Source organism: Benincasa hispida, chromosome 1 (assembly GCF_009727055.1).
Source record: "Benincasa hispida cultivar B227 chromosome 1, ASM972705v1, whole genome shotgun sequence".
NCBI classification, from domain to species: Eukaryota; Viridiplantae; Streptophyta; class Magnoliopsida; order Cucurbitales; family Cucurbitaceae; genus Benincasa; species Benincasa hispida.
The window spans coordinates 70,495,356-70,567,444 of NC_052349.1; the positions used below are offsets into that span (position 1 = coordinate 70,495,356).

Consider the following 72,089-nt stretch of genomic DNA (forward strand, 5'->3'; position numbering starts at 1 on the left):
AAAAAAATGGATGGAAATTTTGAAATGTTTGATGAAAAATTAATACTATGCATGTAACAATGTTTTTTTTTTTTTCTTCCAAATATGGTAGCTAATTTGAAATGGGTTGGTGTGGAAAAAATGAACTATTGAGAATAGAAAGCAAAAAAAAAAATTGTTAAAAAAAAAAAAAAAAGACAAAAGAAAACATGGTAATAATGGAAACAGTCATCTGTGTTCCGCCATGTTAAGACTTGACAGAAGTTTTGGAGCAGTTGTGAAAGAAAAAGCGCAATCTTCCAAGAATTTGGAAAACAACAAAAAGAAGAAAAGGAAAATTGCAAGTTGAAGTTCCAAATTGGAGAACAAACGTAATAATTACAAGTGGAGGAGCTTCTGTAATTCATGGTGTACACTGAGGGTATGCCCGTATTTCCCTTCAACTCCACTCCACTCTATTGCATTTTTGTTTCTTCTTCTTGAACATATCACTCACAATCCCAAAAATCTTGTTCCAACTTTCACTCTACTTGCCAAACCCATCTGAAGAATCCTTTCCAGTTCTCTGTCACATTCATTTTCCGGTTTTCTTTTTGTGTTGAATCTGAGGAAGAACGATGTGTGGAGGTGCCATCATTTCTGATTTTATTCCACCGTCACGCTCTAACCGGGTCACCGCCGATCACCTTTGGCCGAATTTGAAGAAACCTAAATCAGGGAAACATTCGCCCGCTAGGTCTCTCAGGTCGCGGATCTTCGATGTTGATGATTTTGAGGCTGATTTCCAGGACTTCAAGGATGAGTCTGATGTTGATCAAGATGAAGATCACTTCTCGGATATTAAACCCTTCCTTTTCTCTGCTCCTAACTCCGCCTGCTCTTCCACTCGCGGTAATGGCCTATTTATTTATTCATTTTTTTTTTTTTAAACAATTCTTTCGTGACTGTTCTTGTCTTTGAAGTTTGAGGACAATCATGTTGAATGTTGAGTAAATTTCATCGATATATCGGTTGGTTTTCTCGCTTGCTTATTCTTTAATGATTGTTCACTTCATAAGAAGAAATCAGGGACCGACCACGAATTTTTGTAATAGTCTTTAAATGATTATTGTGTTTTCTTTTTCGATTCTTTTTGGCAATAAATTGAACTTGTTTTCTTCTTTTGTATAAACGCTCTAAATGTTTTTGATCATTTCCTTCACGAGATCGGGAGTCTTGAGTGATCCGATTATCAAAAAGTGGGAAGTTCTTCAATTTACGTTTCTTATCTTTATCAATCCTCTTTTAATCAATTCTTTCTGATTTACTTTGTATTAATTTTTTTGAAGTAACTTTCTTCTTTTATTTTGTGTTTGTTTGTTGGTTGTTAGATATATTCCCAGCTTGTATAGCATGGTGGTGTTCTAATCATGCATAATTTACTATAAGTAGTCTTTGGATCTTTTATCTGATAAAAATATTTAGGGTTCTGCTTGGTATTGATTTCATTGTCATTTATGATTTAACTATTAAAGGATCAAATGCTATAAAATCTGTGGAGTTCAATGGGCAAGCTGAGAAGTCCGCTAATACTAAGAGGAAGAATCAATATAGGGGAATAAGGCAGCGTCCATGGGGTAAGTGGGCTGCTGAAATCCGAGACCCCAGTAAAGGGGCCCGTGTATGGCTTGGTACTTTCAACACTGCAGAAGAAGCTGCAAGAGCATATGATGCGGAGGCACGGAGAATTCGAGGCAATAAAGCCAAGGTGAATTTCCCTGATGAACCTTTGCCTAATACCCAGAAGAGGAAAAACTCACAGAAAGTGAAACAACACATCAAGGCGAACGTGAAAGCAAACCAACACCCAGATCAGAACTACTACGAAACCACTGGCTTTCTGGAAGTAAAGCCTTCTACTGACCAACTTGGATACATGGACTCATTCCCTGCTAGTATGGATTGTACTCCATCTGACGATATGCTACTGTATTTTAACTCAGATGAGGGAAGTAACTCGATTAGTTGTTCGGACTTTGGATGGGCAGATCAAGGAGTCAAGACACCTGAAATCTCTTCTGTCTTCTCAGCTACTGACTCTCAGTTTACAGAGGAGATGCATCCAATGAAAAAACTAAGGTGTAGTAGTCCTTCAGGGGATGCCATAACTGCTGAAGAAGTAGGTGCTAAGACGCTGTCAGAGGAGCTTTCTGTCTTTGAGTCCCAGATGAAGGTTTTTCAGATGCCGTACCTCGACGGGAACTGGGATAATTCAATGGAAGCCTTTCTTGGTGGGGGTGCGACTCAAGATGGTGGAAACTCAGTGGATCTTTGGAGTTTTGATGACCTCCCTGCTGTGGTTGGAGGAGAGTTTTAAGCAAAGGTTTCCTTTGCTGGCTGGTCCATGTAAATAAAGCTACATGTTAGTCGTATCGATCCTTCAATCCCCCCCTTCCCAGTTCGTTTATTTTGTCTGAAATTTTGTTGATCTGATGTTGCTGCTATGGGTAGGAAGTGGATGTCACCGATGATTGCGACGACGTTCAAACAGTCAATTGTGCCTGAGGCAATTAAGGACATGTTTATGCTGTAGCTAATGGGCCAGGATTATCAAGTTTATTCAGGTAGCATTACCTGGAAAACCTTAAATCGGCGATAGCCTTTCGTGTTAAGTCTGTATCAACAATATGTTGTCTGTGTTGATGTACCATAAAACTAGGTTGCTGTCTTTGCTATTGATGTTTTTTACATCATGAAATGACTATCTGTATGAATTAATGCACCGCAACTTTTTCTTTTCCATGCTCATAGTTTGACCATTTTGGTTACACTAATTATCCAAATGTGTTGGGTCCATTCATAAATTTATTTGAATTGGCCGGATCAGAGTTTTGGTCAATACTCCATAATATATAAATGAAACAGCCTAAGCATAGGCCGTTTATGGTGTTCCTATAGGTGCCAGCCCACATGCAATGGATTTAGAGCTAAAAGCATTGAACTGAAACTACTATAGTCATTTTTTAATCTCTAATCTTGTAGACTTTATCCCAAGACTGTATTTTATATTATTTTGAAGCTTAGTTTATTGTGACCTTGCAAGGGATCCAACCACATTCAATTATGTCATATAAACTCAAAGTTGGGTTTAGCTTTGTGGATAAATATTAAAGACAGGAATGGTTGATAATCTTAATTTAAGTGTGATTGTTTGTAGATAAAGATGAGTATGTCATATTCAACTTTTTAAAGTACCCAGTTATTATTTTTTTATTTTTTATTATTTATTTTTTTGACATATACAGTTGTTTCAATATAGAACAATTTTGATTGTTTCACGTTGCGACTCAAAAGGAACTTAAAGTGACAACAATCAGAACCAAAGGTCCTAATTATCAGACCTTGGTTCTCTCAAGCTCTTTTCTTGATATGGAAAAATAGGGAAGTCTTCACTGAAATTATTAGAGTGAGCTTAACATGAATTCATAACCAAATCCATTGTGAATCATGAAAATAGGAATCCCCCCAACCACACAGATGCTAGGGAGAATCATGATTAAAATTGACCTTAGCCTTTTGGACTCGCTGACGAAGCAAAAAGATGTTCCCCACACAGAGAGAGAGAGAATTGGAAATCGACATAGTGGAGTAGGGGTTAGATACAATTTTTCTATAGTATATAGATGTATACAATTTGTGAGTTTATAATTTCTAAATTTAGGGTTTAGATTCTTAGAATTGTTGGATTAGCAAATATCTTCACATAGTTCAGAAAAATTTCATCAACATATCAAAAGTAGGTTGAATTTTTCCTAATCTAGAGTATACAAACTGAACCTGTGAGTCAAACTCTTCCTAAACTGCTAAGCAAGAAGGTGGTATTGACAGAACAGGACCAAGGAAAGAAAAACATATGTGGTGGAGAATGACAAGACAATGAATACAAATATGAAAATTGACAAATGCTTACTGCACACTACCATGAATCATATGATAGTAGCTAAAAAACAGATAGAAGGGGCAGAGCTGGGCACTGGTCGATGCCCACTACCCCCATCCCAACCATAGTTGACTCTGGCCAAACCCACCCAAACCTAAATGCCCAAAAACACATTTTAGCTTCTTGTGAGCAATGTAGGACTCTTTGTTCATGGGTTCAATCCATGGTAGCCATGTATCTAAGATTTAATATTTTACGAGTTTTCTTAACACTTAAATTTTATAGATTAGACGGGTTTTCCTATTAGATTAATCGAGGTGTGCATAAGTTGGTCCGGTCACTCACGAATATCAAAGAAAAAAAATGTGGGGTCTTTATCGCTCTAATCTTTATAGAGTAGCTATTTGTCAAATTTCATCATCTCTTCTCAGGAAAAATTAAACATGTAAAAGGTGAATTTTTGTGCAGGGAAAAGTGGTTTCCCTGAAACAGGGAATACAAGTTAAGAGCTTTTAGACGTTAAAGTAGTAGAATAACTCAAACGTGTTTCTTTTGCAGTATTCTTTTTTACATTATGCCTTTTGTTCAACTTTGACACTTTTTAATTTGTTCACACCTTACTGAACAATATGATTATTGTCAAGTGTTGTTTAGGACTCGGGTCTATAAGTTGGTCTCTTTAGCTGGTTTAAAATTTAAAGTTGTTTTCATTGACTTTTCTCAAATAAGAGAAAATTCAAATGTTCTTGAAAACAACTTAAATATAGACAATGAAAAATGTGTATTGTGTAACTAATGGAAAAGATTTCCAACATTAAACAAATGATTTTCAGTTTCCTTTTTCCAGCAAGAATTAATTTATATCAATTATAGAATCACAAATCAAGTTATTAAAAGAAATACAAATTTCTACACGTCTTCAGCTTGACTAGGAGCATTATTTAATGATCAAGATAATTTAATCCAACTCGAATCTCTTGAATCGATTAAATCAAAATAGTTTAATTATGTTTCTTAAAAATTATGTTTTTCTTGTTCATAATAGTTTAATCCTCATGATCGTTAAATATTTTAATAGTTTAATCCTAATGATCGTTAAATATTCATGTTTCTTAAAAATTATGTTTTTCTTGTTCATAAATTCTTTTTAGATGTCCTCCTCTTTGCATTGGGGTTTATGGTAAGACTTTTCATAATAAGAGTTTGTTAACTTTTCAAGTTGAAGACTTGATTTTGGGAGCTTGAAGGATAATAAGGGTAATTCTAAACATCCCAACCTCTTATCTGAATGGTAATAAGTTACCAAGTTAGCTGGATCCACGGTTGGGCAAATTTTTTATCTGAATTTTGGGATTGTACCAACTGATTGGAGATTTGTTATATCATAAACTCTTTGACAAACGTGAATAACTCAACCAGATACATCAAAATTATTGAGGCTTTACCTTCCAAGTTCCAATCATTTCTTTATTCAAACTCAGCCGCAGCTTTTTCTTGGATTCATTCAGTTTGACGTACACCCCATGTTCCCTCCCTTTGTTTCTGATCAAAACATCACATCAGAACTCTCCAATGGAACTCACTAGTCCCACTATCACATTTTCATGGGTTCAATAGGAAATCCATCGTTTTCTTAGTTAATAAAACACTACTTTTAATGACAAAAAGAGGAACTTGAACAGTAACACAACTTTCTGCTGCTAACCATAATTCATATATTATTGTGTAATTGACAGTTTAAGCTTAGTTGTGATCCTCAGGGAGAGAGTCCATTAATGGCGACTCAAAGCACTTGCCATGGCCATGCCCAACTAGTTGTGTTGTTTGTGATCTTCTTCACCTACAGTTCCATATGTTGCTTCATTGAAGTCGAATCACATCATTTACCTGAAAATCATGCTGCTTTCTTCATATTTGGGGACTCTTTCTTGGATGCTGGCAACAATAATTACATCAACACAACAACTCTTGACCAAGCTAACTTCTGGCCTTACGGCGAAACTCACTTCCTATTCCCCACTGGAAGATTTTCCGACGGTCGTTTGGTGTCTGACTTTCTAGGTAAGATTTCCTATATATTTGGTGTATGTCGTTTTTCTTCTTGTTCAAACCCATCTCTGTTTTCTTGTCTTCTGTTTGCATAGAGCCAATCCAAACAAACCCAGTATTTCTCTGCTAAACTACTTGGTTTTGATGAATATTTATGTTTCTCTCTCTGTACATTTGGGAAAGTCTCAACTTTTCATGACTTTTGTTTCTCTATCTTCTAGCTGAATTCGCCAAGCTGCCATTGATCCCACCTTTTCTTCAACCGGGTTTTTGTCAATATCATAATGGAGTGAACTTTGCTTCTGCTGGAGCAGGTGCTTTATCTGAGACTTTTCATGGGTCGGTAAGAATAACGTACCCACCCTTTCACTCCTCACCGTACCTTTTCCATATTAAAAAGCAAAGCAAATCATCATCAACTCTGCTTTCTACTCTGTCGACCAAATCATTATTTTGATCCAAAAACTTTCAAATCTGACTTATGATTAAACGAATGTAAACACATAGTTTAACAAATAAGCTTAAGATATATAATGGGTTATTCAGTTGAAATCTATGGCCATTGAGATCGAATATGTTACACCCATTTTCTCAGAACTCATAATAGTAGAACATAATCTAAAGACACAAGTCGAACACTTTTCATGGGTTTTCTAACGAGGTGAATTTGGAGTGAATAAGGTTGTTTAACGTTTCTCAGGTGATCGAGCTCAAAACACAAATAAAGTACTTTAAGGAGGTTGTGGAGACATGGTTTACACGAAAGTTGGGCAAAGCTGAAGGTGGGTTGGTACTGTCAAAAGCCGTGTATTTGTTCGGTATTGGCACCAACGATTACATGAGTCTCTTCTTAACAAATTCCCCATTTCTCAAATCCCACTCAAAATCTCAATATGTTGAGTTGGTGATTGGTAACTTGACAACTTCCATCGAAGTAAGCTTTGCAATCTTAAAATTTCCTTCAAAAAATATTAGTAAAGTTTAGTGCTTATATTGACAGTTTTGACATTAGAAATGATGGTGTTTTCTTTGTTGGTTTCAACAGCATGTATACGACAGCGGCGGCAGGAAATTCGGGTTCATGAACTTGCCGCCGATGGGCTGCAGTCCAGGACTGAGAGTAGTGAGAGGAGATGAAGATGGCAGGTGTTTGGAAGAGTTGGCTGAGTATGCAAATATACACAACCAGAGATTGGTGAAGCTTCTTGAAGACTTGGAGAAGCAGCTAAAGGGATTCAAATATTCACTCTATGACTTCAGCAGCAGCTTGAGACAGAGAATGGAGAATCCATTGAAATATGGTAAGAATGATAGATTGTTGCTGGGTGTTATGGTGTGTTTATGTATAATATGAAATGCTTGAAGTGTGAAATATGATTTAATGTAGGGTTGAGGGAAGGGAAGGAGGCATGCTGTGGGACAGGGAGATATCGAGGAGTGTTCAGCTGCGGAGGAAGAAGAGGAGTAAAGGAGTTTCAAGTGTGTTGGAATCCAAATGAGCATGTTTTTTGGGATTCTTACCATCTCACTGAAAACCTCCACAAACAGCTTGCTGATGAAATGTGGAGTGGTTCATCCAATTCCCATTCTTCCCTCAAGAAACTCTTTCAAACCATTTGAGATTGAGATCGAGCCATACTTGAGTACATCACAAAAGCAATATTTGGGTGTAGTACATCACTCCAATCATCCATTTCAAAATATACATCTATGCATGTCCATTTTTTGACATTACATATTTCGCTCTCTTTTTGTGGAGAAAATGGAAATTACGTAGAGATACGTTATATCATCATATACAAACGATTAGGTGGATGGAAAAAAAACTGACTTCTTACTACAATGACAAATAAAAACAACATAACTCTTCTGTTGTATTGTATGGGTGGATGAAATCTATCTATAAATACTATTTTTCAACACAACTCTTCATTTGATAATCTATCTAAATACCAATTTTCAGTTTTTACAATGTAAACATGATGCCATAAAATGTTTTTTTTTTATATCAAAGAAATCTTTCTAAAAATAACAAGGATTAAAAATTTTGTTCTTTAGAAGGAACATATTGAATCCAATCAAAATGAGATCTTCAAAATTCAGAAACTTGTTATAGTTTATGGAGAGGTATTGTTATCTATCTTTTTGACGAAATTAGTAGTGCGCTTTGATTTATTATTATTTTTTTAAATGGAGGTTTGCCTTGAAGATGTTCTATCGTTAGAAAAGAAAAAGAAATTAAAAAATTAGGATTAGATTTGAGTTTGAATGCAGGTAGAGAAATAGACTGGACGTAATGTTTCAACTCTAGCAACATAAATAAATAAGAATAATAACGAGAAGTTTTCGTTTCTCTTATACGGGAGAATTGAACCTCTCACCTCGTTAAATCAATCTCATTTTGAATTAAACCAAAGCCTATATAAGCCCAAATATTTAATTGATTGAGATTGAGTCTTTAAAGTCGATGCAAAATGTATGAAACATGAAACGTGCTAACCACGAGGACAACTCAAATTGGATCATGAAATATTTTATTAAAGGTACACGAAAATTCTTGGCTTCTAGAAGTTTATAGTTTGAAGGTCGTATTGACACATAAATCATTTTCTCTATTTAAATACTTCTTTAATTTATTCTAAACAGTAAACATTAGACAATGTCTTACTCTTGTAATTTCAATCCAAATTAGAATTTGAAGTGTCAAAAGTGAGCTTAACGACATGACCTCTCATTCTAGAGGTAGAATGTTCAATCTCCTATTCTTATAATTGTTGCACTAAAAAAAATAAAATTTCAACTGAAATATTCTACTCTACTAAAAAATGTCAAAATATTCATAAATATAGTAAATATTATAGGGAAATTGGGTCTTGCAGCATAAATTACATTTCCATTTGAAAATATAATAAAACTCGAAAATCTTCATAAATATTGCAAGCTCTCCTTTCCCACGTGATTAGACTTTCTCGAAATCCTAGAATCCTTTCCCACGTGATTAGACTTTCTCGAAATCCTAGAATACTCTTCATAATCTATTAATACAGTGTAATTAAATATGTTTGCTTATAGATTTGACAAAGTTAAAAATCACTTTTAATTCTTAGAGTTTCAAAAAAGTAACAATTTAATCTCAAAATTTTGATTTTTAGCGATTTAGTCACTGTACTTCTAATTTTGCAACAATTTAGTCCATGGACTTTATTATGTAACAATTTAGCCCTTATATTTTAAAATTTGTAACAATTTAGTCCCTATTGTAGAAATTAGTGATCAATTGCATAAATAAATTGATAAACTAATTAGAAACTCAATACTTTTACACAATACAAAGTCTACATCATAAAACAATAAAAAGTGACATTTACTTTTGATGATTTTTTTAAACTTTAGGGACTAAATTGTTACAAGTTTGAAAGTATAAGAACTAAATTGTTATATACTAAAGTTCAAGGACGAAATTGTTACAAATTGAAAATATAAGGATCAAATTGTTACAAACAAAAGTTTAGAGACTATCAGTGTCTATCATTAATAGTTCTAAAATTTTACTATATCTTGCAAATATTTTCAATAGTTTTACCATTTGAAATTATTTCCCTAGAAATAAAGCTATTAAGTTTTTTCTTTTGAAAACTAAAACCTTTTGGAAGGATTTGTTACAATAGTTTTCCTCGGTTCTTCTCGACCATGATCGATCATGAGATTTAGTTATTCTGCAATGAATATACTGATTTACCTTTGATTCAAAACCAAGAAATTTTTTTTCTTCTTCTTTAATGAACCTAAGCAACTCAAACTCTCAAAATCTCAAAATCTCAAAACCTAAGCAATTCTAAATAAACTCTTTGAAATCCTTTGTTTTCTTACTTTTCAACTTGATTTGTTACATTTTCGACTCCTACAAAGTGAAGGTAATCCATTAACTTGAAACATTCTCTCCATTTTGTATTTCTCTGAATTTTGGATTTTTTTTAGAATTGAAAAAGCTATAAGATGACTCGTCACTCAGAACACGAATGTTAAATGGAAAGCACAGACAAACATTATACAAAAATACTAACAACAAGAAAAATAAGTAAAGACACATAGAAGTTGATAATCTAGATCGGTGAAATCTACCTACATCTAGAGGACAGTTTTCCCAAGAAAGATAATTCACTAATATTAAAGAGTCAAACAATTACAACATAGTTTTTATCTATAACTCAACGACTACTACAATTACTCATGTAGAGTCTAACTTACATATCACCTAAGCACCCCTAGATGTGAGACTCCCTCTCAAATGAACTTAGGATCCCCCAAGTAAGTTAACATTAGTGTTAAACACTTTGACTTCTGATAGTGTATGAGATTCCTCTCATCTTGATTATCTTCTATTAGCTCAGTGAACTCCATTTACTGCCAAATCTTAGGTCCTCTCTAAGATAGGAAAATCCTTCTCACGAATAAAGTCTTAGTCTCCCCCCAAGATCGATTCATTCTCAACAATAATGCCTTAGGCTTCCCTTAAGGCAGAAATTATCTTCAAGGTATTGTAATTTTTAATCAATGCAATCGCACAACGAAATACGAAGAGTATAGATAAAAAACACAATGTTGCATAATTTGGCGACCAAGAATAAAAAAAACTCTTCAATGATAATCAAATGGGGAAACCTTAAAAGAAAACCATTATTCTCCTTTTGAAAACTCTGGTAGAAAAGGAAACAATCCTCAATTTGGAAATCATAAGCAGCACCTCAAATAAGAAAATATCGAACGAAATAAATCTATTGAAAAATTTCAGATAAAAAAAGAAAATTATACTGTAGGAAATAATATTGTATGTGGCAGATGTTAAGACAACATATGTGACAATGACAAAAACCACCACATGTTGTCTTAGAAAAAATATGGAGCCAATCATCAAATCTCTAACAAGCTCCCTTTTTGGCTAATATATTTTAAGACAAAATAATCAAGGTATAATAATCAAAAAAACGACCAACCAACAAAAAGAGAGTTGTCAGAAATAAGCCTAAACAACATCAGTAACAACAGAATAGGTAGAGATCTTTACAACACAAATCAAACAAATTAAGTCAACCAACCAACTAGAATTCAAACACAAATGATCAACCAAACTATCAAAAACCAAAGTAAAAAAACAGATCCATCAAAACCACCAAGATCGAGTGCTCCTGTTCTCTCCCCCTTCTGATTTAAAAAAAAAAAAAAATCAATCCCTTTTGTGAGAAGAGGAACCCCCACCAGATCTGGAAAAAATGGCCCTCATAAACTGAAACACGTTATCAATCTCAATCTTATGTTCTTGAAGCTTTTGAATAATGTTAATGATATCCCGAGACTCTTTTGATAACAGTTGCAGAATACCACTTTCAAATGAAGATTCATTTAAGGCTTGGCAAGGGCTATCAAAATATGGAGCTGAGACCTGAGTGTCAATATTAATAATGTGATGACTTTGCAAGATCTTGAGATGAATAGAGAAGAAATTAGAAGAAGGCCCAACGGGTTTTGTAGAAATGAGTAAGTCAGGTTTCTGAGATAATAAGATGGAACAAATCAATCGAGGATAGCAGATGGGTAAACGAATGGCTTTTGATCCAATATGACATTTAATCTGATTAAAAAAAAAACACCCAATAATTAAAATGAGCCCATATTTCAATATGATATATCAAAATGGCGAGATATAGACAAGCCTGACTTATGAGATGAGATGTACCAATTTGAGATTCCAATCTTGTGAAGAAGGGCATACTTTATGCTCAACATGGCAGTAGGCAATTGACCATTCCTATGCCACGAAGATCGGGCACCTCCAGTAAGCTCAAAGACTAAATCCCTTAAGGAAGGGTGCTATTTAGTCATGTTTTTCAAAACATTTCTATGTAGGAATTGATTGATTAAGGTAAGAGAAACAACAAACAAATGTCTTTTAACATGTACTTTCTGAAAATCTGGATGAGCAAGATCAACAAAATTTGAAGTCAAATTCACAATGAATTCTCACACAAGCTGATGATAGTAAGGCTCGAAATTCAGAACGTTCTTTCCAAACTAGCATCAAGAAGCAGCTCTATAAGTTCAAGACATTCTTGAGTGACGTTCTAACAGTTTCTTTTGATAATATACTTCCATAAGCTTGCACCTTTTTCAATGTGAAAAAGACACCCCATCTAAGGGCACAGGAGAAACATTGGAACTGGCGGTCTATTTACCTTTGGCTTTCACTGAGGTACGATTGACACGAATATGATTCGTGTTCTCATCATCGGAACTTCTTTTCAAGCCTCAGTTAGAAGCCTTCTCAAACACATTTTGTCTTAGGGGAAACATCAACTTTAAATTCACATTCTCATTCTTCTTTGAGTGTAACTTCGGCAGAGGTATGCCATCATTAATATCTTCATCAGAAGTGCTAGGGGTTTTTTCATAATTTTGTTTGTTAGCTTCAGGTTCAATATCAGCAAAGACTTCAACATTCAGTTTGCAGCATCATCAATAGTAACCAATGTATCACCAACAGGATCATCATTCACAGTTCCTCGATCCACCATAATGGTTGTCTCAGGAAGAGCATTGACATCCTCTTCACTGGATTGCATCAAAACACTAAGGACAACATTATGAACATTCATATTAGTAGAAACATTTTCCAGACTATTAACAACTGAGATAGTGGATATAGAAGCAATAGTTTCAGAGATAAATTTTTCAACGAAATCATCCAAGGCGGCACATTAACATATTTTTTTTATTCAACTCAGAAATACTAACATTTTTCTCTCAGATAAACCAGATTCAGGCAAATTTATCTCAACATCACCATAGATAGAAACGGGAATCTCATTAGCAACTAACTTCCTTTTTATAACCCTAACAATTCTCTTGATTAATGGAACAATTCAACATTATCTTTAGGGTTTCTAGGTAGGGCAATATAATCATGCACGTGACTAGAAGAGCCACTAGAAGTGTAGTGGCTCTTTTCTTATCCAAATAATTTCTACCCTAGTACCTATAAGATCGATCATTGTCAAGGTAGAAGTACTAACATTTTCCTTTCCTTTTTCCTCAATAGTGAGTCCGCACCTGATCGTCTTCGTTTAACAGATAGAGAGGTAACACCAATTTCTTTATTAGAAGCAAGAAGTCCTAGAAAACGAACACCATATTTGTTCATGGTGAATGGATGAGCATCCTTCTTGACATGAAACTTTCTTTTGCCTTTTCTTTGATCCTCACCATCTTAATATCAGAGGTATGTGTACCTTATCTAGTACTCACCATCTGGAAGAAAATCATAAAAAACACAAGCAAGAGAATGAACCGGAACGGTTGAGAAAACTAGAAACCCACAAATTCTCTAGAGAACCTGTCATGAAGCTGTAGGGATGAAGGCCCTAATACAGCGGAAGAAAACACAGAACCATTACTTGAAATTAATTTAGGTATTCTGAAATACCGGTACACTGGAAAAAGCCAAAAAAACACAGAGACCAAAAAAAGAATACAACCTACTATATTATTTCTAAATTAAGCATGCTTTAAAAATTACAGAGAAAAGGGAAAGAAATTTACTTTTGTAGAACCAAAAATCTAATTCTCCAATGTGTTAGAATTCCACGAACATTACCAAAAGTGTAACCTTTCTATCCTCTGAGAAACCTTGAGGACTGGTTTGTGGGAACCAGAAATTGATTGGGAAGAAGGAAGAATTTTGAGAGGGAAAAATTGCTCACATAATAGTTCTGTGTACTGAATCTCAATCACCTGCAAAACTTACGTTTTGCAGGTCGCTTAACTAAAAGGAGAAAGATGAAGAGAATGTGGGATAACCCACATTTCAGATAACTCCCGTACATGGGAGTTATCTGATTTAATTAATTTAATAAATTAATTAAGTTTATTAAATTAATAATTGATTAAATCAAATTTAATTAATCATTTCATTTAATACATATTAAATGAAACATCTCTCACATAACCTGTAGCTTTAATTCAATTAATTAAATTAAATTAAATTAAATTAAATAAATTTAAGATAATTAATTAATTCTTCAATTAAATAATTTTCAAATTATATATCAAATATTTAATCTAACACATAAATGAATCATATTCAATTGTATTTCTCTCATAACCTAAAATTTTAATATGCATCTAATAAACATTAATTTTAACATATAGTTTTAATGTGAATCTAATTCATATTAAATTATTATTTGAACTCGTTCAAATATTTAATTCTTCCATAAATTAATTTTGAATCATATCCAAAATTAAATTTATATTATAAAGTTCAATTAAAATATAAACTTTATATTATAATGTATTATTGTCTATTATATTATTTCCCTAAGTGATTTTGAACATTTCAAACTCTATTCAAAACATAATTATCTCACTTCTCTTTACGAGCTAGGAAGGGGACCTCATGGACTTACAGATCAGAAGCTCCAACAATATGAGATTAATTGGCTAAACTCATTAACCAAATTAATCAATATTCGTTAACTGTGGGTACACTCCACTAAAGACCCACAGCTGCACTCTTCTCACTGTAGATATATTTATGTGTCCACGGATAAGACCAATGACAGTAAGTTAATCCTTTACAAGTGTCCAGTTGGGTTAAATTATCATTTTTACCCCTGAGTTACCTCTGTATCCTTAAGTACCAGTGTTCCTCTAATGAACAACTTGTTTATGGTCCAACCATTAAACAAAAATCCCTCTCGGACCAATAAAATGGTAGGGTCCTTTGTTCAAGTCTTGGAGATACCACTTAAGAGAACACTCAAATACTTACCCTAAAGTCGAAAAGAAGTGAAATCCATTTTGTATTATTATGTTACTAGTTCCACACTCGATCTTGTCCCCAAAATGGTAGGCTTATTGAGTTGGCGAACTAGCCACATTCACCCATACAAATCAAAGGACAATCTTTCATGAATAGGAGTTTATAATAGACTCAGGATTAAGACTTGTTGGGTTTTATGCCCTAAAAATCGTAGATAGTAAATGTAAATAATTGGCCGTCATCAATAAAGAGTTATCGATGTTATTTCAATAATTATTATTGATTGTGTTGTATTATTTTTGTCTTAATAATCCTAAATTCAATGTTCAAGATATAACCTAAAGGGTCTATAGTATAGAGATAAGGTTGGGTACCTTATCCTTGTGACACTATGGATACAAACCACTTTGTATTTGATACAAATGCACTGATCCAATGTGTTTGTATAGGTGACATGTGAGTGGGGGTATTCTTTTTAATGAGTTTGCATAAGATCGGAATGCAAAATAGTAACCACTAGATGTAACATCGTTTACCAGTTAGGCCTCTCTTTCAATAGGATGACCTAGGCGACTTAGTCTTAATCCTGAGTATATTATAAACTCCTGTTCAAGAGGAATTGTCCTTTTATTTGTATGGGTGAGAGTGGTCAGTTCCGACTCTATAAGCCTACCATTTTGGGGACAAGACCGAGTGGGAAGCTGGAAACATAATAATACAAGATGGATTTCACTCCTTTCGAACATTAGGGTAAGTAGATGAGTATTCCCTTTAGTAGTATTTTCAAGACTTGAGCAAAGAGCCCTACCTTCTCACTGGAACGAGAGAGCTTTCTGTTTAATGGTTGGACAATAAACAGATTGTTCATTAGAAAAACACTGGTACTTAAGACACAGAGGTAACCCTGGGGTAAAACGATAATTTGACCCACCTGGTATTACGAACACTCGTGAAGGATTAACTTGTTGTTACTGGTCTATATCTGTGGTCACAAAATATATATACAGTGAGAAGAGTGCAGTTGTGGATCTTTAATGGAGTGTACCCATAGTTAACGAATATTAGTTAATTTGGTTAATGAGTTTAGCCAATCAATCTCATATTGTTGGAGCTTCTGATCTGTAGGTTCATGAGGTCTCCTTCCTAGCTCATAAAGAGAATTGAGGTAACTATGTCTTGAATTGAGTTTGAAAAGTTCAAATTCACTTAGGGAAACAATATAATGTATAATGATGCATTATAATATAAAGTTTATATTTTAATTAAACTTTATAATATGAAATTAATTTTTGATATGATTCAAAATTAATTTATGGGAGAATTAAATATTTGGAGAAGTTTAAATATTAATTTAATATGAATTGGATTCATATTAAAATTATATGTTAAAAATTAATGTGTATTTGATGCACATTAAAACTATAGGTTATGAGAGAAATACAATTGAATATGATTCAAATGTAGGCTAAATTAAATATTAGATATTTAATTTGCTAGTTATTTAATTGGAGAATTAAATGATTATTTAATTTAATTAATTGAATTAAAACTATAGGTTATGTGAGGGATATTTCGTTTAATATGATTTAAATGAAATCATTAATTAAATTAGATTTAATTAATTATTAATTAATTAATTAATCCAGATAACTCCAACATGGAGTTATCTAAAATATTGTTGATTCTAAAGTTTCTCTCTCTCTCTGTTGATCAAAAGCAGCACTGCTTTTGATCACAATATATATATATATATATATATATATATATATATAGTATATATAGTTTTACATAAGAGTTCTTTAGTGGTTTTTTTCTCTCATATTCTCCCTCGCCAATCTCTATTATTTTTCTTTGGTTCCACAAACCAAAGCCCTCAAATCTCAGAGAATAGGATTGTAGCCTTGTGGTAGCATAGAATTTAATCCAGTTGGCAAATTAGAAAATTCAATCAAGGTTTCTACGTGCATGCTTAACCTAGGGCAATATTATAGTAGGCCAAATTTTGTTTATTTTGGCCTCTGTAACTTTTTTTGGGAATTGCCTACTGTATGGGTGTTTCAGAAAACCCAAACTAATAATGATTTAGGTTCTGTGTTTTCCGCTGCAATTAGGGCTTTCATCCATACAATTGGTATCAGAGCCATCTCGTTATATTAATTTAGGTTTATGAAATTTGCATTGGGCTTTTGGTGGGATCAAATTGCATTATGAATGTTAACTTTTCGCAAACAAATGTTTATGGTAATTTTATGGCCATAGATTTCATATTTTGATTTGATAGAAAAATGTAAATACCCCTGCATTTTTTGGCATTTATCATGAAATTCATTGTATTCTGTAAGTGTGTGTCTAGAATTATGTTCGATGAAGATCGAGACCAATCTTGGCCAGCACGAAGAAAAATCGTAGTTTCTACCCAGAAACACAACCTGAAGATGCAACGCCACAACAATGCAACGCTAGGGTTGCTTTGGTGCAGCTCAGCGACAGTCCAGATTGTTCTCTTAAGTGTTGAATCTAGGTCTTGAACAAAGGGCTCCGCCTTCAAAGGTTTGAGAGAGACTCAGTTTGATGATTGGACCATGGTCCAAAACCAATTGTTCATTAAAAGATCAGTAGGACTTAAGGAGCAAGATGTAATTACAGGGGTAAAACGATAATTTTGACCCAACTATGATTACGAACAACCTGTGAAGGATCGACTTACTAATTATGGTTAAATAAAGTGGACAAAAATATATTTATAATGAGAAGAGTGCAGTTATTGGGCTTTAGTGGAGTGTCTCGGTAGTTAACAAATATTAATTAATTAGGTTAAAGAATTTAACCGATTAATCTTGGATCGTTGGAGTTCATGATTTGTAGGTCTATTAGGTCTCGCTACTAGCTCATATCGGACTAAACCTCGGAACAGTGTTAAGAAAATTTGAAGCATTAAAATTCGGTTTAGGGAATAAAACTTTTAATTATATTTGATATAATCAAAATGTTTAACTATCAAATTAAACAAATTGGAAAGTTATAAATATTTAAATTTGATTTAAATATTATGTACATGAATAGAGATTCGTGTTTGGGATTGGTGGTTGTTTAATTTAATTTTAAATATCGAACTAATTTGATTAATTAAATAGTTTAATTAATAATTTAAAATTAATTATTAGAATCAATTTTAATTAAAATTTAGAAAATTCATTTTAAATAATATTTTTGAAAATCAATTTTAAATGAATTAAAATTTGAAAGTGGGATTTTCCCACATTTCCCATCTTCATGTTTTTTAACACCTATTTCCCACTTCAATTAATTTATTTTGGTGTTAATTTTTAGAAATTTTAATTGCATGTAATCTCTCTATAAAATTGGAGAATTCTTATTTGTTGAAGGTGTTGGGGTTGATGCCCTAAATCTCGTACCCTAAATCTCGTAGGGTCCTATAGTTTGTAAACACCTGTATGAACAAACTCTTTGTGATGTAATAATATGAGATATTTTATTCACCACTGTCTATGAAATATGAAATATTTTAGTTGAATTAACTACAAACCAATAAACTAAAATCCCTGGTTATCTTTATAACTTAAGCATGTATGTGGAGAAATACAAGTGGATCATGCTTTAAGTGATAACTTAAATGGTCTATAGTATATGGATAAAGGAGGGAAACCTTATCCTGGTGACACTACAGATACGACTCGCTTTGTAGATTTTACAAGTGTTGTAAAGTGCTACAAATGATAAGATCCTGGTCATTCATGTGGAGACATGCGAGTGAGGGTATCCTATACAAAGGAGTTTGTATAAGACTGGACCACGAAATGTTTAGTCCTATTATATTACGCCGTTCATGATAGAGACTTTCATTTCACTAGGACGACCATAGGTAACATGACCTTAATCCTGAGTGAGTTGTGAACTCTTGCCTATGAGGGTGGTCCTTTGATTTGTATGGGTGTGAGTGGCTAGATCGCCGACTCAAACCTACCACTTTGGGGATTCTTCTGATTGGGGAGCTGAGAATTCAGCTACACAAGACAAAATTCACTCCTTCTCGAAGCAGGGCTAAATAGATAAATTACTCCCTTAAAGGCTGATTCTAGGGCTTGAATGATGTGGCGCCACACCATCTCGTGGCCCGAGAAGTGTTTATTCATAGTGGGACTATGATGTCTTGTTCATTAGAGGAATTAATGGTACTTATGAAGTTAGATGTAACTACAAAAGCAAAATGGTAAGTTGGCCCAGCTATACTTACGAGCGATTTGTGAAGGGTCATCGTACTGTTAATTGGTTATATCCAATGGACAAATAAATATATTTGTAGTGCGAAGAGTGCAACTGTCAGTCTCTAGTGGAATGCCCAACAGTTAACAGATGGTGGATATCGTGATTAAAGAGTTTAGTCAGTTATTCACGCATAGTTGGAGCTTCAAGCTATAGGTCCATAAGGTCCCTTTGGTAGCTCAATGGATTCATGTTGAGAATCAGTTTTTGGGTTAATTTGAAGTGTTCAAATTAACAAGAGGGAACTTGATTATTTATGACATAATTAAATTAATTCACTTATATGTGATATAATTGATTTGATGTATTAGATACATTAATTGGAGTAATTTATATTAAATGCAAAAAAGGAGAAAAAGAACTATAGTTTATATGTTGTATATGATGTGATATTAAAACTATAGGTTATAAATATAATATGATAAATTGGTTATTATATTTATTTATAACAAAACAATTATGAGATAATTGTTGTTGGTTATTTTTTCTCCATTAACCGAAAGAGTGAGAGGTTTTATTCATTTTTTATTACTGATGAATAAAATGAAAATCATTTTCATTTTTCAAAGATTGAACGCATTCTAATCGGGAAAAGAAAAAAAAATAGCTATACGATAGTTTTGAGAGAGTACACGATCAAGAACCGAGTTTGCTAGATGATAGCTCCTCGATACTAAACGATCAAGTACCTAGTCTATACGATAGACTTAGCCCTTCTCCTACTTACTCGATCATTTACTCGATTGTTCAATTCCTCCTTCCCTTTACCAAACCCATACAGAGCCAACACCTCCTGGATTCTCACACCGTGAATATCAAGGTATCCGAGTTGTGGTGTCGAGTTTCTTATTCGAGGGTCGAGGATCGAGTTTTACTCAATTGTGTTCGAGTATTTACCAGTTCGAGTTTGCTGGGTTTGTTGTTGTGTTCGTGCACTTGATTGAGTTTGCTTGGACGTTTGGTCGATTGATTGAGGGTATACGAGAAGAAAAGGTTATTCAAGGGTATGTTCACTCAATCCCTTTGTTTTTAGTCTTTGAAGCATGCTGTAATTTACTTGATGCATAAATGTTGTTGTTTTGATTGTAAATGTTGTTGTTCTTTCACAATGGGATTTAGAACGATTTGCTTCCGCTCAATGGTTCTCTTGTTTAAGAGTTCCTTCAAGTGGTATCAGAGTCAGGTTGTTCTAATATTCCAAATTCCATTGATGTATTGAATTATATTTTTAATCTTGGTGGGTTTCATGTATATACAAAGTATTTAAGAGTTAAGTGTAATTGTGGATGTGAATTGATGGATGTTTCGAGATGATTGCCTCTGTTTATTAAAGCTTTCTTTACATTTCAAATTAATTTGTAAGGGCCTCTGTGCTTTTGGCCATAATGACTTTGCTATCGAGTCTGTATTCAAAGTGTTTGAGTCTGTATGAGTCGTTCGTGATGAAGTTTCAACGCATGGAAATGTCGTTCTCATCGAGGGAGAAGACCAAGGGTTGGTCACATCATGTAGCACAGGCTAAACAATCGTTTAGATTTGGCTACGCGATCATGTAGAAAAGTTCTACTCGATTGTGTCGTATTTGCTAAAGGATCGCATTACTGATGCTACCTGATCGAGTAAAGAGTTTACTCGATCGTGTTGCGTTAGCTACTCAATCGCATAGATACTGAGGTAAATGATCATTGGGTATATGATACTCGACGCATGGTAGGCACGTGCACTAAACGATCGAGTAGGCCAAGATGCTCATTGAGTTTAGAATTCTAATTTGTTTCAATTCTGGGAATAGAAATGATATCAATTGAAATACAGCATTTTACAATGGAAATAAGGTGAAAACTGATGATCAAGTTAAAAAAAGCAAACATCTTGATAGATATCAAAATAAACTAAATAAATTTAAGTTCTTTCTTTGGCCCAATTATCGATCAGAAGATTTAGCTTGTATGAATCGTTATTGGTTTGATACCAATAATAGCAGTCGTTTTAGTATGCTAAGGATCCATATGTATCCACAATTGAAAATTCGTTAATGCTACATTTTTCCTATATTGCCCATACCTTATATGGTATATGAAGACAAAGAAATACACAAAGTCACTGGCTACTTGATCCTCGGTATGCGATACTCGACGCTTGTTCCTCGATCATTTAGATGATCATGCTTCATCGCATAGTTGTCGTCTACTCGATCGTTTAGGCATGTGTTACTCGATGTGCGCTGCACGATCGAGTGGCCTTCATGCTTCATCACATAGTCAAAGACACTCGATCCATGCTACGCAATCGTTCATACTCGTTCAATGTTACTCGACGATCACAAGGAGCTGCTATACGATCAAGGAGTGAGGCTTCGAATGGGTGGTTCAAGACCTGATTCACCTATTTGAACCGGATGACTCGATGGCTTATGTAATAATTAGTTTTAATTTATGGTTTTTGAGTCTATTCATCTCGATCCATTAATTTTTTATGAATGTACATGTGATGTATGTTTATTTATATGTCATAAAGTATGCCATATAGTTTTAAAACCCACCATAGGTTATGCATTTATTCATGCATCATCTTTATATTATAAGTGTAACACCTCGAGTTTTGTTTATAGTGTAATTTTAGTAATTTCTTTTATTTGAGGACATTTTTGGAATTTTGGAAATTCAATTTTGATTATTGAGAATTATTTTAAATTGGAGAATTTACTTTTAATTTTGGAATTTTGTTTTGAAGAAGAAGAGGAATAATGTATTTATACATTTATGGTTGGATGTGTCTAGAAGGAAAGAATAAAAGGAAATAAAATAAAATAAAGAAAAGACAACACCCTCTCTCTCCCTCTCACCCCATCGTGTGAACCCCCCTTGTGAAAACCCTTGCCGCCGTCACCCTCGCTGGCCGATTCGCTCGTGCCAGATCCACCCAGCCGTTCCCAATTGATGTCGTGTCAGATTCCACCTACCCTGAAGCGGACTGTTCGTGCACCAGATCAGCCACAAGCTCATCCCCTCCAGCATGCCGCTTATTCAGCCGCGCGTCCATCCGCTCCAGCGCGCCGTTCGTCCAGTCAACACCGGATCGTTTCGTCCGTTCCGCCCACGCTCTTTGTTCGACGTCCGCTTCCTCCGCCGTCATTGGGTTTCGCCGGATCTGGTAGTTTTAGGTGAGTTAGTATTCTTTTGTTTTTCAGTTAAATCTCTTGGGCATGGTGTTATGCTTCAATCGTTGATATGCTTCCTTTGGATTTAAAGTGGGATTGTAGGAGAAGCTTGAAGCCAAAAGGGTGCTGTCGAGGAGGGTTGGAACTGGTTTTGTTAAATTTATGGGTAAGATTGTTTGGTTCATGGCAATTTGAGGTGTTGGAATTAGGCCTGGGTACTAATTGTAAAGCTTGGTTGTGTTCTTATGTTAGGGTCATTATTTGGAGTTGCTGGTTTCGTTTGGTGGTCTAATTTTATCTGTGGATTTTTTACTGAGGTAAGTAACCTTGTTACTGGAACTACCCACGGGCTAGATACCAGACGTAAGCTAGTAGACAAGTTGACATACGTTGATGCATGGCTGATATACAATATGATATGAGTATGTGTACCTATGATAGATATCAGAATTCTAGTATGAATGTATGAATTCTAGCATGTGTACCTATGAGATTATGTTTGATTATTAGCATGATATGAGTAGGTGCATTCCATGAGATTATGTCTGGATGGTAGCATGATATGAGTATGTGTATTTTGTGAAGATATGATTAAATGCTAGCATGAGATGAATATATGTTGCCTAACGAGATTATCTTTGATCTGCGGATCTGAGTTATATGTATATATATGATATAGAGACATGTTAGGAAGTTGCAGTAGCAATAGCATTCTCACTGTTAGTTAGTTACCCACTAGAGGTTGTGTTTTCTTTGGGATTCACTAGAGGTGGTGTTATCCTTGGGGATTCACCAGAGGTTGTGTCTCCTTCGAGATTCACTAAAGGTGGTGTTATCCTTCGGGATTCACCAGAGGTTGTGTTTTCTTCTGGATTCACTGAAGTTAGTGTTATCCTTCGGGGTTCGTCAGAGGTTGTGGGTCCCACGGGACTTACTAGAGGTAGTGGATACACTTAACTATAGTAGGATGAGAGGTCAGTTTTGCCCGTTGATATGTGCCCCATGGGGACTAGAGGGGACTTGTATGCCCCATAAAGAATGCATCTAGAGGACATAGATGCCTAGCTCAACCCCAGTAGTGGGGTTACTTACTGGGTATTTTATACTCACCCTTTTCTCATGTTTATGTTTCGAGTAAGGGCAAGGACGTGCTGGCGAATGACAAAAGGAATCCTTGACGAGCCACTGGGGATCAGTCTCTTTAATTGCTTTTGCTTATATTTCAATATTTCTTTTAGTTTTACATTTTCATTTTTGGGATTTGAGATAAATATTTAAGTTTTGTTTTAGAAGTATTTATTTATGACTTATGGGTACCCTATCCATTGGCTTTAAATATTTGAATTTAATGCAAACTTTTAAGTTACCTTATTTATTTCGAATTTATTTCACTATATCAAGAGATGTCATTTTAACTTACATGCATGCATGCATTAGTAACGACCTATCTTGAGTCCTAGGGAGTCGGGTCGTTACAGTTGGTACCAGAGCCCATGTTTTGGGTTCTGAAGACTGGCTTACTAAGTAAGTCTAGATAGTCCATGTGGCCCAGTAACGGATTCCTCGTCATCGCCAGGTATGTCCTACTAATGAAAGTTTTCAATACATATATGAGATTAGTGATGTAATGTTTAAGTAGCATGTCTTTTTGAGAAAGAGCCAAAGATAGAGAGTTGATGTGTGAGTTCATGACAGGACATGGCACCTAAACTTAGAGCAAAAAAGATTGTTAGGGAACCCCAAGTGCAACATCCACAAGTTCAGGATCCTCTCCCTCTAGTGGTGCAGGAAAAGGAAGTCGAGGGTAGCCAGACCGTCCCGATAGCTCCGAATCCACCTATGACCCAAGTTGATGAAAAGGCAATGGAGGCAAGAATTGGTGAAGTCATTGCATCCTCAATGATGGAAAGACTATAGGAGTTGATCCATAATACGATGGTAGGACAGACTGCCCAAAACAAGGCTCAAAAGAAGCAGGTGCCACCTAAGCAGTGGCCGCAGACTCGATCGTAGAATAGGGACATGCAGAACCTGTCTCTTGAGGCTAAGCACTGGAGGGATTTCAAGAAGTTTGACCCTTGCTCCTTTGATGGATCGTTGGGGGATCCCACTAAAGCAGAGACATGGTTTTCATCGATTGAGATGATTTTCCATTCTATGAGGTGCCTGAAAGAGCACAAACTCCAATGTGCATTTTTTATGCTGACTGGCAACACAGAGATTTGGTGGCATTCAATAGAGAAAATGATTGATGCTAGTGGAGGACTTGCAACCTGGGAGTAGTTTAAGGAGCATTTTTATGATAAGTATTTTTCAGCCAACACTCGGTACAACAAGCAGGCAGAGTTCTTGAACTTGAAACAAGGAGTTATGTCGGTAGAGGAATATGAGCAGAAATTTGATAAGTTGTCCCACTTTGCTCTTGAGCTAGTAGCCATCGAGGCAACAAGGATAGAGAGGTTCATCTTGGATCTAAGGAGCGGATTGCGAGGTATGGTATATGCCTTGGACCTCAAGATATATGTTATGGACTGCAAGCCACCGTGAGGATTGATACTGACTCCTATGAGGGAGAAGAGTACAAAAAGTCACTCGAAAATGGGACCTCTGCAGGTAAAAAAAGGAAGGGCTCTTGAACTTCAACAAAGGCACCAGAACACAGTTAATGCTTCATGTCAGTGGGGACAGCAAGGCTCTTAGGTTGTGACTGTCAAAAAAGATAAGTCGATCTGTACTACTTGGCCAGCACTGAGGTTTATTTTTGGTGTGGTAAAAAGAGGCATATGTCAGAGAAATGTCCAAGGAGGAATGTGCCAGAAACCAGGGGCCAACCCGTAAGCTCATTTCAGGGAGGCCCGAGTCGTTAGTAGTAGCGGGTAGAGTGTTATCTACCACTCGGCGTGAGGCCAAAAAGTCAGGCATGGTTGTGACAGGTACGCTTCCCATATTGGGGCACCATGCTTTAGTTTTGTTCGACTTCGGTTCCTCGCACTCATTTATATCCTCGTATTTGTAAAGCATGCCATGTTAGAGTTAGAACCTTTGCTCTTTGCCCTGTCTATTTCCACTCCATCAGGAGAGATCATGCTAGCTACTAGAAAGTTAAAGGCATGTCAGGTAGAGATAGCAAATCACATATTGGATGTGATCTTAGTAATTCTAGATATGCATGATTTTGATGTGATACTGGCCATGGATTGGCTAGCTGTTAATCATGCGCATAGATTGCTCCTGTAAGGAGGTCATCTTTAACCCTTCTACAGGAGCCAGTTTTAAGTTTAAAGGGGTTGGGACCGTAGTCCTACCCAAAGTGATTTCAGCATAGATTGCTCCTGTAAGGAGGTCATCTTTAACCCTTCTACAGGAGGCAGTTTTAAGTTTAAAGGGGTTGGGACCGTGGTCCTACCCAAAGTGATTTCAACATTGAAGGCCAGTAGACTGTTTGACCAAGGAGCCTGGGGAATTATGGCCAGTGTGGTTGACACTAAAGAGGCTGAAGTCACCTTGAGTTTAAAGCCAGTAGTGGGAGACTCTCCAAACATTTTTCTAAAGGTTCTTTCCGGACTGCCCCCGCAACGGGAGATAGATTTTTCTATTGAGTTGGAGCCAGACACAACTCCAATTTCGAAAGCTCCTTACAAAATGGCACCAGCAGAATTGAGAGAGCTTAAGGTCCAGTTGCAGGAGTTGTTGGACAAGGGTTTCATATGCCCTAGTGTGTCACCATGGGGTGCATCGGTTTTGTTTATGATAAAGAAGGATGGGTCATTATGTCTGTGCATTGATTACAGAAAGTTGAACAAGGTGACCGTAAAAAATAAGTATCCCCTCCCAAGGATTGATGACTTGTTCGACCAGTTGCAGGGAGCTACGGTGTTCTCTAAGATCAATCTCCGTTTAGGATACCATCAATTGAGAATAAAGGACAGTGACATACCCTAGACAACTTTACGTTCGAGGTATGGGCATTATGAGTTCATAGTGATGTCGTTCGGTTTGACGAACACTCCAGCCATATTCATGGATCTGATGAATAGGGTGTTCAAGAAATTCCTCTACACCTTTGTGATTATTTTTATTAATAACATCTTGGTTTATTCCAAGACAGATGTTGAGTATGAGGTGCATCTACGGAAAGTTTTAGAGACATTGCGAGCAAATAAACTGTATGCCAAATTTTCTAAATGTGAGTTTTGGTTGAAACAGGTGTCCTTTCTAGGGCATGTAGTATCAAAGAAAGAAGTCTTACAAAGATTAAAGCAGTTACAAGTTGGGCTCGTCCAACCACAGTCAGTGAGGTGCGTAGTTTCCTGGGGTTAGCAGGCTACTATAGGCGATTTGTGAAGGATTTTTCTCGCATAGCCACCCCTTTGACTCAGTTGACCTGGAAGGGCGCCGTTCATTTGGGATGAGGCTTGGAAATGCAGTTTCCAAGAACTCAAACAGAGGTTGGTTTCAGCTCAAGTTCTTATAGTACCAAATGGATCAGGTAGTTTTGTCATTTACAGTGACGCGTCCAAGAAAGGACTATTTGTTTATGTTTGTAGCAGAGTAGAGTAGTTGCTTATTGTAACGACCGGATCCTTACACATTATGATCCGACTGCTACGCCATGCATACTTAGACTTTTCTATCATGAGATGAGTTCTGGTGAAAATTTCAAAGAACATATCTAAATTTTATTAATTAGATAGAAAAGCTATATAAAAAGTTTATTTATCAAAACACCAGGATCCATAAAACATTAGCGTGGTGGTACAAAATGCATGTGCCTATAATAGTGAGTTTGATGGTTGGTCATTTGGGCGACGTCCAATTCTGCCATCTACGCTGTGTCCTTACCTACAAAGTCTGTAAAAATATAGGATGAGTATATAATATACCCAGTAAGTAGTTCTCACGTAGGGTAGTGACCAAATGCACAATCACAAGCAACTTCAAGAAATATTGGTTGGGATGAAAACGTATAATAACATGTGGTGGTCGGTTATGTCCTTAACATAAATCTCTCCGCCCTGATAGAAAGATGAGGACCTAAGCGAAAACTAACCCATCTAATGATTAGCGGGTCATGCAGTTAGTAGGGCCAGAGTCGCATCCAACATCAACCATTAGCATAAAGGTAATATTGGACTAGAGGGGTGCAACCATACATACCCTGCTAGTCTAGTGTAAACATACGTAAGATTTAGGCCTGGAGGGATGCAACCATACATGCCTACAGACTTTAAGCATAAATTTCTCCGCCTGATAGGAAGATGAGGACTTAAGCGGAAACTAAATCCATCTAATGATAGCGGGTCATGCAGTCAGTAGGGCCAAAGTCGCATCTAACATCAACCATTAGCATAAACGTAAGATTAGACTGGAAGCATAACTTACACCTAATTAAAATTGATTTTAACGTAATCGTGAACAAACATAATGCATGGGGTCCCTTGTAGAGAAACGTGTTCTAAACATGTAATGTAATATAACAATTAACATAATCATCAACATAATAAAGTACACTACCATAGAACATTTAAAGAGATGGTGAGATAAACTACTTACTGTGATCTAGTTATTCCTTATTATTCTTTATGATTGATCAGTAGAGCTTTCCCTTTTTTAAACTAGAAGGAAATTTGGGCAACACCTTACCCGGCTTTTTCTCTTTAGCCTCACATAACTTCCTCACTCACACTTACTCTTTCACACGATTTTTGTTACTGAGATTTGTTTAAGAATGGGTTAAATCTTCAGGCAAAGGGTCTTATTTATAGTAGTTTTGATGCTTCTCAGTGTGATAAATCATGTACAGATGGCTTCTTTAAAATTACTTAGGGTTTAAAAATTCCTCTCATTAAGACACCTAATCTTGGCTAACGTTTGCCCTTACGTCATCATTCTTTTGTTTGTATTCAATTTTAGGGGTTTTTTATGTATAATCTATAAGATCGGTGGCCAAATTCAACGCATAATTCGCGCTTCTGTCCAAATCTTGCTCACTCTGCTCTCAAGAATCTCGCTCTTTCCAGTTTCTCGCTAGGAATTGCTCTGTCCACTCTCACTGGGTAATGTACCTGTAACCATGCATCTTGATCCATTGCCTCTTAATGTGTAACAGCAAACACCGTCCTTTCTGTTGTTGGTAACTTGTTACTAGTAGGTGGGTGGTCTGGGCAGTTTGATACTTGGTTGATGAACTTTGGGCAAGCCTTACATAGTGACCGTTTGGCTGTATTGAAACACACCCCTAAGTTCAAAGACATTGCCCTAATGGTGTTTTCCACAATTTCTGCACTTAGGATGTGTAAATGTTTGACTCTTCTGTGTGATGTATGCCTGAGTGTTTGGGAAATTTTGCTTGCCGTTGTGAGCGTTGGAAGCCCTGTTGGCGAATTTCTCTTTTTTCATTTGGCATGCATCCTCATTTAGAAGTTAAGGTTTTGCAGCAAGATCTATTCCATGAGTAAGGCCGACTCGACTAAGGGCATACTCTTTGTGTCGGAAAGCAGTAACAATGCCTCGTTGCCTTATCTTAATCCCCAAATAAACCTTTCACCATTCGTCTCTTTTGCGTCTACTAGTCGAGGGACAAAATGGGAAAGCGATCAAATTTTCGTTCATACTCTGCCACCGACATGTTCTCTTGACGAAGATTAAGAAATTCACTTCCTTTTGACATTCTGTCAAAAGGAAATACTGGTTGTAAAAAGCCTGATTGAATTGCTGCCATGAGATTGTACCTTTGATTGTTCTTTGTGTGGATTCCCACCAGAACTTTGCATGTCTTTTAACATGAAGGTGACACAATTTACTTTCTATTCTTCTGGGATGTTCATATGGCAGAAAAATAGTTCTGTTTCTATCAATTCAATGTTATAGTTGGATGCACGGATGATCGTCAAATATTGAAGGATGGAACGTCTGTATTCTCAAATCTTTTTTTTAACTAATAACTATGTTCTAAATTATTTACTAAATTACTTATTTGAAAATTCCACTTACCAGCATAATTTGGTGTAGCTATGGGCATCAACTTAAAAGCCGAACCATAAAACCAACGACTCTTTAATGCAATAGAGCTATTTGGCCAAACGCTCTGATACCAAATGTAATGAGGATCTTACACATTATGATGACGCTACGACATGCATAGTTAGACTTTTCTATCATGAGAATGAAGTTTGGTGAAAATTTCAAAAGAACATATTATTTATATTGAATTAGATAGAAAAACTATATAAAAAGTTTATTTATCAAAACACTAGGATCCATAAAACATTAGCGTGGTGGTACAAAATGCATGTGCCTATAATAGTGAGTTTGATGGTTGGCCATTTGAGCGACGCCCAATTCTGCCATCTACGTTGTGTCCTTACCTACAAAGTCTGTAAAATTATAGGATGAGTATATAATATACCCAGTAAGTAGTTTTCACGTAGGGTAGTGACCAAATGCACAATCACAAGCAACATGTTATGAAAACATATGGTTGGGACCGAAAACGTATAATAACATGTGGTGGTCGGTTATACTTCCAACGTAAATCTTTCCACCCTAATAGGAAGATGAGGACCTAAGCGAAAACTAACCCATCTGATGATTAGCGGGTCATGCAGTCAGTAGGGCTAGAGTCGCATCCAACATCAACCATTAGCACAAACGTAATATTGGACTAGAGGGGTGCAACCATACATACCCTCCTAGTTCCTAGCGTAAACATAACGTAAGATTAGGCCTGGAGGGGTGCAACCATACATGCCTTACCAGCCTTGGAAGCATAAATTTCTCTTCCCTGATAGGAAGATGAGGACTTAAGCGGAAACTAATCCATCTGATGATTAGCGGGTCATGCAGTCAGTAGGGCCAGAGTCGCATCCAACATCAACCATTAGCATAAATGTAAGATTAGACTGGAAGCATAACTTACACCTAATTAAAACTTGATTTTAACGTAATCGTGAACAAACATAATGCATGGGGTCCCTTGTAGAGAAACGTATTCTAAACATGTAATGTAATATAACAATTAACATAATCATGCAACATAATAAAGGTACACTACCATAGAACATTTAAAGAGAGGGTGAGATAAACTACTTACTGTGATCTAGTTATTCCTTATTATTCTTTATGATTTGATCAATAGAGCTTTCCCTTTTTTAACTAGAAGGAAATTTGGGCAGCACCTTACCCGAGCTTTTCTCTTTTAGCCTCACAGAACTTCCTCACTCACACTTACTCTTTCACACGATTCTTTGTTACTGAGATTTGTTTGAGAATGGGTTAAATCTTCGGCAAAGGGTCTTATTTATCGTAGTTTTCAGCTCTTCTCAGTGTGACAAATCATCATAAAGGTGGCTTCTTTAAAATTACTTAGGGTTTAAGGATTCCTCTCAATAAGACACCTAATCTTGGCTAACGTTTGCCCTTACGTCATCATTTCTTTGTTTGTATTTAATTTTAGGGGTTTTTCTATGTATAATCTATAGATCGTGGCCAAATTCAACGCATAATTCGCGCTTCTGTCCAAATCTCGCTCACTCTACTCTCAGAATCTCGCTCTCTCCAGTTTTCTGCTAGGAATTCGCTCTGTTCCACTCTCGCCTTTGTTTCAAATCTCTCTCCCGCTTCGCTCTCACTTTCTCCAGCTTCCTCGCTTACAATTCTCACTCTCTCTGATTTTCTTCAATCTTCGCTTTCTTCAGGGATCTCGCTCTCTCTACTCTTGCCAGCTTCAATCTCGGCTAGCATCGCTCGTTGGTGTTCTCGCTCTCCAATTCTCTCTTCGACCACGCAGCTCTCTCTCAGAATCTCGTTCTCTCCAGTTTTCTCGCTGGTGTGGCTCTCGCTCTCTCCCACTTTCTCGTTGCAAATCTCGCTTTCTTCAATCTCGATCTCTCCAGCTTTCTCGCTATAATTCTCGCTCTCTTCCAATTTTCCTTCAATCTCGCTCTCACTTTCGCTTTCTTCCAATTTTCTCTTTAATCTCGCTCTCTCCAGGAATCTCGTTCTCTCCACTCTCGCTTTCTCCAATTTTCTCTTATTTACTTATATATTTATTTATTTATTTATATTATTATTATTATTTTTTAATTGTTTCTTTTCTTCCTAAATTAAGGTTAGGGTATTTATATTTATAATCCAATAAATTTCAACATTTAATTTCCTGTAGTGTTAGCGTTACAAATCTGGGTTGTACACTTACGCTTCTCGTCAGTTGAAAGAAGCATGAAATAGGAATTATCCCACCCACGATTTGGAATTGGCAGCAGTGGTTTTCGCCCTGAAGATCTAGAGGCATTATTTATATGGGGAGAAGATACAGATTTTCATCGACCATAAGAGTTTAAAATACTTCTTCACTCAGAAGAAGATGAACATAAGGCAAAGAAGGTGGTTAGAGCTAGTGAAGGATTATGATTGTGAAATTCTGTATCACCCAAGGAAGGCAAACGTCGTGGCAGATGCCCTAAGCAGGAAGGTAGCCCACTCAGTAGCCCTTATTACCAAACAGGCTCATTTGTGCAAGGACCTAGAGCGAGTCGAGATTGTAGTGGCAATGGGAAAAGTTATTGCACAGTTAGCGTAGTTGTTCATACAACCGAGTTTGAGGCAAAGGATTATTGATGCGCAACGGCGTGACCCGTATCTGGAGGAGAGAGTTCGTAGGGTGGAGTCAGGCTAGGATGGTGAATTCTCAGTATCAGCGAAAGGTGGTCTCCTCTATCAGGGGCGTTTGTGCGTGCCAGCAGATAGTGATATTAAGAATGAGTTATTGTCAGAGGCTCACAGTTCCCTATTTTCGATTCATCTCAGTAGCACCAAGATGTATCAGGACTTGAAACGTTATTACTGGTGGAATGACATGAAAAGAGAAATAGCTGAGTTCGTCAGTAAGTGCCTGGTGTGCCAGCAAGTGAAAGCCGTAAGACAAAAACCAGCAGGTTTGTTACAACCATTGAGTGTGTCAGAATGGATGTGGGAGCACGTGTCTATGGACTTCATCGTGGGGTGTCCCCCAGACCGCAAAAGGTTTCACTATGATTTTAGACAGACTCACCAAAGTAGTGCACTTCATGCCTGGGAAGTCTACTTTTTCTATAAATAAGTGGGCACAGTTATACATAGGCAGTGAGATTGCACAGAGTGCCGTCGGACAGAGACCCTTGTTTCACGTCTAACTTCTAGAAGAGTCTTCAGGCAGCTTTGGGGACCTGGTTGAATTTTAGTATAGCTTTTCACCCATAGACTGATGAGCAGATAGAGTGATTGAAACAGATATTGGAAGATATGTTGTGTGCCTGTGCCATAGAGTTTTTAGGAAGCTGGGATGCTCACTTCCATTTGATGGAGTTTGCTTATACTAATAACCACTAGTCTACTATTGGGATGTCAACATTTGAGGCCCTTTATGGGAAGAGTTGTAGATCTCCGGTGTGTGGGATGAGGTATGAGAGAGAAAATTGCTAGGACCTAAGCTAATGTAGACCACAAATGAGGCAATACAGAAGATTAGGGCTTGTATGCAAATAGCCCAGAGTAGACAGAAGAGCTATGCCGGTGTGAGACGTAAGGATCTGGAATTTGAGATTGGTGATAAAGTGTTCTTAAAAGTGGCACCTATGGAAGGTATTCTGAGGTTTGGCAGGAAAGGGAAGTTGAGTTCGAGATTCATTGGACCTTTCGTGGTGTTGGAACGAATTGGCCCCGTAGCTTATCGGTTAGCATTGCCTCCAACACTGTCTTTAGCTTATAATGTCTTCCATGTTTCAATGTTGAGAAAGTATGTGACCGACCTGTCCCATGTCATTGACTTTAAGCCATCGCAGTTGAATGACAACTTGAGCTATGAGGAGAAGCCTGTAGAAATTCTCGCCAGAGAGGTGAAGACGTTGTGCTGAAGGGTGATAGCCTTTGTGAAAGTTTTATGACAGAACCATCAGTTCAAGGAAGCCACTTCAGAGCGAGAGGATGAGATGAGAACCCAGTACCCGGAGCTATTCCAGGAATAAATTTTCGAGGACGAAAGTTTTGTAAGTGGGAAGAATGTAACACCCCGAGTTTTGTTAGTAGTGTAATTTCAGTAATTTCTTTTATTTGAGGACATTTTTGGAATTTTTGAAATTCAATATTGATTATTGAGAATTATTTTAAATTGGAGAATTTACTTTTAGTTTTGGAATTTTGGTTTTGAAGAGGAAGAGGGAGAGATTTTATTTATATATTTATGGTTGGATGTATTCAGAAGGAGAGAATAAAAGGAAATAAAATAAAATAAAGAAAAATCAATTAAAATTTTATTTTATTTTATTTATGTTTTTCTTTTAAAAGAAAAGACAGCACTCTTTCTCTCCCTCTCACTCCTCACTGATCGTGCAATCCCCCCTCGTGAAAACCCTCGCCGCCGCCACCTTCGCTGCCCCAGCCTCAGCCGCAAACCGCCACCCGCCGATTCGCTCGCGTCTTCAGTCGTGAAGCCCGCCGGTTCGCTCGCGCCAGATCCGCCCAGCCGTTCCCGATTGACGTCACACGGATTCTGCCAGCCTTGAAGCCGACCGTTCGTGCGCTAAATCAGCCGCACGCCCGTCCGCTCCAGCGTGCTGCACGTTCAGCCGCGCGTCCGCCCGCTCCAGCGCACGGTTCGTCTAGTCATCGCTGGATCGTTTCGTCCGTTCCGCCCATGCCCTCTGTTCGTTGTCCGCCGTCGCCACCGCCGTTGGGTTTCGCCAGATCTGGTAGTTTTTGGTTAGTCAGCATTCTTTTGTTTCTCAGTTAAATCTCTTGGCCATGGTGTCGTGCTTCAATTGCTGGTATGCTTCGTTTGGATTTAAAGTGGGATTGTAGGAGAAGCTTGGAAGCCAAAAGTGTGCTGTCGAGGAGGGTTGGAACTGGTTTTGTTAAATTTGTGGGTAGGATTGTTTGGTTCATGGAAATTTGAGCTATTGGAATTAGGCCTGGGTACTAATTGTAAAGCTTGGTTGTGTTCTTATATTAGGGTCGTTACTGGCTTTGTTTGGTGGTCTGATTTTATCTGTGGAGTTTTGATTGAGGTAAGTAACCTTGTTACTAGAACTACCCACGGGCCAGATACCAGACATAAGCTAGTGGACAAATGGACATACGTTGATGCATGACTGATATACAGTATGATATGAGTATGTGTACCTATGATAGATATCTGAATTCTCGTATGATGGATATATGAATTCTAGCATGTGTACTTATGGGATTATGTTTGATTATTAGCATGATATAAGTAGGTGCATTCCATGAGATTATGTCTGGATGATAGCATGATTTGAATATGTGTATTATGTGAAGGTATGATTAAATGCTAGCATAAGACAAATATATGTTGCCCAACGAGATTATGTTTGACCTGCGGGTCTGAGTTAATGTATATGTATGATATAGAGACATGTTAGGAGGTTTTAGTAGCAGTAGCATTCTCAATATTGGTTAGTTACCCACTAGAGGTTGTGTTTCCTTTAGGATTCACTAGAGGTGGTGTTATCCTTCGGGATTTACTAGAGGTTGTGTTTCCTTCGAGATTCACTAAAGGTGGTGTTATCCTTTGGGATTCACCAGAGGTTATGTTTCCTTTGGGATTCACTAGAGGTGGTATTATCCTTCGGGGTTTGCCAGAGGTTGTGGGTCCCACGAGACTTACTAGAGGTAGTGGGTACACTTAACTATAGTTGGATGAGATGTTAGCTTTGCCTGTTGATATGTGCCCCATGTGGACTAGAAGGGATGTGTATGCCCCACAGAGAAGGCATCTAGAGGATATAGATGCCTAGCCCGACCCTAGTAGTGGGATTATTTATTGAGTATTTTATAGTCACCCTTTTCTCATGTTTATGTTTCAGGTAAGGTCAAGGGCAAGGACGTGCTGGCGAATGACAAATGGAATCCTTGACGAGCCACTGGGGATCAGTCTCTTTAATTGCTTCCGCTCATATTTCAGTATTTCTTTTATGTTTTACATTTTTTAGTTTTGGGATTTCAGACAAATGTTTAAGATTTGTTTTCATAAATATTTATTTATGACTAATGGGTACCCTATCCATGGGCTTTAAATATTTGAATTTAATGCAAACTTTTCAGTTACCTTATTTATTTCAAATTTATTTCACTATATCAAGAGATGTCATTTTAACTTACATGCATGCATGCGTTAGTAATGGCCTAGCTTGAGTCTTAGGGATTCAGATCGTTACAATAAGAGTTATAATATAGTAGTTTGCATGATTAAATTACATTAAAGAATGTTCATGCATCATATAATATAAGAGTTATAATATATGCATGCATTAAGCATATCCATGCATCATTTTTATATTATAAATGTTATAGTATAAGGGTGTATGAAAGCATGTATGCTTGGTTTATTACAAGTTATATAAGTGTTATATATAGTAATAAATAAACATTGCATGAAGCATGACACTTAGGTTAATTTATAAAAGTTATAAATACCTAGTCTAACTTAGCAAGATAGATGGTTTTAGTTGTTTCTTTTTATAAGTGTTATAGTTAAAGAAATTAGAACTAAAATCAATAAGAAAGACATGCATGCAAACTTAGGCTTAAATCATGTTTTAAAAGAGTTTTAAAATTTGATTGAGATAGACCTAAGATCATGGTTCTAATGAGATTAGAAATTTAAGTTTAATCTTTTAATTAGTTTAATAGGATTAAATTGACCAATAAAAGATTAAATATATATCAAATCTATCTATAAGGGACCTTTTGTCTAATGTGGGTTCTTGTTGGGTTTTATGTCCTAAAACTCATGATTTGTAAACATTAGAACTTGTTTTGAGAATTCGATAAAGTTGTTGAATAAATTGTTTTTTAGAAATCCAATAAACTTAAGTCCCTTGACTATTATATGAGTACTTGAACTTTATGTAGAGACATACAAGTGGATCAGGTTTGAGTAAATAGTCAAAATGATCTATAGTATATGAATAAGGTTGGGTACTTTATTTTGGTAACACTATTACATGCGGCCTACTCTATAGTTGTTACAAAGTGTTGTAAAGTGCTACATATGAAGTGATTCTAATTCGTGCATGTTGAGACATGAGGAGTGGAGGTGTCCTATGCAAATAAGTTTTGTGCAAGATCGAACCACGAAATCTGTCATTCTTACTTTATAACATTGTTTACTGTTTAAGACTGATTATTTCAAAATGATGACTTAGGTAACTTAACCTTAATCTTGAGCTAACTATGAACTCTGTTGATTCTAGGTGTTGAACAAGAGGCCTCACCCTCTCATTGGCCTGAGAGGGATTCGATTTGTTGATTGAATCACAAATCAATTATTCATTAGGGGATCAGTGGAACTTAAGGAATAAAAGGTAATTTTGGGGGTAAAACATATATTCGACCCAGCCGTTATTATGAGCAATCTGTGAAGGGTTAACTAACTAATCATGGTAACTAATCATGGTTCTATTGAGTGGAAATAATATATCTACAGTGAGAGGAGTTCAACTATGGGCTTTAGTGGAATCACCCATTAGTTAACGAATGGGGGGTTAGATCGGTCTAATGAGTTTAGTCGATTAATCTCGGATCGTTGGAGCTCATGATCTGTAGGTCTGCGAGGTCTCCCTACTAGCTCATAAATGGATAAGCCTTAGGGTAGCTTAAGAAATTAATTTGAAACGTTCAAATTAAACGGAACAAGAGAATAAATATTTAAATATGATTTAAATATATGAACATGATTATTGTGCAAAAATTAATTTAATATTTGATATTAAACTAAATAATTTAATTTATGAAATTAATTGAAGAAAATCAATTTTTGAATTTAAATGGTTTTAAATCATTTTGTGTTTTAAAAAGAAAATGGAAAAACGTTTTGCATGGTTTCACAAAATGGGAATTGAGTTTTCTCCATTACCATCATCTTTATGCTCACACAAAAGCCATTATCTTCTCCACTTTGATTCTCCAAGCACGAGCTGCAAGCCATGCACTTCATCTCTTTGCATGTTCATCTAAATATATAAAGAAGATTGGAGTTGTTGGAAAAGGGAAAAAATGCATAATTTTAAGAGAATTTTCTGAAGAAGAAACTGTTTTCTTCAGTCGGGCTGCTGTGAGCTTTTCTTGTTTCTTCACATCTTCAAGTTGTTCTTGAGTCCCACAACTCTACCTAAAGCTTTAAGAGCACAATAGGGAAGGCTTTGAGGTGTTCACGTTGATATCAAGTGAAGACAGCAGCTGAACAAACATTTTCTTGGAGAGTTCATCAAAGGTATGTTCTGAAAAACCACTTTTTAAGAAGAGCATGCTTTAGTTTTTGCCAAAATTAGTGAATTAGAATGCTTATGGATCCTTGATACTTCTGCTGCATGTTATTTAACTCTTACAGTTCTGTCTAGACTGGGGTATTTAAGCTGACGGAAACGGAAAACCCCTACCTGGGAACCTACCTGGAAAGGTGAATTAGATAGATTTATTGAATGCATGCAAATTTGATGATAGTCTATTAAAGTGTTGAATAAGACTTGATTCGGACTTGTTTAATTATCAAAAGAAAGAGTTGTTTTTGAGCAAATTAAACTCTCACACAGATAAAATAAGTAGTTGGATTGTCTAAATTAATGAAACCCTAGGTAGAACATTCAGTGGGAGGTACTTGTGGTATATGATACTTCACTTAAACCTCTACACGTTTCTCCCTAAAAGTTCACACTGTGAGATCTATTCTCGACCTCGAGGCACCCTGGGAGTGTTCCCCCTAAAGGATGGTGTTTAGGTAGGTCAATACAAAGGTGAATGGAGAGAATGTTCATAGTAAGTGGGAGCGGGACGTGTAACAACATATCCCACAGCCTCTCTCATTAGGTTGGATAATGTTTTTATTCATCGCCTCGAGGCACCCTAGGAGTGTCCCTCTAAAGGATGGTAGTATTTGCACAACTCTTTATCTGATCTCCTGAAAATGATAAGGTTGCTTTAGTCTCTTGTCCTAATCTGCTTTTTTTCTACGGTGGGCGCATTAGAGCGGGACTCTAGGGCCTAAAATGAGGGGTTACACTTACGTGGAATTGTTAAGGTTGTTAACAAATTCTAAACCGAAAAATGGTGACTGTTAGAGTCAGTTACAAGTATTGTTTCTGTTTAATGGTAGAGAATGCCTCATCCTAGTGAAGGGACTCTTGATCACCCCAACAGTAACTTTTGTCCTGCCTCGTTGGGGAATCATTGCAAAATAGATGTTTCTTTTCACTTAGAATACATTAGAACTATTTTGCTAAAACCTAAAATTGGTCTTAAAAGTGGTAATGCGAAATAGGGTAATTAAGCTTGTTCTTATTTTCAGTAACTTTTAAAATGGCAACCGCTACTTTAGCTCTTTTAGGCATCGATAAATTGTCTGACGATAACTACGCTAGTTGGAAAAACACGATAAACACACATTTATCATCGATGACCTCTGGTTCATCCTTACGAAGGAATGTCCTCCTATTCCAACTCGAACCGTCGTTCGAAATGTTTGAGAGGCATATGAGAAATGGACATGGGAGAAAAAGAAGGCCCGGGCTTACATCTTGGCCATCCTGAACGACGTCTTGGCCAAGAAGCATGAGCCCATGGTCTCTACTCATGAGATCATGGAGTCCCTGAAGGGTATGTTCGAACAACCATCCGAACAGCTCAAGCATGAAGCTCTGAAGTTCATCTTCAACTCCAAAATGAAGGAGAGTACATCTGTTCGAGAACATGTTATGAACATGATGGTCCATTTTAATGTGGCGGAGATGAACGGGGCTCACATCGATGAGGGCAGCCAGGTTAGCATTATTCTGGAGACGTTGCTAGAAAGCTTCTTGCACTTTGTAAGCAACGCTGTTCTGAACAGGGTTGATTACACCCTTACAACTCTCCTCAACGAGTTGCAGACATTCCAATCCTTGCTGAAAAAGCAAAGAGAAGAAGGTTGGTGAGGAAAATGTTACTTCATCATCTAAGAAGTTCCATCCAGGTTCGACCTCAAGAACTAAGTCTGCACCTTCTTCTTCCAATACTAATAAGTGGAAGAAGAAGAATGGTAGTAAGGGGGAGGGAAAAGTGTCTACTAACTCACAACCTGCCGCTCCTCGGGGTAGGCGACCAATGCTGGTTGAAAAGGAAAAATGTTTCCACTGCAACCAGGATGGGCATTGGAAGCGGAACTGCCCGCATTGGTTGAAGGAGAAGAAGAAGGCCAAGGAAATCAAGGTAAATGTGATTTAATGGTTTTGGAGACTTTTTTAGTGGAGAATGATGATTCTGCCTGGATTATAGACTCTAGGGCCACTAACCATGTTTGTTCTTCTTTTCAGGGGATTAGATCCTGGCGGTAGCTTAAGGCTGATAAGATGACGATGCGAGTAGGCACCGGGCACGTCGTCTTAGATGTACATCTATGTGTATAAGAGACAGGAATGATGATTATGCCTGGATTATTGACTCTAAGGCCACTAATCATGTTTGTTCTTCTTTTTATGGGGGATTAGATCCTGGCGGTAGCTTAAGGCTGATAAGATGACGATGCGAGTAGGCACCGGGCACGTCGTCTTAGTTGTGGCAGTGAGCTGTCTCTTATACACATCTAGATGTGTATAAGAGACAGAGCTAGTACATTCAAACCTTGCGAGCCAGTGGAGGCTATGAGTATTTCATCACTTTTACTGATGATTATTTGAGGTATGGGCATGTTTATTTAATGCAACATAAGTCAGAATCCTTCGAAAAGTTCAAAGAGTTTAAGGCTGAAGTTGAAAATGCATTAAATAAATGGATTAAAACACTTCGATCTGATCGGGGTGGAGAGTTTTTGAATTCTGAGTTCCAAAACTATTTGATAGAACATGCAATCATTTTCAGACTCTCAGCACCTGGTACACCTCTGTAGAATGGTATATCAGAGAGGAGAAACAGAACCCTGTTGGACATGGTTCTATGCATGATGAGTTACGCTTTCTTACTAGACTCGTTTTGGGGTTTTGTAATAGAGACTGCAGCTTATATCCTCAACTGTGTTCCCTCCAAGAGTGTTGCCAGAACACCTTTTGAGTTGTGGAACGGGCGTAAAGCTAGTTTGCGTCACTTCCGCATCTGGGGTTGCCAACACATGTGCTTGAGGCTAATTCTAAGAAAATGGAACCACGTTTGAGGCTGTGCCTATTTGTAGGCTACCTCAAAGGGACACGAGGGGGTTACTTTTATGATCCTAAGGAAAACAAGGTGTTTGTATCGACAAAAGCTACCTTCCTTGAGGAGGATCATATAAGAGAGCATAGTCCAAGAAGTAAAATTGTGTTGAGTCAACTCTTCAAAGAAACTACTGAAACTTCAACAAAAGTTGTTGAAGAGCCTGCAACATCAATAAGAGTTGTTGATGGGAGTTCATAAAGTAGGTCAAATCCACCTCAAGAGTTGAGGGAACCCCGACGTAGTGGGAGGGTTGCGAACCCACTTGTTCGTTATATGGGTTTAACTAAAATCCTAGCTATAGTAGCCGATGGCAAGGTTGAGGATTTGTTGTCTTACAAGAAGGCAATGGAGGATGTTGACAGAGCTGAATGGGTCAAAGCCATGGATCTCGAGATGGAGACTATGTACTTCAACTTAGTATGAGATCTTGCAGATCAACTTGATGGGGTTACACCTATAGGTTGTAAATGGATCTACAAGAGGAAACAGGGTGCTGATGGGAAGGTGCAAACCTTCAAGGATAGACTTGTGGCAAAAGGTTATACCCAGGTGGAGGGAGTTGATTATGAGGAGACTTTCTCGCCTATTGCCATGCTTAAGTCTATCTGCATCCTTCTGTCCATTGCCTCATATTATGACTATGAAATATGGCAAATAGATGTCAAGACTACCTTTCTGAATGGTAATCTTGAGGAGACTATTTACATGGTGCAGCTCGAAGGATTCATAGCCCAAAGTCAGGAGCAAAAAGTTTGCAAATTGAATCGGTCCATTTATGGACCAAAAAAGGCATCTCGATCTTGGAACATAAGGTTTGATACTGTGATCAAATCTTATGGATTTGACCAAAACGTTGATGAACCTTGTGTCTATAAGAAAATCATCAACAGTTCAGTAGTTTTCCTAGTGTTATATGTAGACGATATCCTACTAATTGAGAATGATGTAGATTGACTGACTTCAGTTAAGAACTGGCTAACGACCCAATTCCAAATGAAAGATTTGGGAGAGGCTTAGTTTGTTCTTAGGATTCAGATCTTTCGGGAACGAAAGAACAAAGTGCTAGCACTGTCTCGAGCATTGTACATTGACAAGATGTTGATCAAGTACTCGATGTAGAACTGCAAAAGGGGCATTTTGCCTTTTCGAAATGGAGTTACATTATCTAAGAAACAGTGTCCTAAGACACCTCTAGAAGTTTAGGAAATGAGACGGGCCCCCTATGCATCTACCGTTGGCAATTTGATGTACGCAATGTTATGTACTAGACCTGACATCTGCTACGGTGTGGGGATAGTCAGTAGATATCAGTCTAATCCAGGATAGGGTCACTAGACTGCTGTCAAGAACATGCTTGTGTATGGTTCTAAGGATTTGATCCTTAAAGGATACACGGACTATGATTTTCAGACTGATAAGGATTCTCGAAAATCCACTTCAGGATCAATGTTCACTCTTAATGAAGGAGCTATAGTATGGCGAAGCACTAAGTAGGGGTGCATCGCTGACTCCACCATGGAGGCCATTTGGCCCAGGAACTTCTTGACTGATCTGGAAGTTATTCTAGACATGTCTAGGCCCATCACCCTTTATTGTGATAATAGTGGTGTGTGGCGAATTCCAAAAAGCCTCGGAGTCACAAGCGCGACAAACATATTGAAAAGAAATACCATCTTATAAGAGAGATTGTGTATCGAGGGGACATATTGTCACAAAGATAGCCTCGGAGCACAACGTTGCTGATCCTTTTACGAATTCTCTCATGGCTAAAATGTTTGAGGGTCAACTACAGAGCATGGGTCTACGGGACCAACCGCGGCTGGAGTAGCGCAAGTGGGAGTATTGTTGTACTTGGCCTTTATGCCCTAGTTTATTGTTTTGTACATGTAATTATCTTGTACACTCCACTAGCTTTAAGACAAGTGGGAGATTGTTGGGGTTGATGCCCTAAACTTCGTAGGGTCCTGTAGTTTGTAAACATCTATATGAATAAACTCTTTGTGATGTAATAATATGAGATATTTTATTCACTACTATCTATGAAATATGAGATATTTTAGTCGCATTAACCACAAACTAATAAACTAAGATCCCTGGTTATCTTTGTAACTTAAGCATGTATGTGGAGACATACAAGTGGATCGTAATTTAAATGATAACCTAAATGGTCTATAGTATATGGATAAAGGAGGGAAACCTTATCTTGGTGACGCTATGGATATAGCCCGCTTTGTAGATGTTACAAATGTTGTAAAGTGCTACAAAGGATTTGATCCTGGTCATTCATGTGGAGACATACGAGCGGGGGTATCCTATACAAAGGAGTTTGTATAAGACCAGACCACGAAATGTTTAGTCTCGTTATATAACACCGTTCATGACAAAGACTTTCATTTCATTAGGATGACCATAGGTAACATGACCTTAATCCTGAGTGAGTTGTGAAATCCTGCCTATGCGGGCGGCCCTTTGATTTGCATGTGTGCAAGTGGCCAGATCGTCGACTCAAATTTACCACTTTGGGTATTCGTATGATTATGGAGCTAGGAACTCAGCTACACAAGACAAAATTCACTCCTTCCACAAAGCAGGGGTAAGTAGATAAATTGCTCCCTTAAGGGCGGATTCCGAGCCTTGAATAATGTGGTGCCGCACCTTCTCATGGCCTGAGAAGTGTTTACTCATAGTGGGACTATGATGTATTGTTCATTAGAGGAATCAATGGTACTTAAGGAGTTAGATGTAACTATAAGGGCAAAACGGTAAATTGGCCCAGTTGTACTTACGAGCAATGTGTGAATGGTCGTCGTACTGTTGATTGATTAAATTCAATGGACACAGAAATATATCTGTAGTGCGAAGAGTGCAGCTGTCGGTCTTTAGTGGAATGCTCGGTAGTTAACAGATGGTGGATATCGTGATTAAAGAGTTTAGTCAGTTATTCAAGTACCATTGGAGCTTCAAGCTACCGGTCCATAAGGTCCCCTTGGTAGCCCAATGGATTCATGTTGAGAATCAGTTTTTGGGTTTGTTTGAAGTGTTCAAATAAACAAGAGAGAACTTGATTATATATGACATAATTAAACTAATTCAATTATATGTGATATAATTGATTTGATGTATTAGATACATTAATTGGAGTAATTTATATTAAATGCAAAAAAGGAGAAAAACAACTATAGTTTATATGTTGTATATGATGTGATATTAAAACTATAGGTTATAAATATAATACGATAAATTGGTTATTATATTTATTTATAACAAAACAATTATGAGATAATAATTGTTGATTATTTTTTCTGCATTAACCGAAAGAGTGAGAGGTTTTATTTAGTTTTGATTACTGATGAATGAAATGAAAATTGTTTTAATTTTTCAAAGATTGAACGCATTCCAATCGAGAAAAGAAAAAAAAAAGCTATACGATAGTTTTGAGAGAGTACACGATCAAGAATCGAGTTTGCTAGATGATAGCTCCTCGATACTAAACGATCAATTACCCAGTCTATACGATAGACTTAAACTTTCTCCTACTTACTCGATCGTTTACTCGATCATTCAGTTCCTCCTTCTTTCTACCAAATCCATACAGAACCCACACCTCCTGGATTCTTACAACGAGAATACCAAGGTATCTGAGTGGTGGTGTCGAGTTTCTTATTCGAGGGTCGAGGATCGTGTTTTACTCGATTGTGTTCGAGTATTTACCAGTTCGAGTTTGCTAGGTTTGTTTGTTGCATTCATGCACTTGATCGAGTTTGCTTGGACGCTTGGTTGATTGATCAAGGGTATACGAGAAGAAAATGTTCTTCAAGGGTATGTTCACTCGATTGCTTTGTTTTTAGTCTTTGATGCATGTTGTAATTTACTTGATGCATAATTGTTGTTGTTTTGATTGTAAATGTTCTTGTTCTTTCACAATGGGATTTAGAACGATTTGCTTCTGCTCAATGTTTCTCTTTTTTAAGAGTTCCTTCAGAGGGTTCATGCAATTTAGGTTTTACATAGAGAATTTGTTCTCAAAAAGTTTTTACACCAAAACATCTCCAATCTTATTTTTCCTCCTTTTTCCCTTTAATCTCTTCTCAATTTGAGTCCCACAACCTGTTCCAAGGTCAGAGAATAGTAAGGAAGACTCTTACGGTGGTCCACGAGCTGTTCGTGATCAGAATTCTTTAAAAGATTGCTAGAATTAAGAGTTCTACCAAGGTTGTGCTCTAAAACCCTATTTTGACATGCATGCTTGTTTACTAAAATTAAAGTAGAGTGTTGAAGATCCTAATTACTTTGCATGTTAATTGTTAACACCAACAAGAACTTGTAGATCTATTTGAAGGGGTTAAACCCATATGGTGTAAATGGATCTATAAAAGAAAGAGAGATATTTTTGGGAAGGTACAGACCTTTAAAGCTAGACTTGTAGCAAAGAGTTTACCTAGAGGGAAGTGGTTGACTATAAGGAAACTTTTTCCCCTGTTGCTATGCTTAAATCAATAGGAATTCTCTTATCCATAGCCACATATTATGACTATGAGATATGGAATATGGATGTCAAGATTGCCTTTCTGAATGGCAATCTTGAAGATAACATCTTTATGTCTCAGCCCGAGGGGTTCAAACCCAAGGTCATGACAGAAAGTTTCCAAGCTGAATCGATCCATTTATGAGTTGAAGCAAGCATTCGGATCTTGGAACATCAGATTTGATACTGCGATCAAATATTTGGGTTTTGATCAAAACATTGATGAACCTTGTGTCTATAAGAAAATCATCAACGGTAAAGTAGATTTCTTAGTACTTTATATGGATGATATTCTACTCATTAGGAATGATGTAGGGTACCTTACTGATATTAAGAAATGGATGGCAGCCCAATTCCAAATGAAATATTTGGGAAAGGCGTAGTATGTACTTGGGATGCAAATTATTAGGGATCACAAGAACAGAATGCTGGCTCTACCTTAAGCAACTTACATTGATAAAATGTTGACTCGATATTCGGGGCAGAAATCTATGAAGGGTTTATTACTTTTCAGGTACAGGGTTTATTTGTCTAAGGAACAGTGTCCTAAGACACCTCAAAAAGTTGAGGATATGAGACTTATTCTCTATGCCTCAACTATGGGCTTTTGTAAAACTCACATTCAGACCTTGATCATATAGCTGGCTAATGCTAATAAGATTGGCAATGAGTCCTTCAACCAACATCACATCATTCAAGGATGGAAGACCTGGGTAATTAAGTTTTTCTTTCTCAATGATCTTACTAGAAGCACCATCTCCAAATGTAACTTTTCTTTAGCTGACAAATTTGAGTTCAGACAAATAATTCTTTTCACAAGTCATATGTCTAGTGTTTCCACTATCAAGTACCAATCACCTTTGGCAAAAGATCCGAAGGACGTCAATACAACATTATATTTATTTTGTACATTCTTCAATCTCCAAACCTGTTTTAATTTTTGTTCTCTTTGATGTCTATTTCAAAAGAAGTGAGGAGCCTTGATTGAGTTTGTGAATCTATGAAGCTTTTTCAATAACTGATAGCAAAATGGACGTTTGTGGCCCACTCTCCCACAATAGTGACAAATCCATCTTGGTATGTAGAGTCTATTGACTTCACATTTCGAAGTTCCTGTAAAGCCACATGATTTAGGATTCCTAGCTCTAGCAAACTCAATCTTTTGCTTTTTGTTGAGATGAAACCGTCTATTTGACTGACTCTTACTTTTTGAAAAACCAAGGCCAGAGTTATCACCAGTTGTCTTCCCTTTAATCAATATTTTCTCTAAAGACTCAATATCAGTCTTCAACATTATGAAATTTTTACATATAGAATCTTTCTTAGCTCTAACTTGAGTATAGAAGGATACGCGAGTACCCGTTGCAAAAGTGATCATGTCCTAATTCTAATTTTACATAACATACATAAAATATAAAAGACGAAATCAAGATATACAAAATCTATTAAGCATATATTTGTGTAGAAATTAAATAAGAAAAAAAGATCCAAAAGTCACATACCCTTGAAGACTATTATCTTCTCAATTCCTCTCTCGAACTCGAACACAACGAAAACTTTGATTGTAAAAACGCAGCAATCAATCAAACACCACCATGTAGAAACCTTATTATTCTTGGGGTAGAGAATCGATGAGAGTTGTGGGCTTCAAGATTAATTTTGAGAAAGGATTTAAAGAAAATAATCCAAGAGAGCAAGACAATAGCACAAGCACACCAAAATCTACACACTTTAGGTGTATTTATAAGTGGGCAAGAGGAAGATGAACGAACAAATCCATTCATCTTCTATATGCCAATCAGTGAGAGAATATGAAGAGAAAAGATTATTTAAAACTAATTCTCTAATTAAAAAAAATTAATTAAACAAAAAACTATTTTTTCTTTAATTAATATATACACATAAATTAACTAATTTAATGTTATATATATATATAAACAAAACACATTTTCTCATTTAATCAATAATATTTAATATGGATTAAATGAATATAATGTTTGAGTCATATTCAAATAATTATTTTTATCTAAAAAAAATCTTTATATTGTAATATATCATATACATTACATTATATCTCATAATTATATCTTACATAATCAATTCCCTTTATTAATTTGAAAAATTCAAATAAATTCAATTCTTAGTTATCCCAAATGAGCTAACGAGGAGACCTTATGGACTTATAGTTTGAAGTTCCAATGGTACTCGATTAATTAATCAAACTCTTTGATTAAATTAATCAACTTCCATTAACTGTCGGCCACTCGCCTAAAGACTGAGAGCTGCACTCTTCGCACTACAAATATATTTTTATGTCCATTAGATATAACCAATTAACAATGCATCGACCCTACACAAATTGCTCGTCAGTACTAGTAGGCCAAAATTACAGTTTTACCCCTATAGTTACATCTAACTCTTTAAATACCACTGATCCCACTAATGAACAATAAGTTATAGTTCAACTATAACCTAACCGCTCTCGGACCAGGAGAGGGTGATGCCACATTGTTCAAGACTCGAAATCAGCCTTTAAGGGAGCAATTTCTCTACTTTTTCTAACTTTAAAGAAAGAGTGAATTCCTTCTTATGTAGTTGTGTTTCCAGCTCCCCAATCAGACAAATCCCCAAAATGATAGGCATATTGAGTCGGCGAAATCGAGAACCACCTTCATAGGCAGGAGTTCACAACTCACTCAAGATTCAGATCAAGTCACCCATGGTCATCCTGATCAAATGTAAATCTCATCTATCAATGGTGTTATTGTTGGGGTTGATGCTCTAAATCTCACAGGGTCCTATAGTTTGTAATTGTATTATACAAACTTATTATTTTTTTAATAAAATATATGATGTTTTATTTCAAAATTAGTTGCATTAACCAAAAACCAATAAACTAACATCCAGGGTTATCTTGTAGCTTAAACATGTATGTAGAGATATACGGGTGGATCATGTTTAAGTGATAACCAAAATGGTCTGTAGTAGATGGATAAGGTTGGGTACCTTATCCTGGTGATACTATGAGTATAGCCCACTTTATAGATGTTACAATTGTTGTAAAGTGCCACAAATGATCTGATCCTGATCATTCATGTGTAGACATGTGAGCGGGGATATTCTATACAAAGGAGTTTGTATAAGACCGAACCACGAAATGTTTAGTCTCATTATATAACGCCGTTCATAATAGAGACTTACATTTCACCGGGATGACCATAGGTAACATAACCTGAATCTGAGTGAGTTGTAAACTCCTGTCTATGGGAGCGATCCTTTGATTTGTATGGGTGAGGGTCGCCAGATCGCCGACTCAATAAGCCTACCATTTTGGGGATTCATCTAATTGGGGAGATGGGAACCTGCTATACAAGAAGAAATTCACTCCTTCCTCGAGATCAAGGTAAGTAGATAAATTGCTCCCTTAAAGGTTGATTCTGAGACCTAGGACTTGAACAATATGGCGCCACACCCTTTCCTGGCCCGAGAGTGGTTTAGTCATAGTTGGACTATGATTTATTGTTCATTAGAGGGATTAGTGGTACTTAAGAAGTTAGATGTAACTACAGGGACAAAACGATAATTGTTGGCCTAGATGTATTTACGAGCAATTTGTGAAGGGTCATTATCTGTTGATTGGTTATATCCAATGAACACAAAAATATATCTGTATTATGAAGAGTGCAATTGTCGGTCTTTAGTGAAGTGTCTGACAGTTAACGGATGGTGAATAATTTAATTAAAGAGTTTAATTAATTATTCACGTACCATTGGAGATTCAAGCTACAGATCCATGAGGCCCCCTTGGTAGCTCAATAGGATTAAATGAGAATCAATATTTAGATTAATTTGAATTGTTCAAATTAACCGAGGGAATTAATTATATATGATATAATTAAGTTATTTTAATTATATTTGATATAATTATTATAATGTATTTGATACATTATATCATTTGTGAGAGAAAATAACTATTTGAGTATGATTCTAATATTGATTATATGAATTGGATTCATAATTGTTAAATTTAATATAAATGTGATTTATATTAGATGCCATGTGTGAGAGAAAAGAAACTATAGGTTATATTGTATATGAAATATTAAAATTATAGGTTATATGTTATATTGGATATAACATATAGTTATATATCTGTCTCTTATACACATCTAGATGTGTATAAGAGACAGACCTTAGGCTACTAAATTGAGCATGCTTTCAATGCAATTACGGACATAAAAAACACACATAGCAAAGACAAACATACGAGAAATTTTAGTTGTCAATTCATCAGTCCTACATGATTGTGCTAGAAATTGAATAAAGAAAGGAAATCATAAAGAAACAGAAAGTTCCAATAAAAAAATTCATATAAAATCTAAAAGAATTCAAGAAAATCCCTACAAACCTTAAAAACAGACGTCGTGGCCTTTAATCATTCATCCAATGTGACTCACGATGCCAAGATTTACAATTACAACTCAAAATCAAAGGGGAGTTTTGGCTTGGAATGACCAAAACCAAGCAACATGCTCTTTAAGACAGTCTAACTCTCCTCTCCTTCTTTATCTGATTTAGAAAGAACATATTTATATTAAAGTTGCAGCATTGCAACGCTAGTAAGAGTGTTTTAACACTCTTATTGATCCAACCCTCGAGTGTTGGATTGCGGTTGCAACTATGATGCGATGTTACGTTGCGATACGGTATTGGTGGGACTCCATTCATCTTCGCACGTTGCAACACTCTTGGGCTGTGTTGCAACGTTGCCCTACATCCATGCATTCTTCCTTTCAGCATTGCACTAGAGCATTGAGTGAGGGTGGAGATGCTTCAATTAGGGACACTTTGGTCAACTTTCCTCCTTTGAAGCCTTGATGCTCAAATCACCTTCAAATTGTTTCAAATTAACTTTGTTTGACTCTAAATGCTTGATTCTACCTCTTCGGTGCTCATACCTACAAAATAGGATAATTAACATTAAAAATTCATTAACAAGCCTAAATTAAGCTAGGAATTATAACTCTTTTTTAGAGCTATCAACTGCATATCCCTAGAAAGGGTCAAGTAAGAGAGCATAACTCATCATAGATCGAGTCATGTCCAACAAGGTTCGGTTTCTCCTTTCGATACACCATTCTACTGAGGTGTATCAAGTGCCGAGAGTTGGAATATAATTCCATGTTCCATCAAATAGTCCTAGAATTTTAAATCCATATACTCTCCACCTCAATCAGATCAAAGTGTCTTTATTGTTTTACTTAGTGCATTTTCAACTTCAGCCTTCTACTCTTTGAACTTTTCAAATGCTTCAGATTTTTGTTGCATTAAGTAAACATACCCATACCTTGAATAATCATATCTAAAGGTGATGAAATATTCAAAGCCCCCTCTTGCCTTAACATCCATAGGACCACAGAGGTCTGAATGTACAAGTTCTAAGGGTTCATTGGCTATGTGACATTTTTCAGTAAAAGGTCCCTCAGTCATTTTTTCCTTCATGGCATGACTCACATACTGGTAGAGAATTTTCTTCTAACTCACTTAGAAGTCCATTTTTAACCAACCTCTCAATTCTATTGAGATTTGTGTGATCTAATCTTAGGTGCCACAGTTGGGCATTTTCTTTAGGAGAGACTTTTTGTTTTTTGTTTTGAGTTACCATAGTTCTAAATAATTCACTATTAAGGAAGGCTTTTGATGCTAAAGGCCTTAGCACATAAAGATTACTCTCTAACTTTGCAGAACAAATCTCAACATTATTTTTGTAAATAAACGTTTTATTCACTTTAAAATTCAGAGTGTATGATTGTTCCAATAAGCATTTTACAAAATCAAGTTCCATTTTAAATCAGAAACTACATAAACATTTTCCAATAAAAGGTAAAATTTCTGTCAACAAAGTCAGAGTCTTCCCACTGCCACAGTTGAGATGACGTACTCAGTTCCAACTCGCATCATCATCTCATCAGTCCCAGCTATTGCCAGGAACTAATTCCCTAAAATGAAAAACAAACATGGTTAGTGGTGCCTAAATTAATTATCCAAGCTCAATTATCATTCTCCACTAAACATGTTTCCAACACTAGTAAATCACATTTACCTTGTTTGGCATTCTTCTTTTTTGCTAAATATTTGGGACAATTCCTCTTCCAATGTCCCTCCTCGTTATAATGGAAACATATTCCCTTTGTAGCTTTGGTCTTCTTGCCTTTTTGGGCAGTAGCGGATTTAACTTTCCCCTGGCCTCTCTTATTATTTTTTCACATTTTGGTGTTGGAAGAAAAAGGTACAAACTTTGTTCTAGAAGTTGAATCTCTGTTAAACTTTTTGGAGGATGGGGCAACATTTACCTTACTCTTTTGTTCCTTGACTTTCATCAAGGATTGGTATGTCTGCATCTTGATGGAATACACAAGTATGCAACGAAAGCAAATAGAATCAATAAGCACTCTAATTACATTTAATTCGAGTTCTAAAGCATGCTATTTCATAAATTCAAAAGAGGGTTTCAAGAAGAACATACTTTTGATGATTTCTCCCAAATCCAAGTTGCTCTTCACTCCAAATCAGCTCCAAATCGACAGTGAATCACCAAGAGATCTTCTCTACTATTCTCAGCCTTGAATTTGAGTGGTGGAACTCGAATTTGAGTGAATTTGGTGAAGGATATTGAGGATTCTTGTGAGGAAGAAGATGAAGTAGCAGAAACTCTTTTCAACTCTTGAACCACCTTCTTTCTTCTTCAAATTTGAGAGTTTTATATTTCTTCAGCATGCAAGCATTCCTCAGCCATCAAATAGCCAGCACCTACTTCAATTAAATGTGGGATTTGTGTATGCTTGTAGGAAGAACACCTCCTCCTTGAGGTGTTTGTGGGCAAAACCCATATAATTCAATTTGTCCAATTTTTCATTTAAAAAAAATCAATTAATTAAAAAATTAATCAAAAATTTATTTAATTATTTCATAATTAATTAAATCTCAAAATTAGTGTTCTTAAATTGAATATAAAATTAGAAATTAATTTTAATTTTAATTAATTAAATATATTTAATTAATTAATTAATTTAATATCAAATATCAAATTAATCACACATTAAATTTCAAACATGAATTCTATTCATGCAATTAATATTTAAATCAATATTTAAATATTATAAACTCTCCAATTTCATTGAATTTCAATAAATTAAACGTTAAATAATTATATAAAATATCATTTGTACAAACCCTAATTTGAATTTGAACTTATCCAAATTCAAACCCTAATTTCAATTTGAACATTTCAAATTGATATCATTCTAAATTCACTCAATTTAATAATTCAAGGTGTTCAAGTTTTACGAGCTAGTAGAGGGACCTTATGGGCCTACAGATCATGAGCTTCAACGATTAAGATTGATTGGCTAAAACTCTTTAGACCAAATTAATCAGTATTCATTAACTATCAAGCCATACTACTATAGCTCGATAGTTGCACTCACCTCACTGTAGATATATTTGTGTCCACATTATTTAACCATAACTTGTAAGTCAACCCTTCATAGGTTATTCGTAATAACGGCTGGGACAATATGTTGTTTTACCCTCGATATTATGTCTTGTTCCTTAAATTCCTACTGATTCGTTAATGAACAATTGGTGTATGATCTAATCACTAAACCGGATCCCTCTAAGCCAGTGAGAGGGTGGAGCCACTTGTTCAAGACTTGGATTCAGTACTTAAGAGAATAACCTTTCTCCTATCCCTAAATCGGGTAGGCATGAATTCCATCTTGCACCCTATGTCCCCAGCTATCTACTTGGTCTTACCTCTGAAATGGGAGGCTTATTGAGCTAGTGCTATTGAGTCAACCCTCACCCATGCAAATCTAAGGATAATCCCGAATAGGCAGGAATTCATAGTTAGCTCAGGATTAAGATCGAGTTACCTAGGTCATCTAAGTGAAATAGTCTGTCTTAAACAGTAAACAACGTTTTAAAGTAAGAGTGACTTATTTCTTGGTCCGATCTTATGCAAACTCATTACATAGGACACCCCCACTCCTCATGTTAATACATGAACGAATCTGGATCACTTCGACCATTTTGGTATCCAACCTTAATCATGTACTATAGACCATTTTGGCTATTTACTTGAACTTTGATCCATCTTTATGTCACTACATAAAGTTCAAGTATTCATGTAATAGTCATGGATCTTAGTTTATTGGATTTAGAGCTTACAAATGCAATTATTAGATTCAATAATAACTATATTGAAGGAATGTTGAATAGCATTTTTATTGATAATAGAATATGAGTAATTTTACAAACTGCGAGTTTTAGGACATAAAACCCAACACAGCTCATTCAGTAGAGTGGTCAAGTTGTAGTCAAGCTTGTTCATAACAACGTTGCTATGGAACTATAGGAAACTTTTAGGTAAAGTTTCTAGGATGAAGCTAACCTGACTGGCCTCATCAACGACATATTTGTTCATCTCCACCACGTTAAAGTGAATCATCATGTTTAGAATATGTTCACGAATAGTTTTCCCTTCTTTCATCCAGGCATTGAAGATATACTTGAAAGTGTCATGCTTGAGTTGTGAGGACGATTTTCCAAACATTTCCCTTAGAGACTCCATGATCTAACGACCAGTGAGCCCTCATGATTCTTGGCCAAAACTTCAGACAAGCTGGCCAAGATATACGCTTGGACCTTTTCATTTTCCTTGACCCATCGCTCATATGCCCCTCGAACATTTCAGGTTGCATGGGCTGCTGGGGCTTAAGGACATTCCTCAACCAGGACGAATCGTAGGTCAGTGGAAAGCAAGTTTAAAGTAGCACTCATCATTGTAAAAATTGTTGAAACCATATAATTTATTTATATTAGTTATTTGAGCATTACCAAATTAAACAACCAATTAATTTAGCAAAATTCTGATGTGCCTTATGTGACATCTATTTTGCAATGATGCTTTAGTGGGACAGGGTAAAATCCACTGTAGGGTGATTAGTTACCTCTTCACTGAATTGAGACAATCTTAACTAATAACTACACAAGAATAACTCTTATTTCTATAATTAGAAGTCACTACTGTTTGGTCCAGAAAATGTTAACTTGCTTAACTTTTTCTTGTAAGTGTAACCCCTCATTTTAGATTCTAGAGTTCTACCCGAATGAGTCAACCGTAGGGAAAAATAAATTGGGACAAAACCTAAAGAAATCATATCCATTTCTGGAGTTTAAGTAAAAATTTATGCAAATGTCATCCATAGAGGGACACAAGTAAAGGTGTCTCGAGGCCGAGCATGAAAGTTTACTTCAAATTAATGAAGGAGGATATGGGATGTGTTGGTACATTTCCATCTCCCACTTACTATAAACATTCTCTCCATTCACCTTGTTATTGACCTATACAAACACCATCCGTAAGGGGATACAATCAAAGGTGCCTCGAGGCCGAGCATAAATCTGATGGTGTGAAATTTTAGGGAGAAATGTGAAAGGAAAAATGAAGTATCGTATACCTCATTTTTCTTCCACTGAGTATTTTACCTAGGGTTGATAAGGAATAATTTTACTAAGTGTTTCTTAAAATTTTCCCAAAGTAACATTTATGTTGGATAGTTTAACAATATTGATTTATGTTGATTAAATATTTTAACAAACATGAATTACTCATTGCATGCTTGTAATAAATCTATCTAATTCACTTTCCAGGTCAGTTTCCAGGTAGGGGTGGTGTTCCATCTCTATCAACTTAATACCCTAACCTAGACAAAACTGTCTTTAGACAAAGGTTCCTTATAGATACATTTGTTATAAATTTATTCTCTTATTCAAAATCAATTTAATCCCATTAAACTGAATTAAAAAATTAAACCCATTTCGAATCGAATTAGAAAATTTTTAAACATAAGTCTAATATGAAATCAATGTTAAACTATTTAAAAAACAATTTAACCTATGTTAGCATGCAATTCCTTTTTCAATACATTACATATATAACGATTACATATAAAAATAATGAAATATATATATATATATATCCATACATCTAAACTATATACTATAATAATTATAATATAAATAATGCATGAACATGCTTAATATATCATGCAATCTTATAATATAACATTTATATTAAAAAAAAATGAAGGATGAACATATGTATATCCTATGGTGGGATTTTTCTATATGACATACACTATGACATATATGTAAAAATAAAATAATCATACATCAAATGCATAAATAAAAGCATCAATTTGGATCGAGATTCAATTCCAAAACCTTTAATTAAATTAATATAACTATTATATTAATTTAATTAAACAAAAAATAAAACTAAATTATAACAAAAAAAAATAAAGAAAACTGCTTGAATCGAACCGTCGGACCGAAGGTTGAAACGTGTACACCTCTTCAAATCTGGAGCATTGCATTGCGATGTTGGCGTCCTTTTAGTGCTTATCGTTATGCCGCTCGCGGTGTCGTGACACTCTGCACAACATTGCAATGCTGTGGCTTGAGTTTTACTATGCTGAGGCTTCTACCTTATAGCTTCGTTGCAGCGCTGAAGCCCGATGCTGTAAGGTAAAATGCTTGTAGTTCTTCGCCCTTTCATTTGTAATTCTCGATTCTTGCTTCATTTTCCACCAAATCAAAGTTGGGAAATTGTCACAAATGACCTATACTAGATATACCAACTCAATAGCAAACATAAAATGCCCAAAACAACGGACCCTTTACATATCGAATAAAAAAAGGCAGAAAAACTAAAACCAATCCCGAAAACATCCAAATGAGCAAATCATATTCAACATAATTCTATGCAGAATCTAAATCCCACCATTACTCTGTAACTTGTATGAAAATTAAAATTATGATGGAAACACTTGCTCTGATACCTGAAAGGATACGTCAGTACCCGTTGTATAAGTGATAATGTCCTAATTCTAATTTTACATAACATACAAAATGAAGGAAATCGGAAGCGAGATTTCCATGAGCAGCGGAAGAACGATAATTCCAAATTACAATCATGAATAAACATATGTTTACAGTCGACTTCAAACAAGCGGTTATACAATTCATATAGAGAAATTACAGCATGAAAGTTACAAATGCACAAAAGGAACAATCGTACTAACAATGGCAGAAGCGTCTCCATGCTCCGATGCTCACAAACGCTCGAACAATAGGAACACGAACGTTCGATCTACACGACCGCAAAACCGCAACGAACACAGCACAAACACTTTGCGCTTGTCCTCAATGATCTCATCGGTCACGAACTCCTCTGCAATACGAACGGCCTCCACAGCACCACGAACGGCCTCTAGAAAACCTCGATGGTGTTGAGTTGAGTCTGACACCACCAACAAGGCGACTTTAGTATTCTCGGTGTGAGAATCTAGAGGGTGGGCTCTGTTCGGACTTGGTGTGAGGAAAACGAAGGAGGAAACACCGATCGCGTACATGATTAGGCAAGTGGGAGATGGTTGAGACCTATCGTATAGGTCGATGCCCAATCGTTTAGATAAAGTTATGCGATTGTCTAGCAAAATCTATGCGATCGTTTAGCTCATCGGTTAGCTCGGTCTGTCGCCTACAGACTCTACACGATCGTTTACTATGGGCCAACGATCGTCTAGCAAAACTATGCGATCGTTTAATAAATGCTACATGATCATTTAGCTCTACCCTGCACGATCGTTTAGCTCGCCCAATCGTCGTTTTGTAAATTCAAATTTACTTGACGACTACGTGAGTTTCTTTTGCGCGGAGAGAAAACTCAAAACTTTTTCAATCATTTGTAAATTTTTTTTTTTTTTAAATAGGAATACCAATTTTCTTTTAAACTCACGGTTACCATGATTCAATAACCACCCATTACTTTGGTTATTTAAAAGAAAAAGAATTAATTATCCAATAATTAATATTATTATAAACATAAATTAATCAACTTATCATACATATTTATAAACCTATAGTTTTTAATATTTCATCTCATGAAACATATAAACCATTCTTTTTCTATTCCATGGTACTTAATGTAAATCTCATTTACATCAATCCTCTGCTAGATGTATCCCATACATCATCCAATTATATCATATATAATCAAAATACCTCTTGTCAATTTGAACATTTCAAATCAGCACCAAGAACTGATCCTCAACTGAATCCATTGAGACCAAGGGGAGTTCATGGACCTGTAGCTCGAAGCTTCAACGGTACGTGAATAACTGACTAAACTCATTAGTCACGGGATCCACCATCCGTTAACTGCCAGGCATTCCACTAAAGACGATAGCTGAACCCTCCTTACTACAGATATATTATGTGTCCATCTTAACCAATCAGCAGTGTGACAATCCTTCACAAATCATTCGTAAGTACAGCTGGGCCAATAACTGTTATGCCCTTGTAGTTACATCTGTCTTCTTTAAGTACCACTGATCCCTCTAATGAACATAAGTCATAGTCCTACTATGACTGAGTCTTCTCTTCCAAAGAGAAGCTATGGCCATTATGTTCAAGCCCCAGAATCAGCCCTTAAGGGAGCAATCTTTCTACTTATCCCTGCTTCGGGAAATGAGTGAATTTCATATTGTGGATTGAGTTCCTAGCTCCCAGATCAGACAAGTCCCCAAAAAGGTAGGCATGTTGAGTTGGCAATCTGGCCACTCTCACCCATACTAATCAAAGGACCGCCCTCAAAGGCAAGAGTTCTCAAAACACTCAGGATTGAGGTCGTGTCACCTATGGTCATTTAGGTGAAATGCAAGTCTCTAGCATCAACAACGTTATATACAGAGTCTATTCATCTCGTGGTCCAGGTCTTATACAAACTTTTTGTATAGGACACCCCCGCTCGCACGTCTCCACATGAATGGTCAGGATCTACATCTTTAGTAGTTTACAACACTTGCAAACCTCTATAAAGCGGGTCGTATCCGTAGTGTCACCAAGATCAGGTATCCCACCTTAATCCTTATACTACAGACCTATTTAGGTTATCACTTAAGGCATGATCCAATTGTATATCACATATACATGCTTAAGTTCACATAAGATAACCAAGGAGCTTTGTTTATTGGATATGAGTAAATGCCAGAATTAAATAACACTTATTTTATTCATTGTACAATGTGTATCTTTACAAAACAATGAGACTTCGGGAGAATTAGGACACCAATCTCAACACAAAAAATATAAAAGATGGAGACAAGACATACAAGATCTATTAAGCATATATTTGTATAGAAATTAAATAGGAAAAAGAGATGCAAAAGTCACATACCCTTGAAGACTATTCTCTTCTCAATTCCTCCTCGGAACTCAAACACAACGAACACTTTGATCATAAAAATGCAGCATTCAATCGAACACCACCACGCGGAAACCTCATTATTCTCGGGATAGAGAATCAATGAGAGTTGTGGGTTTCAAGATTAATTTGGAGAAAGGATTTGAAGGAAATAATTTGAGAGATCGAGGCAATATCACAAACACACCAAAATCTACACACTTTAGGTATCTTTATAAGTGGGCAAGAGCAAGATGAAAGAATAAATCCATTCATCTTCCATATGCCAATTAATGAGAGAATATGAAGAGAAAATATTATTTAAAACCAATTCTCTAATTAAATAAATATTTAATTAAACAAAACTAATTTTCATTAATACTATATATACACATAATTACTAATTTAATTATATTTAATATATATATATATATATATATAATATATATATATAAGTATATAGACAAAACACATTCTCTCATTTAATGAACAATATTTAATATGGATTAAATTCATAATAATATTGTAATCATATTCAAATGATTATTTTTCTCTCAAATAATTCTTTATATTATAATTTATCATATACATTATATTATACCTCATAATTATATTTTATATAATCAATTCCCATTATTAATTTAAACAATCCAAATTAATTCGATTCTCACTTATCCAAATGAACTAACGAGAGGACCTTATGGACCTATAGTTTGAAGCTCCAATGGTACTCGATTAATTAATCAAACTCTTTGATTAAATTAATCAACTTCCATTAACTGTCGGTCACTTCACTAAAGACTGATAGCTGCACTCTTTGCACTACAGATATATTTCTATGTCCATTGGATATAACCAATAAATAGTGCATCAACCCTTCACAAATTTCTCGTAAGTACAGCTAGGCCAAAATTATCGTTTTGTACCTACAATTATATATAACTCCTAAAGTACCACTAACTCCTCTAATGAACAATAAGTTATAGTCCAACTATAACCTAACCCCTCTCGAGCTAAGAGAGGATGTGGCATCACATTGTTCAAGCCTCAAAATCAGCCCTTAAGGGAGCAATTTCTCTATTTTCTCTAACTATAGAGAAGAAGTTAATTCCTTCTTGTGTAGATATATTCCCAGCTCCCCAATCAGACGAATCCCAAAATGGTTGGTGTAACGACCCGACTTTCTATGAAACCTTGTAAGGCTATTACTACATCCACGCATAAATATTTACATTGACAATAAGAAAATGGGACTGTTTTATTAAATAAGAATTCAAATAATATTTCAACTCAAAATTTTGTACCATTCAATTCGAGATACCCCCTAAAACATAAATTAAAAAAATAAAGGAAATTAACTGTTAAAGAAAATATTTAACACTTAGAAAGATCATGATAGAAAATTGTGAACATGAAAAGACTTATGAACTCAAATGCGGAAGCGTTTCCTAGTCCCATTGGCCATCATGGATTCCTCTTGTCAGTCGCCCGAGTATCCTTGCTCTTACCTGAAAAAAAACATGTAACATAAAAGATGAGTATAAAATACTCAATAAATGATCCCATTAACGAGATCAGGCTATGCATTCACTTACAGTGAATGCTTGGGCTAGTGGGATAAGCAAACTGAAACTGTTTCTGAATGGCAAACTAAGGGGATAACCTGTCTCACCTTAACTCACATGTCTAGTGGCCTGATGGCACATCGTCAAACATGGAAAAAGAAACATAAATGTGAATCTGTCAGTTCACGCATGTCTACTTGCCTGATGATACATTGTGAATGAAATTGGACCCGTCGGTCCCCTGAAATAAATCAACCATCGAGGCAAGACGGTAAATTACCCTTACTGATCAAATCATGCATCACATACATAATTTTTCATGAGTAAACCCATAACACAATTCATAACATATCACATAGGTTCAAACATGCTCAAACTTCTCATAACATTCATGCAACCTAAAGATTGTCACAAATTCCAAACCATGCTTCTAGAATCCATTAAATAACTTGATAAGTCTAAATTAGGGTGCCTGGCACAAAAGCACCAGTTATAGTGCCACTTACCTCGAATTAAATTCAGTAGAGTTATCACAGCAACCAAACTTCAACAGTCTACTTGAGCTAAAATCCTAGAACATAAAAATCTAATTCAAAATTCACTCATTAGACCCAAGCCAAACATAATTTACCTAACTAAAGGGGGCTTTAAATCCTTAACTTACCAAGAATTGATCGAAACAACTTTAACCCTACTGGAAAGCACCTAAAGTCCTTTAAATCTTCAAGATGGCTTCCTAATATTACGCGTAAACCACGAAAAATTAGGATTTCGGTGAAAATGGTGGCAGCACTGGTGGTGATTGGCGGCCAGCAACGGCAGTAGACACCAAGGCAGTGGTTCAACAGCCGCATGCACAACTGCGAGGGAGAGAGCTCGACAACGAAGAGGCGGTAGATCTAACGACAAGAATCCTAGCGACGAAATGCTACGGTGGCACAACGAAAGACAAATGATCTCTGATGAGGAGGACTGGGCTATGACGAAGACGACAACGTATTCCGATGACTGGTGAAGAAGAAGAATATTTCCCTTTTTTTATGCTCGCACCCTTTTTCCCTTTTCCTTATTAAAATCCAATTCGAAAATTCCAAATCCTTTTTTAATTTAAATTCTAATTTCAGTTTAAACCCTTTCATAATTTTTTTGGCAAAGGTATTGTAATTAAAGAGTGGGGTGGGAGAATCAAACCTCTGATCTTGAGGTCGACAGTACAAGTATTATGCCAGTTGAGCTACTCTCATATTGGAAACCCTTTCATAATTCTAAATTCTTCTCCTCTACCTTTTTAATTAACACATTCATATATCAATTAAAACCAAATAAATCAATTATCTCTAAAATCAGTTGGAAGTAAAACCCAATTTTTCCATGAAAATTAATTCGATCGTTTGATCCTTTAAGTTCAAATTAATCGATGAGACTTTATAATTATCTCAATTAAATCCCAAATTCCTAAAATTAAAGGGGAACCAAAACTTAATAATTTTTTTTTAAAAAAAATTCGGGATGTTACAGTAGACTTATTGAGTCGGCAACACCGATCACTCTCACCCATGAAAATCAAAAGATGCCTTCATAGGTAGGAGTTTGCAGCTCACTTAGGATTCAGGTCAAGTCACCTAATCTTGATGAAATGTAAATCTCATCTATCAACAGTGTTAGATAGAGAGACTATTCATTTCTTGGTCTGATCTTATACAAACTCTTTGTATAACATATCCCTATTCACATGTCTTCTCATGAATGATTAGAATCATATCATTTGTAGCACTTTACAACAATTGTAACAACTACAAAGTGGGCCGTATTAGTAGTGTCACCAGGATAAGGTACCCAGTCTCATCCATCTACTACAGACCGTTTAGGTTAACACTTAAACATGATCCACCTGTATGTCTCTACATACATTTTTAAGTTACAGAAGATAACCTTTGATCTCAGTTTATTGGTTTCTGTGGATTAATGTTACTAAATATTAAATAAAATACCTCTTTATTTTATTAGATAAATAAAGTGTTTGTACAATACAATTACAAACTATGAGACCCACGAGATTTAGGGATCAACCCCAACAGAGTAAGTTCTCACTTCAGATCAGCAATAGTAGACATAAGTTTGCGATTGTCAACCATCAAAGTTTCAATTCTTTCTTTTTGCACATTAAGTACTTTCATATCATCTTTCCATTTGTTAAAAAGAGCTTCAGAAGAATAATCAACAGGCACATGTTTGACAACACTGTTAATCTAGATACATATCATACTCGAAAATCTCACATGACGAGGTGTGAGATGAGATGTTACTAACAAGTGCCTTGACGTCTTCCTCTGAGTCACTATTGTCTTCAGACTCATAATCAAGAAAAGTTAAGACATAGCTTTTACTCTACTTCTTCAAGAAATTAGTACATTCAGGTTGAAAGTTTACATAGCCTTCACACTCTCTACATTTGAAAGATACTTTTTTTTTCTTTTTAATTAGAAGTGCCTGACTTGTCAGCTTCCTTCATGCTACTTTGAATTCTAAATTGTTTGGAAGGAAGCGAGCCACCAGATTTATTGGTTTTGGGATCAAAATTGCTAAACTTCTTTTTGAATCTTTTGAGAACACAATTGAATTGTTTCGAAAGCAATGAAATAGATTCAGCAAGGGAATCCTCACACTCTTTGTCAAGATCATCATGTTCATCTTCAAATAAGAATTGTAAAGCAATTCCCTAATTATTCTTCTCGAGGTTTCCATCTAGAGACATCTCAAAAGTGAGCAAGGAGCCAAATAATTCATCTACTTTCAATGATGTTATATCTTGAGCTTTCTCGATAGAAGTAACTTTCATGTCAAATTTCTTAGGTAGCACCTTCCGAACTAGTCTTTCTTCTGGAATTTTCTTTCCAAAGCAAACAACTCATTTGTAAAGTCCAGTAATTGAACATTAAATTTAGCAATTGATTCATCATCATGCATTTTAAGATTCTCAAACTTAGAAGTCAACAACTGTAACCTTCACATTTTAACTTAGGAAGTTCCTTCATGGGCAATAGCTGATAAGATATCTCACGCCTCCTTTGCAAAGACACACGTATTAATCATCTTAAATATGTTGCGATCAACACCATTAAATATGACATTCAATGCTTGAGAATTTCCTAATGATGCTTGATCGGCATAAAATAGGTATCGTTAATTCTATCTTACCCAAGAAAATAAAATTTATAAGGCTCTAATAATTACCAAAACTAACACGTAGTTAAAGTATAAGTAAGAGGTCGCTCCCAAGGGAACCTCTATTAATTGGGAAAAAATAACCCTTGAATTAAAAAAAGATAATAATTGGGGGGTTGTTTGTAAAGAGGTTAAAAGTTAACTAAAATGAAGATAAAGGCAAATTGTAACACAAACTTACTATTTTTGTTAGAAGAAAGTTGATAGAAAAAGATTCTTGGGAATTCTTGTACTAGATTTAATCCTATCATTGTTCTTGATCAATTGCTTGAAAACTCAACATCCCACAATCCAATAAGAAAAAAAAAACCTGAAAGACCCATATAGCTAATTAACATGAATCACATTAATTAGCCCTAATCTAAGTAAAAAACACTTCCATATAGCATTTATCATGTTCTTTTCTTAGATTGCTTTAAAGACATGGGTTATCATGATTGTGACATTCAAGAAACACATTAGAGTAAGTTTCAAGAATGATTGAGTGAATGTTCTAATTCAAGAGTTAGAAAAATTCTATCAACACAAGGAAACTTAATTTTGTAACCTATCTCACCATTATGCAACAGTGCCAAACAAGAATTACATACAAGAATTCAATGGAATCAAAGCGTCAAAATTACATACAAGAATTCAATGGAATCAAAGCGTCAATTATCCTCCATTAATTTCTATTCAAATTCAACCCAAGAACATGCAATGATGAAGACAATTCAAGAAATATCAAAAAGAACTCAAGAAATAAACCTAGGCTTAAGAATTCCCAAGAAAAAGAATTATCTAGCCATAGAGATAAGAAGTCTTGAAGAAGTTCTTGGAAGTATGATAAATTCCATTAATCAATTCACTAGGGAATTGTAAAAGTTCCAAGAAAATCTCTCATACAAAACACAAAATTGGGTAATTTTCTCTCTAATTTTGTTTTAAGCTCTATATCAACTGAAAAGTGAAATTTTCTCCTCTATTTTCGCTGAAAATGAAACAATTGAATTTAAACTTGCAGGTGTAGCGTCACGACGCCAAGGCTAGCATTGCAATGCCAAATCATAAAAAAATCTAAGAAGCATTGGGCTAGTGTCTTGATGCTGTGCTGACGCTCGTTTGCACAAGGCGCACGCACAGACGATTTCGTCAATCTCTAGAGCTTTGCAACCCTGGGTGAAGCGTTGGGACGCCGCCCTGTTTTTGCAGTAAATAGGTGCATTCTGTCTTCAAGCGTTAAGCTAGTGTTAGGCTCAGTGTTGTGAGGAGCGTTGCGACGTTCCAAGCATTGTTGAAGTGTGTTGAATTGTTCCTCTTGAGGGGAAAAGTGGTAATTTATCTTGGATCTTCTTATTAAGTGATTCTTTGGTGTCATTTGGTTTGAATTAGCTTCAAATCTTTTGAAATAACATTGTTTGAGTCAGGATTGGAATTTACCTACCAAAATAGACATTTTAAACAAATAGATGAAGAATAATTGAGGGAATTAGTACTAATAAGATAGCTCTTTCAAGACCTATCAATGCTTCATCTTCAACTTTAGACCACTGTAATTCAGGTTTGAAGATTTTCTTTCCATCATCGATTTTGGTGGTTGGATGAGACCAACCGGTGACTACAACCTTCCATGTTTTATTGAACAATTGAATCCAGAAAGGTAGTTTTTCGAGCTTTCCAATATGAATAATTTGTTCTATCTGGAACAGGAGAACGGGTGATGGAGGTACCTTCTTTAATTCTATTCATGATCGAAGCACCTGAGGTAAAGGTAACCCGCTCTGATACCAATTGAAAAAGATATAAGATGACTCGTCACTCAGAACACAGATGTTAAATGGAAAGTATAGACAAACACTGTATCAATGAGATACTAACAACAAGAAAAACAAGAAAAAGAACTTAGTTCGGTAAAATCCACCTATGTCTGAGGAGCAGTGTGTCCAGAAAAGATAACCCACTAATATTAAAGAGTCAAAAAATTACAATAATGTAGTACTTATCTGTAATTCAATGAGTACTACAATGACTCACGTAGAGCCTAACTCACAGATCACTTAGACTCCCCCTAGATGTGAGACTCCTTCTTAAAAGAACTTAGGCTCCCCCTAGATATGAGACTTCTTCTCAAAAGAACTTAGGCTCCCCTAAGTAAGTTAGTATTAGTTCTAAACATTTCAACTTCTGACAGTATGTGAGGCTCCTCTCATGTTTGATTGTTTTAGATCACTACCTGTGGTAGTGTTGCTACTAATTTTATTCAAAATCAAAGGACATGTACCTTATTATTTAAGCAAATAATGTGGATATTATGTAATAAGGTTCATGATAGAGATTTTTCCATCATCTAGAGACTCCAATCAAATCCCTTATATGTCACTCTTCTAACTTAACCATTATTATTTATTTATATGTTTCAGTGCCCTCGCCAAAAAGGTAGCATGTAATGTGGGTATAATGTGATGAAGTTCATGAGAGAGGTTGTACATCATCCAGATACTCCTATCAATTCCCTTATATGTCATTATTCTAACTTTGTACATATTGTGAACTTAGTAATAATGAATTTATTTTAATATTTATTATTTATGTGCTTTCATGTAGCTTAATACTAAGAAGCCTTTTACCCAAGAAGAACTCAATGAGGTATGAGGTAAGTGGACGGAGCATGTGTCAAACTACATTTGATCGGATTGCATGGTGCCACGATATATATTTGTTTGGCTTTCACTATGAACTTTTGGTATCCCTTAGGCATTTTATGTAACATTTTTTGGTTGTTAAGTTTTTAGAGAGTTTTTTGAAATTTTGGTAGATCAAAGGCATCGTGTAGTTTTGAAACATATTGTGTAGCATTGTTTCGTTATTAAGCTCTCGAATATGTTTTTTGAAAATTTGTTAGATTTTATACATTGTGGGTTTAAAACATGTTGTGTAGCTTTATATTGAAATTCAGTAGTGAACTGATCATCAATATTGAAATGATATGATAGATTGTGTTCTCTGAAAGTTCATCTTTGTTTTGTTGAATATTTGTGTGGAGAAATTAATCGAAACAGAGGATGAGAATTATTAGTATTATAAAAATGATATGACAACAATAACAACTATTAAACGTCATCTAAACAAAACAAATTTAATTAGAATCAATGTTAGTTCCCAACTGTCATCCATGACCCGTATTATATCGATTAGAAATTGACATTGTACCTAACATCGTTGTATTCTGTATGATGCCATAGGTATGATGCTTGTTCCTAACTGACATCATACAAAACTGCCATCAAATATCTATGATAGGATGTCAGTTCACAACTGTCATCTAGGTGGTTCAAAACTGCCATCAAAGATAATCCGCTATGTATCCTAAGTGACACGGGATACAATAGCGGTGTGTAATCTGTCATCGTATGTATATGATGGCAGTTCAAAACTGCCATCAGTGTGTAGTAATTTAGCGACACATTCATGTCAGTAAAAGTAGTCTTTTAGCGGTGTGAAATGAATGCGTAACTAAAACTTTTAGCTATGCGAATATAGCATCATTCTTAGTGGCGTGTGTCTCTGCATTGCTAATACTTTTAGTGGCGCTTTTTTAGCTTTAGCAATGTGTTTTGTTCATTACTAAAAGTCGATTTTCTTATAATGCCATGTCTCAGACTAGTGTATAAACCAAACTATTAACGTCCAAAAGAAACCTTTTCCCTAAAAGGTTAAAGCTCATTATATCCTCTTTAAATCTTATTCACCTCCCTTAACAAAATAAAGTGACACATAAGACCATTAAAAACTAACTATGAATCCGAAAAATGATCAAAATATGTATGTCTAATACATCGTTAATTGTACAGGGGTTAACTTAACTTTAATGATTGACATGGTTTTTGCAAGATGAGAACAACACGTTAGGGCAGCTAGAAAATATTCACCTTTATGGATTTTGTGTATCATGACCATCTATAAGACAAATGCAAAAACAAAATACAATACACAAATATGCAATCATAACACTCATACAAAATTGAAAAAGATCATATATAAACTCTTTGATCTCTACATAGATCCCAATCAAGAAAGGTCTCAAGATTAAAAAAAAATACACATTCACCTTTAGATCTCGAACCTTTCTCGAACAAGGGGATGCCATAAGATTCATCTAAAACACATTCTATTTTTAATCTTGGTTCATATCTTGAGGGAGCTTGGAATTGAGACTAAAAATAGAAAGTGTTATAGAATTCATTTTCCAGACAAATCCCTGGAGAGCTTGCATAATCCTTGGGGAGATTCATGCAACCTCTGGAGAGATTCAAACTAATCTCGAGTAAGACAACGATTTTTCTTCCATAAATAATCCAGCACAACTTCGTAACAACAAACACACACCCAAAAATAATAACTTGTGTACACAAAAGCATTAGATAGTCCCAAAAATTGAAGCGAACCACAAACTCTAACCATATTCATTCTTGTTAGAGATTTTATGATTGGCTCCATATTTTTTCTATGGTAACTTGTGGTGGGTTTTTCCATTGTCACATATGATATCTTAACATCTATCACAGACAATATTATTTCCTGTAGTATAGTTTTCTTTCCTGATCTAGAAACTTTCAGCAAATTTTTTTGTCGGATATTTTCCTTATTTGAGGTGTTGCTTATTAGTTCCAAATTGAGGATTGTTCCCTTTTTTTTCCACGATTTTTAAAGGAGAATAATGGATTTCTTTTAGGTTTGCCACATTTTCTTATCATTGAATAGTGTTTTTATTCTTGGTGGCCAAATTGTGCAACGTTGGATTTTTTTATCTATATTCGTCGTATTCCGCTGTGTGATTACATTGATTGAAAATTGTAATGCCTTAAAGATAATTTCTGCCTTAGGGGGAGTCTAAAGCATTGTTGTTGAGAAGGAAATCTCGGTCTTAAAGGAAACCTAAGACTTCATTTTTTAGAAGGAGTTCTCTATCTTAAGGAGGACCTAAGATTCATCAGTGAAAGGAATTCATTACTTGTAGAACCATGCTCAGAAGTGGTAGATGAAGGAATCAATCCAACACCTACAGGTCAGGTGAAGGAAGCGAGGGTGAATCAAAGTTATCCTCAAGAACATGTTATGACAGAAGAACAATACTTGGACAAATTTGCTCAGCGGCTAACTGAGAGTCTAGGAACGATACAGTTAGACCTCGAGAAGAAATTTGGAATCAAATGACTCAAGTTGTTAGGAGCAACTACTTTTGAAGGAACTACAAATTCAACTGATGTTGAAGCTTGAATCAACCAAATAAAGAAATAGTTTAAGGGAATGAGATGTCCGAAAGATCGGAAGGTAACTCTAGCGACTTTCCTATTGCAAGAGGTTTGAGGCAGGATTAAGATAAGAAATCCGAACCCCGTGACAACTAGTGCCACGTGGGATGAATTCTGGAAATTAGTAAAAGTAGCTATGAGGGTAGAAATGAGTTTGACAACTGAAGGACAAGGAAAGGAAGGTAGTCCGTTAACGGAACAAAAGAGTAAGGAAGGAAGTGGAAGATTTGTTCCTAGAATAAATAAAGGGTCATTTAAGTATAAGAATACCTTGAAAGTTGGAGGAATGGGTCACCAAAACAGATCTCTTGGAAAACGCTACTCAGAATATCCAAGAGAATCGGTCACTAACGATAATAGTAGACCCTTGTGCCTAAGCTGTAATAGGTATCATTGAGGTAACAAATGTCTTGAGAAGGTAGATACTTGTTATAATTGTAGAAAGGTTGGACATTTTAAAAGAGAATGCCCATAATTAGCAACTGGAAATAGGAGGACTGTATCACAAACAGTTAATTAGGGAATCGGACAATCAGTTGCAGGTAGTGGACAACCAAGCAGGTTAAAGTAAAAAGGGGGTAGTAGAACAGACTCGACATCTAGGAAGACTATATGCCATGACTTAACCGAGGAAGAACAAGTAAATCGGAGAAAACCTCAAGAAATGTAAATACTTGAGTATGTGTGTCCAACAATCTTAAGAAATTTGTATTCTATCAATAAAATCAATTCATTCGAGTTGTAAAAGTTTTTATTACAGATAAAATTTCAAGGACAAAATTCTTTAAGGGGGTGGTAATTTGTAAGCCCTCGAACTTTTCCATCTAAGAAGTGTTGAAACTGAAGAAAAAAATTTAAGTGTCAAGATCATGTGGTTAAAATTAGGGGACAAAGTGTTATGGACAAGTAGTGAGGAAAAATTGGGAGCATAGTAGGTTGAAGCAAAAATTTTGACCAAGTATGTAAACTATGCTATGAACTCACAACATAGTAAAGAATGAAGAAATTTGACTAAGTGTTCAAACCATGCTGTGAACTTTAAGAAATTCCAAGGCATGAGTTAGCCTAGATAAGTGAAGACTAGGCTAAGTGTTAGTAGAAGGATTTAACTCATAGCATAGTTAAAGTCATAGCATAGTTAAGTAGGAGAAGTCATCGCATAGTTAAAGTCATAGCATAGTTGAGTAGGAGAAGTCATAGTATAGTTAGGTAAGAAAATCATAGCATAGTTGAGAAAGTTCAACTCATAGCATAAACTCGTAGCATAGTTAAGGAAGTTCAACTCATGGCATAGTTGAGAAAAACTCCAGAGGCACCTTGGGGATGCATGGAGGGTGACTTGGATGCATAACAGTAACCTTAGTTGGACAACTTGAATGTATGCTAGGGGAAAAGCCACCTTGGACGCATAGAAGACATCTTGAAAGCTATGCTATGAGAATGGGGAACTATGCTATGAAAATAAGAAACCATGCTATGAGAAGCTATGCTATGAGCATGAGAAGCTATGCTATGAGCATAAGAAAACCTGCCATGAGCATAAGAAAATTTGCTATGAGCATGAGGAGCTATGCTATGAGCATAAGGAACCATGCTATGAGCATAAGCAACCATGTTATGGGATTATGAACACTTAGGATATAATCAAGGGAGGAAACCATGCTACGAGAAGGAAGCTAGATCCAAGAATGGAGAATTGGGGAAGGTTGAATGCATGAGAGGGAAACCATGTTGGGATTAATGTCTTAAATCTAGTGTATCTCGTGGTTTGTAGTTTTGTTAACAAAAATTATTTATCTAATAAAATCAGAGGTATTTTATTTGACATTTAGACAACATTAATTCAATCTAATAAACTAAGATTTAAGGTTATACGATGTCACTTTAACAGTATGTAGTTGACATATAGGTGGTTCATGTTCAAGTAATAACCTAAAGGGTCTACAGTAAATGGATGAAGATTGGGTGCTTTATCCTGATAACACTGCAGATAAGGCCCACTTTGTAATTGTTACATGAAGTGTTACGAACAATATGAACCATATTGTTCATGTAAAGACATGTGAGTGGGGGTATCCTGTATAAAGAAGTTTATACATAGACCGAACCATGAAATAATTAGTTTCTCTTTATAACACTGTTACTTGAAGAAACTAATATTTCACTAGGATGACTATAGGAGACTTGACCTTAATCTTGAGTGAGTTGTGAACTCTTGTTTATGACGACAGTCCTTTGATCTGTATGGGTGAGACTAGCCATGATAGCTGACTCAATAAGCCTACCATTTTGGGGATTTGTTTGATTAGGGAGCCGGGAACACAACTACACAAGATGGAATTCACTCTTTCCCATTCCTTAGTAAAGTAGATAAATTGCTCCTTTAATAGCTAGTTCCAAGTCCTGAACAATGAGGCATCAACCTCTCACTGGCGCAAGAGGTATTAGTTTATAGTTGGACTATAATCTGTTTGTTCATTAAAGGAATTAGTGGTACTTAAGAAGTTAGAAGTAACTACAGGGGTAAAATGATATTTTTACCCAGTTATAGTTATGAGCATTTGTGAAGGGTCATCGCTCTATTGATTGGTTATATCCATGGACACAGAAATGTATCTACAGTGCGAAGAATGCAACTATCGGTCTTTAGTGAAGTGATCAATATTTAATGAATATTGATTAATTGTATTAAAGAAGTTTAATCATTAATCTCATATTATTAGAGCTTCTAATCTATAGGTCTATAAGGTCCCCTTATTAGCTCGCTAAAGGATAATAATGAGGAATGATTTAAATTCTTTAAATCAATTGAGGGAATTTTATATTAATGAAATTAATATATAATGGTTAATTATAGATGTGATACATAATCCAAGTTATGTAAGAGAGATATATTTGAATAAGATTCAAATATTAGATTCATATGGATTGGATTCATAAAGAGATGTATACATATAAATATGTGATATTTATATGTTAATTAACTCCATATTAAATATAATTAAATTTAGTTATTTAATTGATTAACTGATGGTTAACTAATTGGTTAAGAAATAATGGAGATTGGAGGTTAGCATAAATATATGATATTTATGATAATTAATTAAATGTATATTAAATAGGATTTAATATATAATCATTAATTAATATGTCAATTAATTAAATAATGGTTATTTAATTTGTTGCGAAATCGACAATTAAAGAACATAAAAAGGAATGTAGAGATAGAGAAGATCGACACACAGATATACGTGGTTCACTAACAGTGTGTTAGCTACGTCCACAGGTAGAAGGAGAACAATATTATTTGAGAGAATGTTTTTAGAAATTACATCAAAATGGCGCCTCTAGGGTTAGCGAGACCCCCGTACTTGGTTGTTCGAAATGCCAACAAACAAATTCAAGGCATATCATCATAATTAATTAATACTAAGGGTATAAAAAAAATTCTTAGAGAAGGTGTTAGATCTTCTCCATATAAATATATCATTAGCCATTTAGGGCAATGAATTGATTCCACAAAAAAACCTAGCCTTCACCTTCTCTCGAACTTCTCTCTAGAAATTCTCTACCCTTTTCCTCCTTAAAAGTTCTTGGAGACCACTCTTTCAAGGGCTTTGGAATCCTAGAGAATAGCAAGGTAACTTTGTTGGTGGTGTCCTTCATTGGAGAAGTTCGAGATCATTGATAATGGTGGAAGAAGAAGAGGAATCAACAAAGGTAAGTTTTGATTTCTTCTCTTCTTCCTCTTT

General features: G+C 35.8%; 2 protein-coding genes and 1 long non-coding RNA gene across 3 annotated transcripts; all 3 read left to right on the forward strand.

Moving 5' to 3' along the window:
* The first annotated feature begins 224 nt into the window (after positions 1-224).
* LOC120085800 (ethylene-responsive transcription factor RAP2-12-like) lies at positions 225-2,801 on the forward strand. The gene is made up of 3 exons (XM_039041999.1): positions 225-870; positions 1,494-2,380; positions 2,470-2,801. Exons 1-2 carry the CDS (start codon positions 597-599, stop codon positions 2,333-2,335), a joined length of 1,116 nt encoding a protein of 371 aa, XP_038897927.1. The 5' UTR covers positions 225-596; the 3' UTR covers positions 2,336-2,380; positions 2,470-2,801.
* A 2,749-nt stretch (positions 2,802-5,550) lies between these two features.
* On the forward strand, positions 5,551-7,607 carry LOC120090961 (GDSL esterase/lipase 5). The gene is made up of 5 exons (XM_039048694.1): positions 5,551-5,959; positions 6,169-6,290; positions 6,648-6,881; positions 6,993-7,248; positions 7,335-7,607. The coding sequence occupies exons 1-5, from the start codon at positions 5,674-5,676 to the stop codon at positions 7,565-7,567; spliced, it is 1,131 nt and encodes a 376-aa protein (XP_038904622.1). The 5' UTR covers positions 5,551-5,673; the 3' UTR covers positions 7,568-7,607.
* A 14,228-nt stretch (positions 7,608-21,835) lies between these two features.
* On the forward strand, positions 21,836-35,323 carry LOC120074457. Its single transcript, XR_005480997.1, has 4 exons — positions 21,836-22,209; positions 22,298-22,372; positions 22,459-22,523; positions 35,067-35,323. It is a non-coding gene; the product is annotated as an uncharacterized LOC120074457 (long non-coding RNA).
* Positions 35,324-72,089: the final 36,766 nt, after the last annotated feature.

Bases quoted from the DNA above. Each gene is read 5' to 3' on its own strand.
- LOC120085800 (XM_039041999.1), top strand. From the start codon at position 597: ATGTGTGGAGGTGCCATCATTTCTGATTTTATTCCACCGTCACGCTCT. The intron at 871-1,493 runs GTAATGGCCTAT...TAACTATTAAAG, and splicing joins CGCCTGCTCTTCCACTCGCG to GATCAAATGCTATAAAATCT.
- LOC120090961 (XM_039048694.1), top strand. From the start codon at position 5,674: ATGGCGACTCAAAGCACTTGCCATGGCCATGCCCAACTAGTTGTGTTG. The intron at 5,960-6,168 runs GTAAGATTTCCT...TCTATCTTCTAG, and splicing joins TTTGGTGTCTGACTTTCTAG to CTGAATTCGCCAAGCTGCCA. The intron at 6,291-6,647 runs GTAAGAATAACG...AACGTTTCTCAG, and splicing joins CTGAGACTTTTCATGGGTCG to GTGATCGAGCTCAAAACACA.